The sequence below is a fragment of the Passer montanus genome, unplaced genomic scaffold (genome assembly GCF_014805655.1).
Source record: "Passer montanus isolate IOZ18808 unplaced genomic scaffold, ASM1480565v1 scaffold45, whole genome shotgun sequence".
NCBI classification, from domain to species: Eukaryota; Metazoa; Chordata; class Aves; order Passeriformes; family Passeridae; genus Passer; species Passer montanus.
Genome location: NW_024369373.1, coordinates 6,763,052 through 6,823,999, shown reverse-complemented (window position 1 = coordinate 6,823,999; position 60,948 = coordinate 6,763,052). Strand labels below are relative to the sequence as shown.

Genomic DNA, 60,948 nt, shown 5'->3' with positions numbered 1-60,948 from the left:
ATCCAAACCTTGTGAATCTGTTTGGTTTAGGGGAACAAGGTGGAGCCCACCACCTTCAAGCAAAGATTGGCTGCTTTAATCAAAGAGATGTGAATAGCTTGCATTCTCAACTTTTGATTTCCACAAAGCCTGTTTGTTTTACTTAAGGTTAGCAGTCCCTGTTGCCAAGGAATTGCTAGGGAGCTAAGCCACACCTTTATGAATATACTTAGCACTTCCTGCTCTGTGCAGCCTTAAAAGCAGTCTCCTCTACTCCAGAGAGATAACTGGAGGTTAAAAAAACATAAACATCTACATCTTAAGATCTTGCCTGGCTGGCAAAGCCACCTTTCTTTGTGCTCTTGTTAAATAGTTCACACAAGGTCTTGGGGAAGTGTTTACCACAAGATGTATTTTTCAGAAGAATTCCATGTTTGGGATGGGGATAATATGTTTCTTACCCTTTCATTTTGAATCCAGAGCTTCCATTGGTGGCTGTTTTGTGACAGAAGGAAATGAATTGTTGGGTTCCTCTGAAATCCCTCTGGGCTGGTGCAGATGCTGTAGGCTGACTGGTAGCTCCAGCACACAGGGTAAGGGCTCATTATTTGTAATATATGTAAACAACCCTCACAGTGCTCTGAGGCAGCACCATGGTGTAATTGCTAGATCACTTGCATCCTCATTTTTCTGCTTCATCTGTAATTTAAATTATTATATAGAAGGATTTGTCAGTCCTGTTGATGCTCAGTAATTACATCAATCTCAGGAAGTCGTGTTTGCTGTTTGTTTGGGGTTTTTAACATAGTTTACTTAAAGAAACAACTTTTAAACACACACACATTTAGTGCTGTAAAACAAATCTAAGCACAGAACTCATTGCTGAAACTCAAGCTGTCTAAAAATGCCTAAACAAGCAGAACATTCATATCAGAAACATTCTTACTGATTAATCAGTCCCACAGTTTCATAGATTTCCCTCTTTATCCTTTCCTCTGATGCAAAGTATAAAACTATCTTTTGTTTTATTGTCACTGCATACTGCAAATGGGACTTCAGGTTCCCACTAAAGATTTCTTACAGTTTTCATGACATGTTATAAATGACAGCAGCTTCTAAGGCTTGGGTGGGTAGTAGGGATGATTAATAAGATATGGTTACTGGCACAACAGTGAGGTGGAGTAGGTGTGAGTAATTGTATTCTGTGGGAACTTAATCAGAATCCTCTGGTTCATGGGCATGAAAATACTTTGTATTCCCAGCATTTCTAATACAGGACAGAAAACCAACAGCATCTTAGTGCCAGTTTCCTTAAGGATTTCTATACAGAAGAAGATATAGGCAACAACAGAAAACTAAAAATTTGGAATCAGTTACTTTATTGCTACTTTTTTTTTTTTTTGAGAATGAAATCTCCAGTGCACATTAGAATGATGTAGACTCAAATGTAATGGGAAAGGATTCTCACTTGAGGACTTAGAACTTGTTGTACAGGCCTAAAAGCACTATAGGGAACATACAATGTATTTGAGGATGGAACTTCATTGCTTTAAAGAAATAGCAGTCTCCATAATAGTCCCAACATATTATTGGGGGGCAGAGAAGGAGGTTGTGAGCATGCACATAATGAAACTAAACTAGTGGGTGTAAAGTAACAGCCAGTTTCATTATTTGCACAGTTTATCTATAGCAGCAACCAAAGCCCCAGTAGGCAAACAGCCTGGACAGCTGGTGTGGAAGAATGGATTCCACAGCTCTGCAAGGATTTCATGTGAAGCAACACCCTCTTACTGGGATTAGCTGCCTCGCTCAAGACCAGCCTCAAAGGGATTTACAAATCCACTATATACCCTTATTCAGAGTGATACAGTAATGTCTTCATTGTTGTGTGGACAATATGCTGCATCAGAGAGATTTGGTTTTTGTCCTATGTAGAAGAGAAAACACCCCTTCCTTAGAAAAATCATAAGGGACTGGTAATATGGGGATTAAGCAGGCAAGATTATACAGTCTCAGCTGAAAAAAAAATAGTGTATGACAACTGACAAAAAATGTGAAGTCCCTTTCAGGAAAAGGGATTATTAAGCCAAGAATTCTGCAAGTCAGGCCCACAGTTCCTGGCTCTTGGGCAAAAAATATTTATTGTCAAATGCTGCTATTTAATATAAAATGTGCTCTCTTCAGTCTTCATGCATCTTCCCACAACATAATAAAGGCCAGAAGACAAAAAGCATTTGTCACATTTCAACAGGGAACTTGGTTTGGCATTGGGCATGATGGTTTGTACAATGGTTTAAGAATACTGAGAGAGAGGATGGGCACTGGAATGCTCTTAAATTCATAAAACCACAGTTCCTACCTTTATTTTTAATATGAAACAAGCAAATGTATGTATCAAGATGTTGTAATGCATCACGGAAAATTAGTATGGGCATGAAACACTGAAGAGTTTATTTGATCTACTCTCCTTGACTGAGACAAAAGACAGTAATTTCAAGATCATTGTTTATACATGAAGTAAAATCACAGCTCAGGGATCTATTTGTTTCTTTAGCTCTTTAGAGAATAAAGACATAGACTGCTTGAACTGCTTCAATGGCTTCAACATCAAATTTCAAAGAATCAAAATATAAAAGTTCAGTTTCCTAATCTATTTCCTGAATTAAAATACATCTTTCAAACAAGGCAACATTAACATTTGGATAGCAAGCTCATCAAAACACTTGGTCCCACATTACAGGCAAATATGGATGTATATCCACATGCAAATATACATAGCTCCTTTGTTATATATTCATTTTCATTCCTCACCTTTCTGTTCTCTAAGAGTTTTCAAGTTTGGGCCAAAGGCATATACTTGATCTGTTCTCATTTACCATTTCTGACTTCTTTAATCTTCTTTTAATTCATATTTTTCTATCCTTTCTCTCAAGTATCTGAAAATACAGAGCATTAGATGAGTACACAGCAATGCAGAATAATCAAATGTCTGCAGAGATCACAGCTTTCCCACAATAGTATTACACGTATAAATTGAATACATATTTCACACATCATTCACAAATTGCTGTCTCCCCCTGCTCCCCAGTGAAAGGAAGCAACACTTCAAAGAAAACCTGCCTTGGTGTGAAATTTACATCTGCTATAAGGCCATTTATAGTTAATTTCACATGTGATTTGAGTGTGACTATCATTTTCCTCCCAGCAATGGATATGACCTTTTTAAGCAATGACTGCATAGGAGAAACATGCTCCTTTCACATAAGTGATTCTTTATGATACCTTTCCTCCACCCCTCCCAGCAGTGCCTTCATGTTTAAGCAGCTTCACTCTGAAGTTACTATAGCTATGCAACTCTTGCTCATTGTAGCCCTTAATAATTGCTTGCAATCTGGATAATGCTGTTGCCATATACTCTGTGTAAGGCTACACCTTAAACAGCTAATAAAATGAAGTTCATGTCAGAACAGCAAGGATTACTTCTGAACTGCTTGACTCAACACAATTTTTTCATAGGTTGGTTATGAATAACAAGTGCTGCACAGGAGGGTTGTAGAAGCCCTTCTCATTTTCTCCTCATTGCTCTTCCTCTGTGTAACACACACCAACACATGGCCACAGCTGTACTCCCTGTGCCTCAGTCTGATATCCTTGAGATGACAAAAGGCATGACTGGCCAAAGACTCTGAGGGTTCAGGACTCAGGACATCTGCTCCCACTTGACAACAGCATGAAATTATATTTTAGCCATAATTCTGAAGACATACTCTCAGCAAGGCTTTTGGAAAGGGATGAGGATAAAGAAAAAGATAAACCATTGATAAAGAACACACAAACCAATTCTGTTCATGTCAAGCCAACTCCAGCATCAGGCTTTTAGTCCAAAGCTGGATTGTGACTGAATTTTTGCAAAAATTCCAAATGTGATGTAAACTGCATTCCTGAAAAAAGATTTGGTATTTCTCAGGATTTGCACAGTTTCTCAAGAAGTGTCACTGGGACAGGACAGGTATAAGCTGTGAAAGCAGCATTCAACACAGAGCTAAGTTCTTGCACTCAAGTTCAACAATGCTTCCTGTTAACCAGATTCAATAGAAATGAGGAAATAAAAGACTCCCCTGGGCCTTGTAAAAATTCGTTTACTAGTCATGAGTAGAACATGGGTGAATTCCTGTTGAAAGTTACAGCAAAATCTTTATTTCCATTACTTTTTTTATCAATTAGCCATATGATATTTCCGGGACTCTGGATCCATTCTGAACTAAGAATCCATTGCTAGTGTCATATTCAATGCAACCTATTCCTTTGCAATATTTAGATGCATTTTATTTCACCACAGAAAGCCATGCAGTGATTGCAGGTTTTAAGGCATTTGTTATATTTGTCTTCATTTTCATTTTGAACTTTCCAAAACTGTGTCATTTGCTCACTGCTAAAGGGTAGAATTATATTAATGGAACATAACTGTCACTTAGTCTCTGGAAGGCCACACACTACTTAGGTATGCAGTCAAATATGCTCTGGAGAGCTGCATTTCTGTCAGCTGTGTAATTATGAACCTCTTACATGAGATGCTCTAGAAGAGGGGAGTGAGACAATGTCCCAGAGCAATGCTCTGCAGTTACTGCCTTACCTTCAAATCTAATGGTGTTATCAACTGCATCAACATCTCATACTGAATTTTCTCCTCTTACTCATTCAAAAAAATAATCCTAATTTGTGTGCTGTTCAAGAAATAGTAGAAGTAACATTAAGTTGTACCTTGACTACTTTTATTGATTGGACCACTGAGCTGATCTAACACTATTCAGACTTGCAAAGTCAATCTTACATGATGAACTCCATGTGAAGGGATTCTAGTTTTTGTTTGTTTTACAAAGTATTATAAAAGAAATTTCTGCTCAGAGTTGTGCAACATCTTCTGCCTCCTCTTTCTCTTTGCTTCCTTCAACTTAATTCTCACAATTCTCCTTAATGTCCTGGGGAGACTTGACAGTCAAATTTTACCCAGTGATTACTCTTTTCCCTTTCCCTCCAGATTTGTGTGTTCTCTGGTCCAATTTGAATTTTTTACCCTGGAGAGGAATATCAAAACAAGTAGATGTATCTGAAACTTACAGTGGGCATGTTCAAACAGTAATAAGTCTCACACTTCTTTTGCACTACAAAGAAAACCACAGGATAATAAAGTCATCCAATTTTAAGTATAAAATATGTATGTTTATGTACATATAATAATGACATGTGGGAATCTGATACAAGACTTTCATAATATAGAGGTGATAGACAAAAGCCTCAAAGAGGCTTTGGATATTCTTTCCCTTTCCCTTTTTAAACAGGTACTTTTCTTTATAGCCCACCCAGAACTAGGTCACCATGGAAAATGTTCTTGGGCAGTGACTGTACAATAAACCCAAGGCAAGAGGACAAACATACTCCTGCACCACTGTACAGTTTGTCTCAGTAAGGCAGGTGGAACAAAATAATATTTAAATTTTTTAGAAAAGGAAAAAATATGAGTATTTTACATAAACTACAGCTCAAAAAAGACAAAAATAAAGGAAGATTTACAGTCCATAAGAACATTCAGCAGTAGCAGTATCTCTTAATAAAAACACTATGTTCTGTATGTTAAGTGGTAAATTTCCATTTATTTGTTCAGTGTAGCTTACATCTTTACTTTTAACCCTCACAGCTGAGTAATAAAGCATCCTCTTTTGAAGATGAACATTCGAGCTTGAACATTTTCTATTATGCAGATCATGTAGTCAAGCTATGATCCAGAAGAAAAACACAATTCAGCTCTCATGTGGCCTAAAGTTAACAATTTTTCGTATTTTGTGTGACTTGTAGCTAGCTAACACAGAATTATGTTTGAATAGCTGGTCTGGCAAAGATGTATTCAGCCTCAGAGTAAGGAAAATGTTTCCAGACCCGGTGTAGATCAACAGCCATGTGTGACAACATTCAATAGTTTCAGCAGCACTGCAGAGAGAATGCTGGACTAGCACTTATGGAACTGCTAAATTCAGAGTGAACTGATGCACTGCTCTGCCCCTTTTCCTCTTAGTGGGCAAGATGACTGCAAAACTGCCTGAGGGTGTTTAAGTCTCTTTTTGTTTTGTTTCATTGGATTGTAGAGCCAAGGGAATTTTCTAAAACTCTCATATTGAGATAATACCTAAGTCTAAAACTTTATTGGTTTGAATAGTTAACAGACAACAGGCTCACATGACCACCTGCAAATTTGAGTTGAATTCTGGACTTAAACTCTGTTCAGAGAAATCTGAAATTTGACACATGCCTTTTCAAGTAAAGCTTCTGAACACAACTTTTGAAGTTAAATACTACAGCTAAGCTGGTTTAACAGCTTGGCATTGCCAGAAGTGGGAAGCCCTTGTTGTTTCCCCACACTTCTTTTTCCCAGCTTCATGTATCCCATCTCTTTGTACCTGCTGTAGTTGTGGTCAGACTCTGGCTGAGCCAAAACCACTTGTTAATTCACCAGTAAAACCCCCTTTGATCACCAACCAGCCTGACTGAGTTCTGTTACTGCCAGAGCCTACGTAAACAGAGGGGCCACAGTCAGGAGGGAGAAAAAAGAGTCTCCTTTTAGTAAACCATAAGACTGGCCAAAGCCTCTCTTTCATTACTTACACAATGTGAAAAGCTGATTCTGTGTTTTTAACCAGGGGTTTAGAACTTGTTTTGGCAAGTAAATTTTTGGGGGAATTTTTAGAAGCCTTGACTCCCTAATTATTCTTTAGCTAAACTAAGTCATAGTTTCACAATTTCTTTTTCCCTTTTTTTTTTTTTTTTTTGACAGTTGGCTGGGGCCAAAATGCCATTTTAACTATAAGTTGCTTTCACAAGTACTACTGTGAAGAGGAATCACCATGACATCATGCCCTTGCAGGGTCCTTCAAACAAATACTTTAGTGTGACAATAATGTAATCACTGACTTCCTTAAGGAAATTCCTTGGCTGAAGTGCTGTGGCATTCAATTTAGTCAGTTTAGTACAGACCAAATTGATCTAAAGACAGAACAATAATGTACTTCAGATGCAGATACAGAAGGAGAAAAAACAATAAAGTGACGGTAAGCACCAAATTCTTCATCAGTTAATGGGTCATGCACTCATAGCTATTTAGCAGTATTTTGAAATAATCACGGCAACTACTTCAGCCTCTGGGTTGTTGGAATTTTACATTTTTCAAATCTTTTGAAAGTGACAGCTAGAGCACAGAAGGAAAAAGCTGAGGAAAAAAGAACTGTGCAGCACCATCCTTAAACTTTTCATACTTTCAGTGCCTGAGACAGAAATTGATCTTGAACAAGAATGTCAGTGTTTGTTTCCCAGAATATCACAAAAACCTGATGGTGCGAAGGGCAGACCTTTTCAATGTATCAGATGCATCACTACATGTATTTTGAGTGTTCCTTTCAGATAGTTCTGCACCTGCATCTATAGCAGCATGCACAGGCACACCCTTTTAAACAGTTCCTTTTATAAGTATAACTTTAGTCAGCTACGAAGAGGTTCAGGTTTTCAAGAAAAGACTCCAATCTGATGGCTGGAATAGTCATTTTATAAACACTCTGTTAACCAGCTTTGCTCATGAATAAATACCATGCAGCATTTTTCCTCCCCATCCCCACCTTTTAAGAACAAAAGCAGCCTCAGGCCATCGAGTCTTCCCCATCACCCTTTTAATCTCTGAGAAACAGCTTCTTTCTCAATTGTTCTTGCTTAACTAATGCAACATTTAACACCCCGAATGAATCAGCACTGAGCAACAAGTAATCTTCTGAGTACTGATTCTTCAGCTCCACAACACTAAATTTACTGATGAAAGTGCCTGGACTCGTGAGCTCCATTTTGGGAGGTCATTTTAGAGCCCACATTTACCTGTGATACTTTCTCACCTCTTGTTCCTTTGAATCTCCTCTAGAATTCCAGTACATGCAATTCATTTCTGTGACGTGGTGGTGTGATTATCAGAACTCATGTCATCTGTGTAGTTTTTGTTCTTATCTGGGCAGATCCTAGATGATGTTTGAAGTTTAGGGGTTCAGGGTTTAGTACAATACTTACAGAAATTCCCCGTACGACCTTACCAAAGATCACAAGGAAGAATTGTGTTGGTCAAGCTATTGCAAAGACAGCAGCTCCGGTCAGCAGAAAGTTTCTTGTTCTCATCAGAACTATACAAGAAACTCAAGCAGATGATGGAAACAAGAGAACAGGTTTGTTACAAAATCTTTCCTCCACACAATGAATATGTATTTATTGGTACATACATACATATTTAAAATGTAAATTATGGAAGTGTATACACACACACACACACACACAACCCTTTTTTAGCTATTCCTTAGAGAGGACAAGGATGAAATACTTTTGTATTTTTGCTGAAGTTCTAACTCGTTCCTGTGTGCAAATTTTCTTTTTTTTCCACCTCTCAGTTTTATCAAACAGAATAGTGTCTGTGTAATAGAAATAGCAAGATTATGTCTTCAAGCATTAACGATTTAAACCAGCAAATAAAATGACCCAGAAATCAGAAAATTATTTTTTTTAAATTTCTGTTCTTGTGAACACTAACGATTTAAACCAGCAAATAAAATGACCCAGAAATCAGAAAATTATTTTTTTAAAATTTCTGTTCTTGTGTCTCTCCACAATCCCATCCTGTCTTTTAGGCAAGTGCTCTGTGAATGTCTTCCCTCAGTCGTACACATGATCTCATCCACCCTCCTCGAGAGGCGAAGGTGGGGCTGTGTTTATTGAGCAGCCTCTAGTGGTTCCCCACGGAGCCACCCAAGGCTGTAGCTGCACAGGCAGCAGGTACCTGCTCACACCTGACACTCAGAGAAATAAATACTCTGAAATTGTCATCTTGCTAGAACACTGAGAAAACTGTTGGGTCTTGTTTAGCCATCTCCAGTTTAACAGAGAAATTCTTCTAGCAATGAAAAATCTTTATTAGAAACCCGTAATTGGAATAAAACTTCCTGTTACTGAGATTCCTGCTTAGGCTGATAAAATCTTCATTCCTAAAAAGCTGGTCCTTGGGCAGCAGCAGTGTGAACCGTTAATAAGATTAAAAAAGTCCAGCATATGAAAGACTGAATATATATTAATAATGAACAAATTAATAAAAAATTAATTACAAAGTATTTTAAATTCTTTTCATAGTTTATAATTGTAAAATTAATTATAATGACTTTCTAATTGTTGCCACTGTTTATGTTTAGATACATAATCTTGGTGCTCTAATATTCTGTTAGCTTGAAAATGTAAAGAACTTCGAGCTTACACAGAAATTTTGGGCTCAGAAATTTACAAACCCATATCTAACTATTTTGTGATGATAGACTGATATTAACAATTTTTTTCGACTTTTAGTACCAGATTTTTTCCACTAAATATCAAGAAGATTCAGCAGCATATGTGCTAGTTCACATGTAAAAGCTAGTGATCATCACAGCAAAGAACAAAAGCCATATTTGAAGTATCTACTCAATAATTCCTCTGACAACCTAAAACTTTAAACTCCAAAAAGCTCCAAGCATTTTTTTCAGCCTCGTTAGGGTTCTGAGAAAAGATTTCTCAGCTGATTCTCTACATTTGCATCCTAAAACTACTGTTGAAGCTCTTCCCAGCAGTAATTCATGACTCAGTGCAACGGGCATGTTTTCACTCCAGCCGAGATGCTCCAGCCCTGCCCCGAGGGGAGCGCAGCTGCCCCACCTGCCAGCATGCAAATATGTCTGGTATGCCCAGTCACATTCACAGCAGAGCCTGCAGCCCACTAGCAGCAAGATTAAGGTTTCCTATTACTGCGAGGCACGTTTCCAGCAGATCAAAACAATGGACTAAAGGGATACTCTGAAACTAGGAAGCCAAATTTGCAAGATTTTACACTTTTACAAAAGCTATTTTGAACGCCTAAAAGAAAAACTTTTTTTTTTTTGAGTTTCTGAAACCCAATACAGCCTAGGGTTTGATTTTTTTTTTTCCTGCAGCCCACTAGCAGCAAGATTAAGGTTTCCTATTACTGCGAGGCACGTTTCCAGCAGATCAAAACAATGGACTAAAGGGATACTCTGAAACTAGGAAGCCAAATTTGCAAGATTTTACACTTTTACAAAAGCTATTTTGAACGCCTAAAAGAAAAACTTTTTTTTTTTTTGAGTTTCTGAAACCCAGTACAGCCTAGGGTTTGATTTTTTTTCCCCCCAAAATGCAAAATTGCTTTCAGGTGATAAAAGCTTAATGATTTTAGATCATTGAATAATGTTCTGAAATAATATCTCATAAATCCAGGATCATGAAATAGTTACATAAGTCTTATGTGTACTAAGTTAAAGAATATTTCTGTAGTTATTGTTTTGTTCTTATTTCTTGGTATCCCAGGCTGGTGGTCTGGGATAGCCTCACAAGGAGGGAAATGCTAGGAAAGTTTGTCATCCAAGATCTGAGAAACAAAATTATTAAATCTCTGGAGTCTGAGCTTTCAGTTTTGCCCCATCTCATCCTTACATTTACAGGCCTCAATGAGGCTGGTTCTCCACAGTCATTTTCACCTGTCATCCAATACTCCCAGCTAGATGCCAGTTTTTGCTTCCTGTTTATTTATGCCCAAACCTGTCTTTCACACTATCCCTTAAATCTAGAAAACCCCGCTCAAATTAATTAGTATTCAAGTCACCAACCTCAAGACATGTTTATACTCTGATGTTTACAGTAAACTGCCAGCTATGGTGGAGAGGAAGGTTGCATGCAGGGAATTTTGATACCATAAACACTGTTTACTTCCAACTTCAGGAAGTCTACTAAGTATGTAAATAAATGGACTCGTTTCTCTTTATTGTTTATTATTTCTTCCACCAAATTAGCTGCTGCAGCTATTGCAATATTGCTGAAATAAATCTCAATGCACTGTTTGAAGATAATGGGACAGAAAGCTGACTATTGCTGTGTCTCTTCTGTTTGATACTGTACTTGTATTAATTAATTTCCATGTGCCAGGAGCAAAGCTGCCTAATCAACATTTATACTCAGGTAGCACAGTACTTAATCCACCTTTTAAAATTTTTTTAGACACAAACTGATTTTAACTGTATTTAGAAGCAAAGATGTTTTTTTTTTTCCTTAAAGCTGTTAGTAGGATATAGTAAAATTTACTTTTATCTGCCTTACTTTGGCAAAGTCTTGAAGGACTAAAGCTTGCTCTTTTATTTCAATCCTCACTCCGTATTCCAAGGGGAAAACTCAGTCATCTGTAAAAAAGAAAAGGAAATGCAATAGACTGAACTCCATCAGATTAAATCAGCTTCACCACAATAAACTGATCTGATTCTGTATTATATTATGCAAGAAAGAAAATAATGAATCCCTGAAGTTTATAAGCAGAAACTCAGTATATCCCTGATTTGTAATGTATTTTCTGTGCATAGACACAAACACACAACACAGAGGGAAAGGGTTGTTCCTAACACCAGTAAATCTTTGACATTCCTGCTCTACTTAGCATGGGTTAAGAGACAGTGTACAAATAACAAACTTCATTATTGCAGTAGCAGCTCTCACAATGTTAAAGGACGATTCACAGACAATCACAAAATAAATTTGTTATGTGTTTAGAAAGACCATTCAATTTGTGCATGATCTCATGCATTTATGAAGACAAGTCAAGAAAATAGACACACATAATACTGAACAGAATAATCAGACCCTTCATGGTGTAGCTTCTGTTATCAAATGCCCTGTGAGGCTGCTCTCATTTACAAGTTCAGGTCATGACAGAAGGAAAATTCGTGGGATAGTTTTGCAAGACACAGGGTTAGCAGGACTTGTGTTAAGGTCTCACTGCTATAGCACCTCAAGACCATTTTTCTTCCAGTATTTGATATTGGGAGTTTCCTTCCTTATGCACCAATATGACAAAAGTGCTGTAAAACCTCTCAAAGAAGGGACTTGAATGACTGAAAGATGTGGCTAAGGAAACAAAGGAAAAGAGAAATAAGAGGGTGAATGCAGGAGAAAAAAGTTTCAAACTCAATGTGAATGTTAATGTAATATGAATGTTACAACTGCCAGGAGAGAGATACAAAAAGAACCAGTGCAAGTGCCCCAAAAACATCTGAGAAAGACAACCTAATGTGGAAAGAACTGCCATGAAATCAGAAAGTCTTGACACTTTTTCCAAATTACCTGCTGTGTTTTCCAAAAAATTGTATAGCGTTTACTTAATCTACATTTTTTTTTCTGTAAAATCAGAAAGAATGCTTATCTGATAGGCAACCTGGGTACAGAGAAATCTGTAAGTAATCTTCAGACCTATCACGTTTCATGCACTAAATTGAGATTTCCACAACTGCTTCCAAACTCACATTCTCATGCAGCCAGCCCTCCATAGCTCTGGTGGGCAGTGCCACAGATCCCCTTTTCTTCCCACCTCTCAGTCACAGCCCCAGGCTCCTCCAGCCTCTGCTCCCAGCACTTTTCCCACAGCACACATCTGTTCCAAGGCACCTGTGTGACCTGTGGGCAGGAGGACACTGCTTGTTTGAGGGGGTCTCCTGTTTGTGCAGCTACAGATCTAAGATGCTACAGGACTGGAGAGAGTCAAGTCCCTTGGGTGGTAGAAGCATCTTCTGAAACAAATACTTGGCTAGATCCATAACACAAGGAAAAATCAAATCTCTGATTCAGCCAGTTTGACAGGGGTTAAACAAATGAGTGAACAAATTTGATGTGATAAAAAGTGTTGTCTCTTACTTTTCCTGAGGCTTTTTTCCTATTTGCTAGTGAAGTCTTGCTCCTTTGCAACCACCTGTGGTTGGTTTTGTTTTGTTTTCTGGGGAAAAAAACTGAAATAGAAAAATATATGTAAATGGAAAAATACCCCAAATAAAATGTTATAGAACGCAAGCAATTGTAAAGATAATTATGTTGTCCAATAGCAAACAGCATTCACAGAAGAAAATTCAAGCAGATGTAGCCAAAGAAACTACAGAAGAGTGTAAACATGTTTCTGTAGCTAGAAGAATACTAATAATGAGAACAAAAGATATAATACAAATGATGGAATGAGAAGAATTGTCAGGAAAGTCATTCACTGAAAGAAAACAATGGAATCAAACATTCAGTGAATAAGTTAAAAAAAATTTAAAAGGCCTCACACCTGGAAATGTAAATAAAAGGAATATTGAGAGAGAGATGCCACACAGAAAAGATTAACAATGGGAAAAAAGTCATTGAAACCCATGGAATATTTTCCAGCTTGCTGTGAAGGCTGGATTTAGAGTAAGGAAGAGGAAGGCAGGGTATTTATACCGTTAAGTTAAACCTTTAGTTTAAGAAAATAAATTGTGAAAGTATTCTCCTTATTTTTAAGTATAGTTAATAGTCTAAATAGTGGGATAATTTAGGGGATAGTCTTCCCCTAAATTTCTTCAGGAACTACTTACTTCTCTCTACAGGTTAAATAGGGAGTCCAGAGAGTGACAAGTGGCTGAGCCAAATCAACAGTTCTTGGAGGGAGGGCACTGAGTCCTGTCTCCACCTTTCCAGCTCCTATTTCTTTTCTCCCACATATTTCTTGTGTTGCCTCTGAAGTTTATCTGATTTATTTCAAGGTCAGGCAATAGAATCCACTAACTTGGCAAAAAATGTACACCTTGGAAGGTGGGCAAAGGTAACTTCTGTTGTTTTATCAGGTTGAACAGCCTGCAGCCAGAGGAGCTCCAGAGGTGGCTGGAGGTCACAGGGGGATCACATAGCTGGGAGCAGAGTGGGTTACAGGAGAAGGGCAGAGGGAAGAGGGAAGTGTTTTCTGGCAGCAAGCAGCTTTTAGCTGGAGTCAGCCAGTTTTGTAACTTAAGCACCTTAGTTAAATACATGAAGTTATGTGGAGGGAACTGTGCCACTGCCATCCCTCATGTGCACAGAGGAGGTGCTGTTACTGCTCCTGGACTTGTATCTTCACATCCTTATGGTTCTTATTCATCTTAACCAAATCATCTGCCCAGAAGTTTCCTAAAGCTGAATTAGGAATATTTTCCACTGCCAACCTCTTCTGTGTTATTCTGCTTTTTTATTATAGTACTGAAAGTATGACACAAAGGGAAGCTAGTATTAGATTTACATGCTTCTAGGTTTTATTGCAAATCTCATTATGCTTGTTGGGTTTTATGTTTAGACTCAAAACCTTATATTATGCAAATAGATGACAATCGGCATTTTCAAATTTTAATTTCTCAGTGGTATTCTCTGTTTTCTTGTTTATAGAGTCTTTGGTTATATATTTAAAAATCCCTGATTCTTTAATATACCTTATGTATACTTCAATATATAAGAAAGTTTTGTACGGTATTCAGATTAAATTTAGCCAATTTACAACTTTTCTATTTCTAATAGCCAGCCTGTTGCCCCTATTCAACAAAATTTAAGCAAAAGGTGAAACAAGGATTCTACTGCCTGTAGGAACAGATGTACAAACAAGCTGCTACAGGGCATGCCAGGGTGTGAACACAGCACATCACATGCTCTGCAGAAGCTCTGCAACCTGTTCCTTCTCTGGTTTGTTGTGACCTCTTACTGCACAAATCTGCACTTTATGATGCCTTGTTAGCCAACAGGAATTTGTGTAAAATATATACTTATTCAGGCTATGTGACCATCCTGGGCCCTTTGTTCTTAATAGACAACATTATTTTCTTCTGGGAGTTACAATTTTCCAATATTTTTAGATAGCAGATGGATCTCCTATTCTAACCACACATGCACGTGGCAATAAAGAAACTTGTAGACACCAGAAATCTCATCATGAAGAGTAAATAGAAACCCTTCCAAAAGAAAAAAATCCTTGAAACCAGCTCTCTTTTGGGGCAAATTTTTATACTTAGTTCCTTTGAAAATTTAAGCATTCAGCACATACATAATTTTTAGCTTGGGAGTGGTCATATTAAAGTTAATGAGGGGAAATAATGCATGCAGCAGTTCTGCAGAAACAAACTCCTTGCACCATTAGGGATTTTCCTTGCCTTTCTAGAAAAAATTATTTTAATGGCTTTAAATCAATGTATTTATACTGTGAAAATATGACACCCTCTGTACACCAATCTTTCTCTATGTCCCCCCGAGTCTGTCCCTGCACACAGATGTGTGCACACAAACACAAACAGTTCCTGTGTGCTGACTGGCTCCTCATGCTGCTTGAGCAAAAGGTAAAATGATAATTTGTTAGCTCATCAACCTTTTCTGAACAGATATTATTTTTCTCTGTGTTCTGGTGGGTATGTAAATATTGTAGGTTCTAAAAGAAAGAAATGCCAGAGGCACTGAGGTAGGTGTGTTACGCAAAACTAAAGCTCAGAAAAAAGTTCAGTGGCATCTGCAGCACCTGGCCAGCCCAGCTGGCTGAGCTGAGTAACCTGGTGAGAATGGAGAGCTGAGGGCACAATGGCACATCTGCACAGCTGCACTGCCAGGGGACTGTCCCTCCTGAATGCAGTGGTGCATAATGGCAGCCCGAGCTGGAGACATGTTTGAATTCCTGAAGAAAGCTGTCCATGATAAACACCTGAAACTAAGACAGTACCTGAGATAAAATGTTGTAGACTGAGAAGGAAATCCATTTTGAATTGATGTATAGATTTAGCCTTCACCTTGGCTTCTCTGAAGTATAATTTGCCCAAAATTAAAATAATCTATAAAAATTCTGTTCTGTGCTCCTGTGCTCATTACATCTGCATGGAAAATACACAATCATTTTGAAACATCATTTTAGAGGTCTGATGTTAAAATCACAAATTATGACACAGCATACCAGAAAATACATCAGGGGTCTTAAATATATTAATAATTCTAAAAAGACATTTTCATGCTTCTAAGATATCTTACAGTAGCTTCTGGGCTCATTCCTAAAAGAAGTGGTTACTTTTTATGAACACAAACCAAATATTTGTATAGGATCTTCCATATAAGTGTAAGATAAAACCTGAGACTTCAGCCTGACCTCTGAGTTATGTTGAAATCAAATACCTAAAATGTAGGGGTTCACTCTGGAAATTGTTTTTTTTTTAATTTCTGCAAAATTATTTTTCCCGATTAAAATTGTTGTTTCAGGATGCTTTGTGACTACTTATCCCTTGCTTTTGCTTAAAATATATTTAGAAAGTTTTGCAACCAAAATATAGAACTTTAATTAAGTTGCAGGGAACTTTGTCTATAAAGGCAATTATTTATAGCTTTACTATATATTCAGTCATTCTAACTGTACCCTGAGGAAATGTTAATTTTTAAGCTTTAATGCATTATTTTAATGTAACTTTCTTTGTTACTATTTCTGCCTTATTCTCAATTCAGGAAGCTACTTGGAAAATGCTAATAAGGTAAATTCCATACTAGTTTAAGAAGTCTACCTTCCTTAAGAGCTCTATTGAGGTCGCTACCTAAGTAGTGGAAATTCCTATTGAATTTATATCAATTTGATTTTAAAAATCTAAGTGTTTTGATAATAAAATTTTTGAATTGTTTTGCTCACCTGTGCTGTGTGATGATAATTTTGTTAGACTTATATTTAACTATGGTAATATATTATAACACTTATCTCACTCTTAAAGTGACATTTACTGTATAGCCTTGGGTAGCTCCCTTCACCTTCTGTTTTCTTGACTGTAAACCAGGAACAATAACAGCACAGGAGGCAGGAGTCACACACAGCCTCTCTGAGCTGGGGGGGCTTTGCTGGCAGTCAGGTCATCAAGGCACCCCCTCTAAGCCCTTCTTCCCTCTGGCTTTCCTTTTGAGGCATAATGAAATGTGTATGGGAATGTTTTATATTAAATACAAAACTGCACTCCTTGCCCAGTATCAACAACCATCTGAAGCTGTTGTGAATGTGAATTCTACCCAGAAAAAACACAAACAAAACTCTTCTTTTGAGGTGCAGGTAATGTTGGGGCATTAAAGGGAGTGCCCTGCCCTCCTGACCCCTGCTCATGTCCTGAGGCAGTAGATTGGGTTACTTGGTATCATTGCCTTGGCTTGGATAACTGCTCATAAAGTTACAGAGTTTTAAAATTCCTGCAACACCACTTATTTCCCGAACACCTGCAGCTCTGGTTTCCATAGGCCAGTTCTAAATTCAGTAGAAGAAATATTTCTTGTCTTTTACTGCCTTTCTTACTAAGGCTTCCCCTAACTTCTTAGGGGCTGAAAGAAGTCCTACCAGTTTTGTTAACCACTGCAAAAAACCCTAATTTTTCATTTCCTGAACTTCTTTATGTACAGATTTAAAATCCTTTTCCCTTATATAATAATATTTTTTAAAAAAATATTTTTTAAATATTATTATATAAGGGAAAAGGATTTTATCCCTTATATAATGCTTCATTACTTATTTGCTATAATGTAATCATTAATTACACACCCAGAGTTAGAATTTAAACAACAGATTTCAAAGATAATTAACTGTTTCAAATTAGTTCATGATGTTATAGAAAAGGAGATAAATCCTTTGTTTTTTCCTGGCATTGGATATTTTAGTTATTACTGTTTATTTAATACTGCTCTTTGAAAGATTGAACACACTACAATATTAAACAAAATATAGGAAGTTGCTAGCTCAAGAGGCTTATCTCTATCTTCTGATCAGAGAAATTAAATTGGATTTCCTTGGGTTGTTTTTGTTTCTCTGTTCACTTTTCAGCAAAGTACTGATCTAAGGCAGATTCTACATCACAGTTACAGCCTTTACCAGTGATACATCAGACACCTCATCCTTCTCCTTAAACGGGAATGATGGTGAGCTACTTTGTGGAAAGGGGAACCAGGAGAAAGAAAAGGAAGTGGTTTTGCCTCAAGCAGCCAAGGTGAAATGTTTACACTTACCCTGAAAACAGGAAACCTCACTTCCCAAGCTTAGCAATGCCACATTGCGTGTTTATTTTTGCCCATACATGTGAGAAATGAGAAGGGATTTCCCTGGCACAAAGAGATCAGTGGCAAGGTGGGATTTGGAGGAGTGTCCGTTCGCTCCTGTCTCACTGTGCTACTCTGGCACGCTGAGGAGAGCCGGCACTGAGCTGCCCTGCCTGGGACTGCCCTGAGGAGCTGGCACTGAGCTGCCCTGCCTGGGACTGCCCTCAGGAGAGCTGGCACTGAGCTGCCCTGCCTAGGACTGCCCTGAGGAGTCGGCACTGAGCTGCCCTGCCTGGGACTGCCCTGAGGAGCTGGCAGTGAGCTGCCCTGCCAGGCACTGCCCTGAGGAGAGCTGGCACTGAGCTGCCCTTCCTGGGACTGCCCTGAGGAGAGCCGGCAGCGAGCTGCCCTGCCTGGGACTGCCCTGAGGAGCTGGCAGCGAGCTGCCCTGGCTGGGACTGCCCTCAGGAGCTGGCACTGAGCTGCCCTGCCTGGGCTGCCCTGAGGAGCTGACACTGAGCTGCCCTGCCAGGCACTGCCCTGAGGAGAGCCGGCACTGAGCTGCCCTGCCTGGCACTGCCCTCAGGAGAGCTGGCAGCGAGCTGCCCTGCCTGGGACTGCTGCGGGCAGGGCCGGCTGCAGCCACAAGGGCCACCAGCTCCTACAGCGGGGCCCAGCTCCTCCAGAAATGTTGTTTCTAGGCTGCCACACATATTTAGGAACCGAGCAACTCTAAGAGCAGCTGAAGCACAAAAAGGGGTTATTCCTCTCTTGTAAGGAGGAAAGTGAGTGTGGGGAAAGCATAGGACAGACCACACTGCCATAGGTCAGCCTGGAGTAGAGACCTGCTCACCTCCCACAGCTCCCTCACTCACAGGGAAAAACACAGCAAAATATTCCCTGGGTTCTTAAACAGCTTCATTGCTTTTGATACACTTTAGCACTCATGGATAACTCCAGTAATTTAAAAGATTAAATTACACCACTACCTCTCTGTGAAATGATCAGTGTGCCTAAAACTATTTACCTGAGTTAAATTATATAGTAACAAGGAAACTTGTTAAATTATATAGTAACAAGGAAACAAGTGCTCTATAACCAATGCAATATGAATTTGGTGCTTGGGAATTACACAGCTATGTTTTCAAACACTTTCCAAGAATTTTTCATTTCTTGCTCTTGTGCTCAGGATGCTAAATATTTAACTTTATTCAACCAATGGTATTATGAAATTAAATGAAAGATCCTATCACTTGGCCAATCCAACAGTTACACCGGGTTATTTAACTGTCTGGTTAACTCAAGCCAAAGTTCAGTGACCCACAGCAGGTGAAATTCTCAGTGCAGAGTGTGATAACATCTTTGTGATCAGAACAGTGTATGCTTTCCTAGCTCTTGTGCTCAGAGAATTTCTATGTGTTTCCAGTGGTTAAAAGATGTTATATTCTGTATCTTGTAGATAGCAAAGTATCTTTATGTGTATCAAACACAGAAAAACTGTGATGAAAATTGAAGAATCAAAGGAAGAAAAAGGGTGAGATGTAGGAAAAATATTCTGAAGTTTTTATATTATAATTCTTCATTTGTAGTATTAAAGGAATGTGAGTATAAGTGAAAAAATTAGCAACATTAAAATGTTAAAGTGTAAAAACAACATCATTTTTTCTAGGAAGCTCCACCACTTTTTACAAAGTTGCCTAATTTAAGCCATTACATAAAATGGCAATTGTGGCTTATGGGGATTATTCCTTGAATAATTTGCCTTTTCCTGTTCTTGTTCTTTGTGTTTCCATCGCTGCTGGAAATGTATCAGGTCCCTGGGTACACTAATTACTCTTAATGACCCTCCACTCCACAGACCCTGCCTCTAGTTCTGGGAATCCATATAAATTCAGGTCTGGACCTTCACCCCCTACTTGACCTGTGTTGTTGGGGTGCCCGTTTGAGTTCTGCCCTGGCCATGCCTGTGCTTGGCCATGTACCCTGTCTTGATACAGGTCCTGACCTATGGACTGACTTTCTGACATGACCCCAACTGACCACTGTGGTCCTCCTTGGTCTGGTTCTGATTTTCATTTTACTTTAGCTGTAAAAGAACAAAATAAGGTGTGTAATGTAAAATAGTTGGGTTTTAGTGTAGCATACAATGCAAATCTTGGGGTAGAATGGATATTTAGGGAAATGGCTATTGGGTAGAAACCTTTAATTCATGATGTCTTCTTCCTAGTAGTGCTATGAGAAGTTCTTCAGCAAAATCAGTTTCTTCTGATCATTTAAAAAGATTAATCAATTAGTGTTATGCTATTCAACATGACAAATGTAAGAGGATTTAGCCAAGCCTTGTTCAAAGGCATCAAAACCACTACCTACAGAAACTAGACATTACAATACAGAAAAAGGGTATTTGAAACCAAATCTATTGATTCTGTTTTCTGCTTCAGTCCCAACACTTCTCTTATTTTCTTAAAGGCAAAGTTTTCACAATTTTCTTATCACGGATATCTTTAAGACTGCACGAACCATTTCTAATTTTAACCACAAGGAAGTCAAGTGTTTTTTGAAACTTTTTGAGAGCATCTCAAAACAACCAAAAACATTGAAATCAGTAATATGATCTGGCACGAGATGCAAGCTACTCAAATCCAAGTCAAGGTCCACCTCAACGTGCTTATTGATGGCTTGGCAGGGGTGGCAGGGAGAAGCTGTTTCCAGCACAGACTTTTCACGGACTGGCATGAGGCAATTACATTCTATCAGACGTTTTCAGATTGCCTAATTTATGCAATATTTCAAACAATGAAGGCTTAAGCTTCTGAAGAACAAAAAAAGAGATGAATTAGAGCACTCTGAAATGAAGTGTAATGCATAACATACTATTGTGGATTTTTGTGAACATTTTGTCTCAATGACCCAAACCTTAAACTGAAACAATGAACAAAGTACTTCACTGCTTGTTTCAGTGATTTCCAGAGTACTATAATTAAGCCTAACTTTTTTAAATGGAAAAGCCACATGGTGGCAGGAGAGAACAAGGCATGTAAAAAACCTGTGCTGCTAAATGCTTCCCTCAGATTTAACTACATAATGTTCCCTTCTACAGCACAGCTGAAACTCTGTGGCTGTATTTTTAAATCCAACAGGCACTAACATGACTCGTTAGTTGCAATGCTTAAAAAAGTGTCCATGAGTTTTAAGTTTCTGATACTACTCACCAAGTTCACCAGGAATTCTACAGTAAATATTAATATTACAGTGACTTCTGAAATTATGTAGTAGAGTTAATGTATTGAATCTGCAACCTGTTTTCAGATTGTTTGCACTGTAATATATTCCCATAGCATCAGGGATGCAATGACTAGAAGTGATCTTCACACAGCTATTTTCATATTGTGGCACTTACAGTGACACTACCAATGACAGGCCATAAATACTGCTTCAAATTCACAATTCTGTGAAAATGAAATATTTAGTCCTTAATTTTTTTTATGTAATGTGCTAAACCACGAACAGGTCTGCTATGCAAAAATGCAAAGTCTGATTTTCCAGTTTAAGATCCAGTAAGGGCAGGCTAAACTTCTAATCCTCCAATTTACAACCATCTGGACATACCCTTCACTTTAATCACAATACACTGTTTGTAGGTGGCTCAGTGCAGTTCACACTGTTTCCTAGCTAATAGTCCATGGAAATAGTGATGCACTTAACTGCACACACTGTTAGTACCTACACAGGTACAGACAAAACTGAAGACTGATCAGTTACTTTTGCAATCAAGATGTAGTTCTGATAGCTGACTTCTATTAGATAAATAATAAGTGGGTTTTTCTGTTTAGTAGATGTATAATCAGGGATTTCTAATTTAAGAGCTGTGACTGCTCAACTTGTATTTGAAGACTTCACGGCATCTTTTTCAATAATTCCATCATTTAAATCAGAGACTTTACACAATCCATAAAAAGAATTTTCTTCTAATCTGAACATTTCTTCAATTTCAATCTATTTTAAAATGTTGAATCTTTTGATGATTTTTAGCATATTTGATTTAACGGGAAAGAAGACACAAAGAAATTCAATATATACAACCCTCTTATCTCCATAGCTAACAGAGCAAGAACTTTCTTAGGACTGTAAACAGTGCTGTAAAGTTTCTGAAATCCTGATGTCCCTTATCATAGCCCTGGTCACACCCAGCTCTTAATGCTAACAGGAGCAGCATAACCTACTCACCTTCTCAGAGGACAGGATTATGTCTCTCTAAACTCTGGTTTATTGGATTGGATATTGGAAACTACTGAGCACTAATGTGGGTCACACTGAGAAGTTTTTTAATAAGAAACTGTTTCAGTGATTAACTCATCTGATGAGAAAGCATTTACAAAAATCTGAAACTGTCTTGCAACTGAATACTTTTCACTTCCCTGTCTGCTCTCTTTCTATACCCAGCTTTCATGGCTGAACTTCTCAATTCCATTTTAAGTCTATATTATTCTTGATAATCTTGACTAACTTATTTCTCATGTTTTTTCCACTTTAAAAAGCCAATAGCTTTTCCTTTATTTTCCCTTTTCCCAATATATGCAGAAAAGAGAATAATACAAGAGCTGTACCCTAACCTGCAGAGAAAACCTTCACCACTGTTAATATTTGCTACTTCTGCATCTTCTGAAATATTTATTCTTTATCAGACTCTTGCTTGAATGTGAAAGAAATTAGATTCCTATGTTGTTTCTGTACTCTTTCTTGAACGTGAAAGAAATTAGATTCCTATGTTGTTTCTGTGTCATCTGTTAGCTTCCAGTTTCTTTTATTCCTTTCACCCAGGCACTACAGGAAAATCTTTCATTTAGGCCTGCTAACTGTAACCCTAAGAGTTCCATAACTGCAGCCTTAACTGTCTTTAAAAGGTGCCTTTTGCTCTACTTCTTCCTAGAAAATGTTCTGGAGGTTTAAATTTTTTTTTCTTTAATATATTGCAGTTGCCCTGTTTCTTCTTGTAAATAAGGATCTCTGATTTCCCTTGTGCTACTCCTTAAATCATGAGTTGCCTGTAAATATTCACAAAGCTCCATTGTTTTAATCCAGATATCTGTTATAACTCTTTTACCATGATGCTTACAGAAACATTTCAATGTCAACAGTCAACAAATAGTGTAAGGCTGATGCTTTTTCTTTATGTCCTTTTCTATCCTTCCTGTACATTGGCTGTATGAGCTAAAAATTCCTCAGGCTTTCCTTCAATCCCTTTAATACAACATGAATTCACTTTAGGCAGCATGATCCTACTACAGTAAAAAAATCCTGATGTAAACCCATGGAATGTTCACAGCAAGTTTCAGACTGGGAAATACTGAAATGTTAAGAGATAATGGTTAAAAGATGATTAATTTTTACAAATGTGAGAAATTCAAACTATTTGTTCACCTGCTAGTACTCAGTGTTCTAAGCTGTGCTGCACTGACTCCACATGATGTTCTCTGTACTTCAGTGTAGTCTGAGGTGATTTCACTCAGGTGACTGAAGTGGCCCTCTCTTAGCTCAGCCTTCTGCCTTGCTGTGTCATGAGAAATAGCTGGACACTGAAACCACACAGCAGACCTCATAAACAAGGGTAGAAGGGTTAGGAAGAAAGAAAAAAAAAAAAGAGGAACTCAAATGACATGAAGCCTCTATTTTCCAGGAGAATCTGAGTGTGTCTTGAGTTACTAGGAGGTCACTATTTTGATCTAGCTTGAACAGCAGATATATGTGAGAGCATGTTAGCACTGGTGAAGTGCAAAATCTGGCTGCATTGCTAGGGCTGATGTGTACGTGCTCAAGGAAGCAGCAGACAGCCAAGCCATCTGCTTGTGTTTTTAGGTGGACTCTTGTGGTCCCAGTTACGTGACTGCTCTGCTGACAAAAATATTAAATCAGTGAGAATTTTAACTGTGCATACCAACTGCAAGAATTAACTCTATTTACTCTATGTAAAAATTAAATTAGTTTATGTTGCTATTTTAGTTTGTTCTAGTACTTTTCAAACAGCCTTCAAAAGAAACACAGTTCTTAGAGATGACTGTCTACTGGACATAGAAACAAGGCCATTAATGAGAAATTAAGAGAGACAGCTCTAGCTCCTCGATAGACCTCCTGATGTACAAGGACTTCAGTACTGTGAGTAAAAAGCAGTGGAGAAAATGTGAAAAATTGATATTGAGGCAGAAAATTCAGGCACGGACTGATAGAAAGGAAAATATTGGCCAGGCAGCTCGTACTAAAGTTTGCTTGGGTTGTTTGTGAGTAGAGAAATGCTTGACTCTTTGTGGTCTAGAAGTTCAGTTGCAGTGCTCATGTGCTCGTCAGATAGCAAATCTGGTCTGTTCTGTGTTGTTGTTGAATAGTGAGTGATTCCTATCTCAAGAACATATTGGGAAATACAGCTTCACTTTTTTATGAGTAGATAACTGAAACTGCTGCTTTTTTGTGAGATAATGTCACATTGCTATATTGAATGTCCTATAACAATTAAATGCCATTAGAGGGGTGAAAAAGAGTGGTAGGTAAAGGATATGGTCAAGTCTAAAGGCTTTCATCTATTGTTTACTTTTTGCCACAAAAAAGTAGATCTTTAGATCTTGCTAAAGTTTTCTTAATTTCAGTGAAGGAGTCCTGTTGAAGGAAAACCCTCTGTGCTGTGGACTTCTCTCCTATTCAGGAGAAAAAATACTTTTTGATAAGAAGCAGGAATAAAAAATATATATGCAAAGTTTAAAAAAATATTCTTCCATTTGAAGCTAAGGATTTTACTTCTCCATGTTTATTTCCATTTACAAGCTAAATTAATACAATTCAAATATCCTTCACTTCAAAATTCAAAATTATTCAAAATTTCAAAAATTAATGGCTGGTTAGTATTTGCAATTTCTTTGTAAAGATGAGTAATGTAGCTATTTAGCAGCTGTCTAGAACAGGGAATATGAAATTACAATATGCTTCATAATCAGTAATCTTGATCTTATTACAAATGATTGACTTAAAACTTTACAAAGCAGTTGTAAAAAATGTTAGGCATAATTGAAATAAATAAAACTTCAAAAGCAAACACTTGATGCCATGTAATTTTTCACAGTGAGTTTACACACATTCACAAAACTAAAGCCCTTGCAAACACTAATTTTATTGGTTTCCTATGGCAAAATCCATTATTCTATAAAAAAAAGAAAAATATAACTCTTTTATTTGCAAGGTGAAGTTCTTCTGATATGAGACACTACTACCATAATGTACTACTACCATAATTTTCTTACACATAAAAATAACAGGAAGGATGTCTCCTTCCTCCTCACCTGAGCCTGATCCAATTCTTCCACAATTTAATAGACATCTTGGAAGCTTAACTTCTTTGAATCAAAATTTTTGAGGATACTCAAAGTACATACATATAATACATAAAATTGCCACAGAAGCATGCAATGTGTTTGCCATCAGATACAGCATGCAGTCTGCAGTGATGTTTGCCATATAACACAGTTCTCATACTCCATGTTTGACTTGTACAAACCTACTACCCCAAGATAATGCAGTAAATGAGCTTGACTGTGTGAACAACACTTATTAATTTCAAACCTAAATATAGTAATGAATAAAAAATAGCTTTGGATTTTCCATCAACCCAGAAGAGTTTTGTGTCATTAGCACACTTTAAAACCATTTTTAGCCATATAAAGAATTTAACTTCTTAAAACTTTAGATTGTATAAGGATTTTTGAACATGTAACATTTTTTTTTCTGAAAAAAATCTTAGTTTCATTAGTTTTAATCTTTCAAAGTCTCTCCTTTCCACATGCTGTTCTTTTCTGTTTTCTGCACACAGACTTTCTAGAAATCAGAAATAATTTTAATGGAAAGTAACAACCCTGTACTCCTCACATTTTTAGCTTTTAGCCACCTCGCCGAGGTTCTCAGCAACAATGAAATAGTGCTCATTCAATGATGTGAATATTAATTTGTTAGCTGAACGAGGTTGTTTATGCCAATTCTTGTAAAACACACATGAAAAAACCCCAAAACCTTTTATTTCTCTACAGCTTTCCCTGGACTGCTCAGTAAATAAAACTGAGAGAATGAGGAAAAAGGACTGCTGAAGAAATGACAGAGATTATTCCCTGAGTTCCTTGTTAGAGGTTTTCTGTGCCTGCCAAAGGATCTTCATGTTTGGCTACAACCAGACTTCTTTTCTTCTCTTCCTCTGTTACAGTCTGACTGATCTGCTCAAACAGCTTTGACATCTTCGCAAACTTCAGGTGGTTCTGAAACCTTCGTGCAGCAAAAGCATAAAGCAGAGGGTTAATACAGCTACTGATGAATACAAGTGCGCCAGAGATGTACACTCCTTTGTCTACAATTTCTTCCAGTGCCAAAGACATCTCCTCATTGGAGAGTTCTATTTCAATAGAAATGATATCCAGGATGTTAAAGATGTGGTGAGGGAACCAGCACAGAATGAAAGCCACCACGACGCTGGCAATGAGACGTTCTGATCGCTGCTTGGATTGGTAAGTCATTCTGCTTATTCTTCTTGCAACACACACATAACAAGTGCAAATAATTAAGAAAGGGATTACAAAACCTGCAAGGGTCTCCAGCAGAAGATAGGACACTTTCTGTCTATTAGAAGAGTAGTTGCGACATGTGCATAGAAGTCGACCGTCTGTTTCTTCTGTCTCTTGAAATGGAATGACAGAAATGCCAAAGGCAATAGACAGGAACCAAATGAGGAACACAATCAAAGAAATTTTGTCTTTTCTTCTGTATGTTTGAATTGTGAAAGGGTAAAACACAGCCAGTAGCCGCTCCAAGCTGAGTGCTGTAATCAGAAATATACTGGCATACATGCTGCAGTAAATAATGAAAACCAGCACTTTGCAGAAGATGACTCCAAAAACCCATGAGTCAGCAAAAGAGTAAATCCAGATTGGTAAAGTGATCAGTACAAGGACATCAGCAATGGCCAGGTTCAAGATCAGCAGGACTGAGAGAGATACTTTCTTCATTTTTGTACAAACAGTCCAGATGACGATGCAGTTCCCAGGGGTGCCAATTAGAAATGACAAGCCCAGTATTATGCAGACTACTGACCTCACAATATTCCATGTTGAGTGGCCACTGCTTTCCTCAGCTTGACTCATTCTGGAAATTCTTCCGTTCTTGGTTGCTTTGTGCTCCGCTTTTATTCTGCAGGTGTTGGTGAACTACTTGAAAGTTCTCCTCTGATGTTCTGAAGGCTAATGCAGACTATGAGCTCACAGCCTCATGCTCCCTCTTACAGACATCTGACCACATATAGCAGTTCCTGTTGTTTAGGAGGATGGGTGTTTTTGCATACAAAGCAAAAGTAAAAATACAACGCAGGACCTGACTTTGCTGTTAGTTATACATCCATTGTGCTTCAGCAAATTTTATAGCATGTTGGTGGTCTTTCTAAAGTGTCCCTATTTAAAGAAATGTGCTACTGTTTTGATGTTACTGATCCAATTAATGGCTGTGAGGAGAAAAAACCCCTTTTATGCTATTCTATTCTTGCTCCTATGAACAACTCAGCACTTTATTTTATAAAAATAAAAAGCAAAGAGGGGTGTCAGGTAAACGACAAATGTGCATCATATGTTTGACATTAATTTTAAAGCACAAAAAATCGTGCTTACTACCTTCATGCCAACTTTTTTTTTAATTCAGCACAAAACAGTAAATCATATTTTAGAAATACCCTGGCATAAAGGAAATCAACTGTTTGTACTGTACTGGTACAACAAAGTGGATAGGAGCTGTATTTCTAATTCTCTGGGAAATTGCAGTTCTTTACCAAACAATAACCACCAGAGTATTCAGTCTGGATGTAGAATTGTAGAAGGAAATGCTCCATGTCAAAGAGAAAAGATATGACTACATTATTGTCCTGCTGTGCCAGCAATGGGCTATGACTTTTATGATTTTTCCTAGGAAACTTGGTAGTCAGTGTAGTACTCAAATCCTAAATGAATCATAAGTTCTTCAGAGGCTGGCCAAGACCATGAAGCTATTTTGTTATGCTGATTTCAAAACATCTTTTGAAGTTCATTTCTCAAATGTCAAAGGAGGAACTAGAACAGCAGAGCCAACTGAAATATTCAAGAAGTGGAACTGGAAGGGTATTTACCATTAAAAAAAGTTCACAGTAACAAAGGAGTTATTTATAGCTTTCTTAAATTCAAGAATGTGATACAGATCATTTCCCTAATTTTACAAACCCGGCAAATGTAGTGCATAGTGTTAAGCCAAAAAGTATTTTTTACCATGGAAAAAGGATTGTAACATCAGCACCCCCAAAGCAGCTTAGCTGGTTTTGCTCTTGTAAGAGTATAATGAGATCAAAACCAAATCCAGAATAACCCCACTGAAGTCAAGTATAATATCTTCAAAATACTATTTGTGTAATACAGATTTTAATTGGGATTTAATCTGATACATGATTCCAGTTCCTTTCATTTTCAATTGCATTTAATAAATATTGGGTAGGGGAAAAAATGAAACAAGTTGTTTGTATTCTGAAAGGAATTTCTGAAAACCACTTGTGAAAATTAACTAATGGGTGGAAGTGCTGGGCAGTATCTCTTCTTCCACTGAAATCACCTTTACACACATTATTTCTCCAGAAGTATGTTCATTGACTATTTTTAGTTTATTGCCAGTGGCATATCTAGATTGAACAAAGTTGCAGATTTTTATTGGAAAAAGACAATCAAGGAGAGATGTCCACTAGCCTCTTGTCAGCCAGTGCTGCAGGGACTGGCAGGTTTTTTAAGTAAAGTCAATCTAGATCATAATTGTTGTGTCACACACTGATTATCAAGACTTTGACCTGAATTGCAGAGAGCTCAGGTGACTAAAAGCCTACATAACCAAAGACTCTAGATAGTAAAGAAAGCTACACTGATTACTAGAAACTCTGCTTGACTGAAAGCTGGGATAATTGCAAAAAGTCCTGTGGAGCAGTAAGATACACAAACTGCTAGAAATTGTAGATAACAATAAGGTATGCTGATAAGTAAATTTTAATGTCAAAATAAGTGAGCTAAGTGTAGCTACAATCTTGTGGCCATTTTTCCAAGCTTCCAAAAAGTCCATGCTACTGCTGTGAAAGAATTTAAATAGAATTTGCTTTGCCTTAAATATCAGGTGTATGTTGCTCTCATCCTTCAAATTGTCTGTTTTACTCTGAAGGAATGCATGAGCTTCCCTCTGGTGGATGTTCTGTAATTCACACTACCACTGAGCATTTTCAAACAGCCGTGTTTGCATCCCTAAATGTAACTTGTAATTGATCTTTCTACCTCTTGCATATTTATTCTGAGAAACAGAGTTTCACTTCAAAATGCTGAGAGACTTTGGGCTAAGAGTCTCTGCTTAAAGTTTATCCATCCTTCCATGCCGTAAGAGCCTCCCTTGTAAGGATTTACAGAGCAGCTAATACATGGCAAATGGCAAATCTAGAACTTGTATTTAGAACTCTACCAAGAAGACTTTTAAAGTCAGAAGGATCCTCTGGATGTTTGTCTAGTAAGTGGTTGTAGAATAATGATTGTCAAGTATCATGTATCTACTGAGATGCTGCAAATTGATGTTATAACCTCATTTATTGTTAATGTGAAAGAAAAGAAGTAATTAGCCTGAATCCCTCAGTTCTTCAGCCACTGCATCGAGGTGTATTTGCAGGATTTGTGCAAATGTTTTATAACAAACTCAAGTCCATGTTCTACTGAGGGCAGTGTGAAAGTGCTGCCTTTGCCTTGATCAGTGAACTATAGGCTACTTCACAGCTGATCTAATGACTGCTTTTTTGATTACAGGAGGGGCTTCTATGTAAGTGGGATTTCCTGGGGATGTGCAGTAGCTAATAATCTCTCTGCTCTGCAATTACTGCAAAGGGAAGTGCAGTGTAGGAAAAGACACACATCAGACATTTCTACAGTCTTGCAGTGTTTGGCAGCAGCCCGTGGGGCAGCAAGCACAAATAAGAACACTCCCAGGGCTGCTTTACAGAGAGTAAATAACTTAAGGAAGAACTTGGGATCAGTTCCAGAATGTAATAAAAGGTGTGTACTTTGCACTATAAAGTTTGAAATATTCTGTGCTGTGTGCATTGCTGTTAATCAGTATCCTAACATTATTAAAAATTTGTATGAGAAAAGATATTCCTGCTTGTTATGTTCATTTTTTTGGCTGGCTAGAGATATGGCTGAGAGAAAAGATTTCCTCCTTGCTATGTTCAGGGAAAGCTGCTTTAGGATTTGTGACAGGGATGTGCTTCCAAGGCACCTGTTGTGTGTGCATCAGACAGGCTTACCTATTGGCATCTTTCCTGCCCCAACAGACTGATCACTGACAATCAGAACATGTCTCCATGGTGAAAACCACAGATAAATATTTTCCTTGTACAGAAATACCAGGTGCATTAGATTAGAGGTGTTAGAGTTTATCAAGACAGTGGAGAACTGTATTCATGATTCTGACTACAAGCAGGAATATGAATAACAATTATTTAGAGATTATGGAAAAACTTACAGACACCTTTTCTTGACATTATGAATGTATACAGTTTTAGTGTCCTGTTAAAATACAAGCTTTTGAACAGTAAATTTATAGATTTGTTACAATTTAAGGCAAGACTGGCCTATTCTGAATCAGCTACTACTAAGTAGCTACTTGTACACAAACTGTTGCTGTCCAAAATCCTTAATGATATAAACGTATCTGGTACCATGGTTGCTACTGAGTAAAACAAATATGCAGTTTATATGCTCTTCCTTTTGAGTAATAACTTACAGTTGACAAATACTGCTTGGATGATTTGCTGCCAAACAGGATTTGATTTTTTAAAATTGTTTAGCCAAACCTACTGGCATTTCTACCTTGTTTACTGAGATTGCACATAAATATTATTTTGCTATATGATCAATGTATCTTTTTGTTATTCAGCAGTGATAAAAGAAAGTGCTTAGCAGAGCATGTCTTAGTGAAGGAGCTGTGATTAAAAACCCACGAGCAGATACTCTGCAGTGCCTGAGCAGCAGCACCAGCTGTTCTGCCCACATGGAAGGGGCTGTCCGTGCACTTCTGTGTTTGCAACACAGGGCGGCACTGGGAAACCATCCCTTGGGTTTGGCTGAGCCCGCAGGCCCGGAGGTGTTGCTTTTCTCTGCCCTGCGTGCGCAGCGTTCAAGGCCATGGCTCTGCACAGAATTGCTTCTTTCGCATTAGAAAGTTAGGTGATTGTGACTGGAACTTCAATAAACTTATGGGGGGAAAATCACAATGTCTTTTTTTTGTCTTGTACATCACATTATTTTCTAAATATTCATATTTCTAGCTCTCTCAGTTCTGTTTTGATACATGCCCATTTCCAGTGCTACATTCTGTTTTAACTGATCTGGTAAGGACATCTCCCTCTGCAAGAAAAAATAACATTAATTTTAATAAATAAATTTCATTTTCTATGCCTCTGAAGGAACAAAGTTTGGAAAGTTTGGTAATTACATTAACATTTGGTCCTTCAGTGTATCTTCCATTTTTGTGTTTTCTTTGAAAAGCGGATCAAGTAATGATGTTCTGGGTTGTGAAACAACCCTGTCCAGCAGATTTGAGCACCTTTGAAGACTTATTTAATTCCTTTATTGCACATGACTTAACCTCGGTCGCAGTGTGACATGAAGTCTTGATTTTGTGGCCTTGTGTCAGGAGGCTGGTTAATTGTGCTGCAATTAGCAGCCTGTACTGATTTTATAGGGAATACAAAGATCTTTCTTCTGCTCAGTAGCAGCCACCACGTGTGTGTTGGGAATGCCTGTGTGCTCAGTCACTCAGTAATTAGCATACCTGACATTCTGTTCTGCATAGCCAGAGAAACCAGCGCCCTGTGCCACGCTGCCCTTCAGAACGGTCTTGTCCAAGCATTCTTAATCTGAAACAACAAGTAGTCAGGATTCATTCTGAGATGCTGCACAGAGCCACACTAACGGATAAACAGTAAACACACACATAATATACTGTATGGAAAAAGTGCAAGATATGCAAACTTCAGGTACAGGTTATGTTTTATCATTCTGTAATCTGAGCTGTTATTTCTATAGAATTTCTATATAATATTAGAAATGACTGTGAATAATGATAACTTCTCCATTAAATGAAGTGTTTTCACTGGCAGAAAATGGTAGCATCATTTTTTTTAGTTAAAACAAGTATTTATTTATGCAATTTAATGGAATGTAAAGCTAATAGACTCTAAAATAAGCTGATGTCTTATTTTTCCTATATTTGACTCTTGAGCCTAAAAATATGATGTGGTTTTAGGCAGACTTATTTTTTATATTCTATTGTTGAGTCAGATCAAAAAGTACTTTTAGCCCAGTATCTTGTCTCTGATAGCAGCCACAAGCAGGTGTTTAGAGAAGATTGAAAGAACAAGCCATGTGTGCCTATACTTGTCCTACACATTCTCTGGCATTCAGTCAATCACAGCTGAGGAGTTTCTTGGATCAGGGATGGTTTCTGTGTGTTTAATAAAGCTTTGTGGACATTTATTCAGCAGACTTCCTAAGCCTATCTTTGAACTCCAGTGAACTTGTAGCACTGCAGCTTTGATCTGTGCTGTGTGAAGAACCACCTCCTTTTGTTTCTTTGCTGTTCTGTTGGCTCCAGCTGGCTGCCCACAGCTCATCTGCTGGAAAAACAGTAAACACCACACCTGTGTTCATGCTTTCCACCGTCCTCCCTTGTTAAAGCCTACATCTGACAGTCATTGCTTAGCTGCAGACTGAAAAATTCTTACATGCATGACTATACCTACACACCTTCCTATACCCCGCAAAGAAATCCTCCCGTGCTTTTCGTCATCCCTTCATTCTTCTCATTGTCTCTCCATTCAGGTCTTTTATGTTTCGTTCAGAGGAACAGACTAGTTCTGAAATTCAATAGTTCAATTAAACCACAGTGTGCTGATGAGGGAAAATGAAAGAAATCAAGACACACAGATTTCAACGTTTCCTCATCTTCAGTCTGTTTGTCTCACCCTGCTGCAGTGCAACAGGGCTGACCATACTGCACTCAAACACCTCTTTTTTTTTTCTAATTGGGGATTAGTTTAGTTTACATTTAAAGCACAAAAATAATAATTAGCTTTTGTCTTTCTCAATGCCAGTCTGTGCTCTAAGATTTAGAAGTCTTTGTTCCAAAGGTCACTGTGTCATTCTTCCTTCATTTACTCCAGATGCTTTAGAATCATAGAGATCCTCATGTGATGCAATTACCTTGTAATCCTTAAACCATATGTTTATACCCTGACTGGTAGAGCTTTGTATCTCTGCTGTGTGTCCTATTCTGTGCTTAAACCACTAGAAGTCAAATATAATCTAAAATAGCCATTATTTGGTGCTGTGTGAAAGGTAACTTTAATTGCACCTGGTACCTTTCCCTAGGTAGCTTTGTGTCTTGTTATGTCTGGCTGTGTGGGAAGCATTTAATCCTCCATGGTATTGAACGGTATCTCTTTAACACCTCCTCTTTTCTGACACAGCAAATGTGTGACTCCTCTCTCTCAGGATGTTGTTCTCCTGTCTTTTGAGTTTGTGACTATTCACCAAGGCCTGTGGTATCTGACCGTAGTGTCACTGAAGCCCTCGTTGCAGATCTGATGCCCTTGCTCCCCTCAGGGCTAGCTGCAGGTATCTCATGTTGGCCCAGCAAAGTGTTTGCTACGTGCAGTACACCCACAGGGCTGGTTATGGTACATTCTGGGATCTGTTAGTGAGTGAAAAACAGAAAACATATTGCAGAAAACATGGCTAAGACTCTTGGTAGACACTGCTGATGAGCATCCATTGATCAAGTTACTATGGATCCCTCTTGGCATGACAAATCATAGATCCAGTCAAAACTTTATCCATGTTCTAGACCTCTGACTTTGGTTTGAACAGTGCCAGGTTCAATTTATAATTTATAAATTATACATCTCTTATTTTATAAGAGATTTGCTAGGTTGTTGTCATCATGTAATACTAACTTCTATAAAGGTTTATACAGCTATCAAGAAGACAACTGTAATGGATATAAAATCAGGTTTTACCCATGCACTTATAAAGAACTCATATTTTAAACACTATTAGTCTTCCTGTATTATCTGAGAACAAGCATCTTATATAAACGCAACAGAAAAACATCACTACTGTCTAGCAGATTCCCAAAAAGAGGAAATATCCAATAAAACAGAGTAAGAGAGCAGCTTTGAGAGAACTGCTCTCTGCAACTAATCAAATGCATCTTTGCAGCACAAAAACAGCAGAGTTGTTCTCACAAGTTATGTTAGAATGGGATCCAAGCAGAGGAGTTGAAATTGCCTCATAATGGTATAAACTTTTACAGGAACATTCATGTATTTCTTGCTTTCAGCAGAAAATTTGTTTTCATGTCACATGATAGCAGTATCCATTTTTTACTGTTTCTTTGGCTTGTAATCTGAGCAGCTTCACATCCAGCTGCCAAACACTGATAGCCAAATTAATTTTCCCATACTATGAAGAAACTCTTATGAGCGTTAGTCTATTGTCAATGAAGCATGACAACAATATTTACAACATCTCAAGTTGTCTTTAGCATACTAATTAAAATAAAAATTTCCAGTAAATCCATCTTCTCAAAGTACAATGCCCAGATAGCCTTTGGCAAGCTTCCCCTTTCTAATATGTTCACAAGGGCCTCTAAAATATCATTATGCAGGTTAAAACATGACAGGTCAGTTCACTGCCCCCTGTTTAAAATGTTAAAAATGTTAAAATGTTTAAAATGTTATTCAGTGTTATCACCAGGAATGTGTTAAAGGAAATGGTGGAATTTTATTACAATTTTCACTTTATATTCACTTATTTTCCCAACAGAACTATCAAAATAATTGTCTTGATCCAAATTTGATCATAGCTATGATTTGAACACGAAGATTAAAATAATGACCTTCAATAGTTCCTTCCAAGCTTAATTTCCCTGTAAGTGTATTCTGCACTGACATGTTTGACAGAGCCTCACACGACGCTCCTCATGATGCTGCTGATTCAGCCATTCCCCATGATGAACTGTTCCCAGCTGCCTGTGTCCCTCAGTCTAGAAGGGAACTGTGTCCTTACAGGAATCATCAAGCAATGCTTTTCAACTTAATCTGCCCAAAGGATGGGACAGAAAGTGCCTGTGCATTTGTAGCCTATCTATGCCTTACTTTAGGACATGGTACCAGCCAAACAGCAGATCAGCATTTCTTTTTGCATTCAGTGGCAGTCAAAACTCAGATTTCAACAATTAGTTTTGTTAATTTTGTTAATTTTGTTTGTTTTTAATGTCAATCAAGAAACTTTGGTAAAATGTGGATCTGTCCTATTCGGTTCTTAAGCATAGTCAGTTTTCCCACTAATATCTTTTTAATGTGGTAATCTGGATTTAAAGGATAGAAAATAAATGGGCTCTCTACAGACATTACATCTTCATATCTAAGATGACATTTGCTTTACAGATGCATCACTTAGTGGGATTGCATACAAATTTCAGAGCCAGAGACATAACTGAAGAAAAAAATCTTTACATATCCTTTAAATTCAGGTGAATTCTCATTTTTTAATGCACCAACTAAAGAGGAAGTCAGATTGTTTCTTATAGGTTGCAAGGAAGCCTCTCAACATATGTGATCAGGGTCAGATGGTTTTCCATCCCTCAGTGTTGGAAAAATTTAGCACTGAAAATGAGTGAGAGAAACCTTATGGAGACTAGACAAAGACCAACATCCCCTTTGATAAATGGCTAAATTACTGCCAGCAGTTTCAGTTCTTCTGGACACACTTGTGTTTCCAGAGATGGATTCACTTTTGTCACTAATCTGTAGCAGCAGTGCTGTGTCTCTTCAGAAGCAGCTCTGAGCTAGCAGATTTCCTAAGGCCTGTATTTCCCTGTGACTTCCCTGACACTGTGTCCAGCTGGGACACCAAACAGGTGTGACACTGGATGGAACACTGAAATGCTTATTAAACAGTGGCTCCTGTCTTTTCATTACATGTAGACTAGAATCCTGAGATGCTGCTGCTTGACTCGTGGCACTGGGCCCTCTCTAACCCCACTCAGTCTTGTAAGACTTGTTAAGCCTTACAGTGACAGCATACCAAATTCTGCTTTTTCTCCAAATCTCTTCCTCACAGAAAAAAAGCACCTTGTCTGCAGATTAAACCACCTTGTCAGCTTTCTACCTCAGAGGGCCCAAGTTTCTCTGCAGAGCAAAAAGTTCTACCACTCTCGCAATATGCTGGGAAGTCGTTGTACTTTGTGGGAACTTGTGCAAGACATAAACTGTGCCTGAGGGTTCAACCTACTCAGTTTTCATCACAACATGGATTATATTTTCAACACTTTTGCTCATATATTCGTCCTACACAAAATCATATCTCTCTATTTCATCTTCCCATGCCACCTCTTATTTTTAAATTATTTTTTCAATTCCATATATTGCTAAGCTCCAATTTCAAAATTCTGTAGTGGTCCAACCCAAAATACCAACTCTGAGTAAATCTTGAGTAAAACTAGTTAAGTTTGAGCACTCTTGCTAAGAATTTCTCACTCCCAGATTCTAACACAATTCTCTTTGAGTAGGAATTCTGAAATTCCAAGTGTTAGTAATTAAATCCTCACAATTTACTATGGAGCTTTATTACATGGATTGTTTACAAGGACAAATTGATTTGCTTTAGCAAAACATGAGCCAAAGAAGTAATATGATCTCTATTATATGGATTAAAGGTTGGAAGATAGGAGAGATGATGACTGTTACTCTGTTAATTGTGGTTACTCTACCTTGGCTCTGAGTTTGTGGGTTGATGGTTATGTAAGCCTGCATTTTCAGTACTCCCACTATTCAAGTTCTCTCTTCCCTTTTTTCTAGTCCCTGTTTGACAGTGTAATCAAATTTAGCTTTAAAGACAATGAGGAACACAGGTTTTGTTTACTATCCTAATGCTACTGAGCAGCACCATGGGGAACAATACAGAAGTGGATGTGAAGCACTGAGGAAGCAGGGAGAAGTGAAAGGAAGAATTGTCTTTGCAGCCCCAGTTCAAATGCATGTCAGGTTGTGTCCTGGGACTGTGCTACTGCACTGAGCTGCAAGGACAGATGCAATTTACTCTGTAAGTTGCATTTACTCTGCAATTTACAGAGTAAATTTGGCATAATGCTTTTGGTTTTCTTCACATCTTTCATTGAAACTAGCTGTCTTCTACCTGTGTGTGTAAGTCAGCACAATTGTGTTTGAGGGTATTTGAGCCAATACAAACACCACTTCAATGGCAAGGATCAGAGGCAAACAGAGAATTCTGTTCAATCAAATAAAAGACATTTAAGCAAACAGTGGATTTCTGAAAAGGATTGTTTCTCTTAAATGACCAGTGTGCAAACTCATATCCAATTCATGGTCATTGTCAAGAGTGCAAGCTCTCAAAGAGTCTTAAACAAAGATAATGCTACTGATACTGTAGTTTCTGGCATTTAATATGGTTTATTTTTATGGTGTGGGTGTTTTGGAAGAAGAAAAGAATATTTTCTTAGAAGATGGATTATGCACATAAAAAAAATTCTACGGTGGTAACAAACTGGCCTCTGAAGTATGGATAATGATTTTTTTTTCACTTCATACAAAAGTGAAAAGGATGCAGTCCTTTCATCAATTTTAACGGTTAAAACTTCATTTTCCATTTCTAGCCACCTTTGGATACCAAACATGTGAAGGAAGCAGTATATAAAATATATTTCATAAAATAATAAGCTGGCTGGAATTTTAGTGGCTGTTCAGATGTGTAGTTGGTTCTGTTATTCTTTGAATCTGCCTTGGATGATGACTGGTAGATTTGTCAGGCTACACACAGCCATGTTCCTGAACTGCTGTTCATCTACAAATCCCTGTTGTTAAGTCATTCTCTGTGGAGAAAGAGCTAGATTGCTCTTCTAACAAAGCAGCCCTGGGAAATAGTTACACTGACTCAATTAATAGCAGGGTACCATCAGCTGGAAAGCAATGCCGTGTGTCCAGGTTCCTGGCTTTGTTGGTGTTAGTGACAATAGGACATGGCACTCAGTGTGGAAACAGAAATTTGTTGTGCATATTTAAAAATTACAAAGGCAAAGAGCTTAATGCACTTTGTGTTTAAATGCAAATGTCCTGACCTCACAAAAGGAGACAATAAAAGAAATAACTAACATATGCTTCTTGATTTATCAGCTGAAAGACAGTTATCTAAAGAGCCTGGGCTTGCAGGAATAACTATTAGGTGCTTAGAAGGGTTTTCCTGGGACAGAATTAGATGGAGAATACTTTAATGAAGTGTGAATATGTTCCCAGCTGTCAAAACAGCACAGAGATTTGTAAAGGAAATATTAAGCTTGGTTTGAAGACATCTTGAGTAGAATCAATGAGGAAATGGTTACAGAAGTGATACATATGTGATAATCACTAGGAGCACTTGTAAATGTTGACAACTGCCAAAAGGGCCTGTGCCATTAGAGGCCTACAGCCAGGCACAGAAAATCTGTCCCAAGATGATGCTCTGATGGCACCCAAGGGAACCCACAAGATGCAGAGGGCTTGACAGGTGTCATTCCTTGAACCTTGTGTCACAGCACAAGTGATCCCAGCCAGGCTGCTTGGACATGTGCATTTTGGGGCTTTTGAGTATGAGAGAAAACTGAATTCAGACACAGTCATTCTTTTAAATAGTGTTTTACCCTCCCATAAGGCCTTTTGCTGCATTTTGTAACTTTTAATTCGTACACGAGGTTCCCTGTTGCAATCAGTTTTAGTCAGTCACACTTGCACACCCTGTAGTTTGAATTAGTAGGAGGTCATTTCATGTCAACACTTGCATGGTGACTAAGCACCTGTCTTTGGGTTTGTTGGTTGTAAACATACAAGGTGTGGCTTCTGCCCAGAAAAAGGCAAGTCTAGATTAAGACTTAGCCTTACCTTCCTTGAATTGTTATTTTTTTATTTTCTTATTTAAGGAGGAAGATGTATCCTTCTCCTTCCATGTTAATGCCAAGACAATGCAGTTTTCCTAAACTCCTCTCAGCAGGCTGTGTATCTGATTTACCAGATTCTGCCTTCACACACAGACCTCTGACATGTCTCTCTCCAGGAAGTACAGAATTCAGTGAGGCCAGAAATTCTACTTTTACTTGTCTTTCACTCACTTGTGATATTGTTCATGCTCATGTATTAACCATTCAAGGTAAGAACATTTCTGAAAATTAGTAGACCCACTGGGGGATGTAGGAAGCTGTGAAGTAGACAGTGCAGTGCTCCTGTTGCAAAATAACCTTTTCAGAAATAGCTTTATCCTGAGCATGAATTGCTAAATCAGAAAGTGCATTTCCACAGAAGGAGTCACAGATATGACTGAATCAAGGAAACCTTATCCAGTCCATCAGCACAATCATTACTGATCATGAGCTGTGATTACACTGGTTCAAAGTGCCATTTTTCCCTGTATTTAATTTCTGTTTCTGTGCATACCCTTCCTTATTCCTCTCCACAGGCAGCCACTCATCAGACAACCTGCACACCAACCGGAGCACGTAGCCCCTGCTAACTGGTATTGCTGAAGCACTAAGGCTTATAACACTTCTGGTTCCAAATTACTGTAATTACAGGACTACCTGTTCTTGTTACATGTATAAAGGTCTAATGATTTTTTTTTCCTCTTAGTATTGCCAAACGCCTGATCCCAGGGATCCTCTGCACCAATTAGCTCTCAGGTTAGCTGGGTGTTGCCTGAAGTGCAGATGTGCCCAGAAGCTTCTCTATCAGATGCTCAGTCCTTTGATCGTGTGACACTAAAATTCCCAGCTCTTCCAAGCACTTCGGCTTTCAACCATTCTGACCACGCCCCTTATGCGCTACTTATTTTTAGACATGTTTTGCAGCAAACGCCCATTACTTCTCTGTTAGACTTTATCACGACCAAACAACTGTAGTCGTAATTAGAGACAAACGCTCTCCTCCCTCAGCACGTCTGCCCCCTCAGAGCTTTCTGCCGGCGCCAGCAGAACGGGGGAATTGTCCCTACCTGTCCGGGCCAGCTGCCTGTGCCTGCGGCCCGGGCCGCCACACTGACAGGAACGAGCTCCCACAGCCGGGGCCACCACACTGACAGGGACCGAGCTCCCACGGCCGGGGCCGCCACACTGACAGGACCGAGCTCTCACACTGACAGGGACCGAGCTCCCACGGCCGGGGCCGCCACACTGACAGGGACCGAGCCACACTGACAGGACCGAGCTCCCACAGCCGGGGCGGCCACACTGACAGGGCTTTCCGAGGGGGGATGGAGCTCCCACAGCCGGGGCGGCCACACTGACAGGGCTTTCCGCGGCACGATCGAGTTCTCACAGCCGGGGCCGAGCTGCGGCCGCCCGGGCCCGCCGCGCTCGGCGGTGACGCGGGCGGGGGCGGGCCCTTTTCTGGCCGTGCCGGGCGGCGGGGCCGCACTCCGGCCGGGCCGCGGCAGCCCCGGCGCAGCGGTGGCGGCTCCTGGCCCCGGGGTTATGCGCAGGGGCGATGTTCCTACCGGCTGGCGCCAGGCTCCTCCCGCGCTCCGGACGGAGCTCCTTCCTCAGCCTCCTCCTGCTGCTGCTGCTGTGCCCCGGCGGCCGGAGCGCGCCGCGCCGCCGGCCCGCGGGGCCGCCCGTGGTGCTGGGTAAGAGCCGGGGGGCGGCGGGGCGGGCGCTGCGGGGCCGCGGCAGTGCCCGGGGCACGGGGGGCGCGGAGCCCGCACCGAGCGGCGGCTCCGCAGCTGCCCCGGCGCTGGCAGCCCGGCCCGGCCGCGGGAGGTCCGCGCTGGGGCTGCCTTGGCCTGGCAGCGGCCGGGGGACAGACAAGGCTCGCTTTAACGCGCTTCGAGCTCATTAAGTAACACCAGAGCATCCCTGCTTAAGTCTTTCCCCTCTATGAACCTTTCGTGAAAGAGGTTGGAATCAGATGTGGAAGGAGGAGTTGAATTGCCAAATAAAAAAAAAGAAAAAAAATAGTCACTTGATCATGTAAAATGAAAAACAAGAATTTGTTACTGGCCTGTGGTTTCACCTGTTAACACAAAATAGTTTGTAATGAGTATGCAGATAATATTAATATGCTAGTTATTAAGCAATATTTGTTAGTTGCTTTTTGTATCCATTGGTAATAAGATGTAAATAAATTTTAAGTGTTTCAATAACTTGTCTACTGAAACTGTAATTCTTAAGCATTCTGAGACAGCAGGTGCGTTTGGTGACAGCAATGTCAGCCGGTCAGTTCTGTGGATATATTCAGCATGCTGGGTGTTCTCATTGTTGATTAATCTTGATGGTCACTGGGGAAGAAAAACTGGGAAGATTGGAAAAGTGGCATGTTGTTCAGTTCAGTCTCAATTTCTTGATAATAATTTAGGCTCTGATATTAATCTTGATGGTCACTGGGGAAGAAAAACTGGGAAGATTGGAAAAGTGCATTTTGTTCAGTTCAGTCTCAGTTTCTTGATAATAATTTAGGCTCTGACGGTGACTTTGTTACTACTGTTACAAACTTCTGACTTAGAGGGGCAAACTGTACCAGAGCATATTAAAACATGTTCTTATTATCTCAGGGTACAGTGTGTACAAATCCACAGCTCTTAAATGGCCTCTGAACTGGCAGGCTGTGGTTTGGAAGTAGAAACTGCAGAAAGGCAGGAGTTGAAGCAGGAAGAATTCTTTGAATTCTGTCTGGGAAGGCTAGAAGCAATCTTTTATGCCATCTTTCCACTCTGTAGTGCTGGATGTAGCAATAGGCCTTGGCACTTGCTCCAGTGCAGGCTTCCTTGTGGTAGAGACGTTTTACTTGCTGATCCAATATTGAACTCTATCTGGGAAGGAATCAAAGATTTAAAAGCAAATGGCAGAAAGGGTTACTGACTGTAGGAGTGTGGATTTACTACTGATGGATCTACTGTAAGTATATGTGTTCCCTAAGGATGGTTTTAAGAACTGTGGCTGACCTACATTTCCTGGAGAGACATTCTGGTAAATACTGTGTGGCTGAGCACACGTTCATCCAGAGTGCTTTACAACAGGCTTTCTTGCTGTTACAGTGAATTTTCATCAAATGCTGCAGAATTGTGTCTCTCAGTGTTCTAGTCAGTCTCTGCATTTTAAAATTTGCTGGATTTTTTTGCTGCCCAGGCCTCATCCTTCTTGTGCGTGTGACATGTTAAAATAAGCTTTTTAGGAATTGCTATTATGAGGATGATGGAAGGGCTTATGGGAATAATTTAGGGAAGCATTCTAAGTGCTGGCTTAACACAGGTGTTTGGGGGAAGGGAGAAAACCCACATCACCTGGATACACAAATGACAAAGATTCAGAGGTGTAAGGCTGCATTATACAAGCTTGAGACAGCTTGAGATTAATTTGGAGCCCATACAAGGTGGGAATACAGAGTTGATCCTCCTGATTTATCAGACTGGTATTTAGACTCCTAATTTCTCATATAAGTTCAGTTTTAAAATAAATTTTCATCTTATAGTAAACAGGTTCTCATGATCAAAGCAGTCTTATCTGTTTGGAGGTTAACATGCCTCAGTAGAAAGGGGAATAAGTTTGGTCATACTGTGTGTGGCAAGTTGGCCACCTGATCTTAAGGAATAAAGAAAAAAGAAATGCTGTTTAAAGGAATGTTGTCAACACAGTGATCCCTTCAGAAATGTTTTGGACCAGGGGTGGTCACAAGACCCAGTGTAGATTGCTTTCAAACCTTTTGTGTAATGAACTGCTCTGCAGTTGCAATCTATGCTTACCCAAGTAACAGAGGGGAACTAGAGCAGAATCTTGCAAAATATGGAGTGTTGCTCATATATGGGTAACTTCTGTTCTGCTGCCCAGGTACTGACAAAACTGCTGCTTCGAGGAACGTCACATCTGAAAACAGCTGAGCTGCACGAAGACAGCCTTGTAACTCTTGGCCACAGTTTGATGGCAGCAGCTCAGATTTGGAGAGCCCCAGCTGGCTCAGGTGAAAGGTGGTTCTGTGCCAGTCTAGCAGCTCATTAGTGCTCACCCAGCTTTCCTTGTACCTGTTTGCTGGCCACTTTGTGGAGTCCTTTGTCTTGCTAAAGCATGAGGAAATAACCTGATGAGGAAGAAGTGATTAATTTTGTAGTTGAATTACTTTAATGGAGGAGCTGGCACAAGGAATGTGGAGAGTGGCACCACGTGGCTTGGGTTAGGTTGTTTTTAACCTGGTCTGTGCATCCTCCAGGTGCCTTCGGAGCAGGAGCTGCTCTGCCTGGAGCTCGTGTTCGTTCATACCAAGGGAGCAACACCAGGGACCAAATTGCCATGGGTAGTAGCTGACAGCAAAATACTGCAGTGCAATTGCTCTGTTTTCTGAGATTTAAATAAAAAAGCATTGACGAGCATTCATACAACGATCAAAGAAGAAGGTGAAAGTCAAAACCTTATTTGCAGAGCCTGATATAAGACACAATTCTCATTAAGACCTAAGGTGATCATCTCAGTTTCCTTTCCCAAGTGTTTTGGGGAAAAAGGAAACTAATTATGACACTGATTTGCTTTTATGCCTTTTTAAAGTGTTTTCCATTTAGCCAGGATGATGTAATTATACAGAAAAATCTCCTTTAAGAACCAAAATAACCCACTGAATGCTTCTGTTCTACTAAATATCTACTAAAAATGTATATTTCATATATTCTGTGCAATTACGTCTGCATATCTGCTTTATATTTAGATGAACTATAATTTTTTACACTTCTCTTATGAGTTCGGTGATGTTCAGCAGGCTTGTCTTTAATGCTGGTTTCAAGCAGTTTTTGTGGCTGTTCTTCCTCCTTCATTCTCTCATATAGAGCATCAATAATCACTGCATACTGTCTTGTGTCTTAGGCATTTTTGGAGCTGGTAACCCATCCTTATAAGATCAGTGTCAGATGCACTGAACTCTTTACCTTTTAGAGCTGACTCAACACAATAACTATATCAATGTTCTGATACCTTCTGCAAACAATTTGTTAGGTACTTGGCTAAAGTTTTCTAGAAAGACACCTAAATGAAGTTTGTTAATAATTGATTTACATGCAAAGGAGCTGTGCCTGTGAATTCCTGCTGACTGCTAATTGAGCTGTGTATGTTTGTATGGTCAGCTGGCTAGATGTCAGGAGTGATTTAAATGTTTATGCCTCATGTGATCCAAGGTATCTGGAAGTATCATGTGAGACGTTGTTTGCTTTCTTGTTCCTAATTTTAAACAAGGCCTTTTCTGTGGCAGTCCATGGAGTCTATGAGCTGCTTCAAGATGTTCTTAGAGACTTGTAGTCAGAGTTTAAAATTAATTTTCCTGGAAAGTTGCTTCATTTTGAAGGAAGACTAATTTATAGAACCAAAAAGGTGACAGTTATTTGAGGAAATAATACTGGTTAAAAAGTTGCAATAGTTGGTAAATACACAAAGGCATTTGCATTTCAGATAAAAGTAGTAAAAATATACCAACTGCTGCCCCTCTTTTTTTTTCTTTTTCCTGATATGAAAAAAATATCCTGCCTCCCCACCCTGTTGTTAAATAGATGCTTTTTTTTTCCCTTAGGATCCTCATATTTGGACATTTGTTGAATGATCTTTTTTCTTACCTGAGCAGTCTTAATGCAAGTCCCTTTTAGGGTGCAATTTGCTCATTGTCTCTTGGTGGGAACTGTGAATCTGTCATTAAGGCTTAAGGATAGTGATAGGCAAGAGTAGGAATGTATCCTAAAGCTAATTACTGCAATTCACAGTCTGTTACCTCTCTTAAACTCTATGATATTTCTCAATGTGCTTTTCTATACGGTTTAATCATATAAAAACACATCCCAGAGGGAGATCTACTAGTTTTTTCAGGGCATATGAGACCAAAAAATTAGCCAAGGATACTATGAATATTGGAAGTGAATTTGGCTTATTGGTGTATTAGAGTGAGTTTTGTTGGGATTAGCCTCTTTGTGAAAAAGGAGGATGTGCTAGAACTGATAGAACACGAAATCTTATGGAAACTCTTTTTTTTTCTGCTGAATAAGAAATCTAATTTCCAAATGTTGCAGTTCTGAAATCAACAGAGGAATTACACAGCTGCAAATTAGGGAAGCAGGGTACTGCTGAAGATCTTGTCTTGGACATCCGGTCTTAACTGGTGCTGATGTATTTTGCAGAACTTCACAAACAAGTTATTTTGGGGTCAGTGTGCAGGCTTTAAAAACAACTTTTAGAACTTTAAAGAGCTCTCTTTAATATTTCCAGCAGAAAGGTTTAGAAACTGCAGGTATTGGTAGATGAGAGGATGAGGAGAAAAATTGCATGCAGAATACTCTGCCTGCAGGTCCATCCTCCATATGGTCTGAAAGCAAAGGGAAAAATGTTTTTCTACTGCTTTCAAATTCTACAATAGAAAATTTAGAAAGCTACATCCTTAACCTACAGAATTAATCTTCAGTGTGATATTTTTTAACCTGTTACTTATAAAAAACCACTAAGTAGTTTTCCAGCCAAAATGTAAATCATTAACACTGTTAAACTGGTTGGGTTGAGGGCTGAAGATCTTGCATGTTTTTTTTCCATAATCTCAAAACCAAATATCTGTATTTTGTTTCCTATAGATTCGAAACATCTTCAGTTTGCAAAGTATACTTTAGAAAATAAAAAAGCTCTAAGGTGTGAGTGATAGTGATTAACAACTTCTCTGTTAATATGGAAATGTAAACATGACAAAAACATTTTTCTTAATCCCTGCTTTACAAACAAACAGGTATCATACTTGTACATCAGAATTTCTTTTTTAGCTACAGTATTTATCTTTGCACAGGTAGAACTTGTGCTTTATCTTTTGTTTAGAATTGAAAAAAATTGCCATTTTTCATCTTGTTCCTTATCATCCCTTGAGTAAAATCTGTATGTCATGTTTCTCATCTTGTGTCCTGAACTGGACACAGGAGCAGAGCCTCTGTCCTCCAGAAGCTTGAAGATAAAATATCTTAACTAAATGAAAGTTGCAGTTAATCTAAGATCATTCCATTAAGTCCAAGTGAGACTTTGTAGAGTTTCCTGCTTTCAGTGCTTTGTTGATAGATGTATCTTGATTATAATCTGAAGCTTCTTCAGCTGTGAGTTTTCCCTACTCTGAGCAGGACTGCTTGTGATTGATTGAGTGCAGTTTGGAAACCTCAGCAAGTTCTCCAAACTCTGGTACCCCAGGTGTTTGTCTAAGTCTTTGAAGGGTATCTTTGCTGGAAGAACTTTATTTTTACCCAAGGAAGTGAGATTCCAGGCTAGAACAAAATGTCACTCTTCTTTGTTTTGCATTGAAACTGAAGACAAAATCAACCTGTTCTGTCCTTGGCGGGTCTCCTGCAGAAACTGGGCAGTCATGAAAGATTGATATAAATAGAATTACGTTCTGTTCCCCTTCCAATTAAAAGCACTGATACAGCAGAGGCACGAGACTGGAACAAGTTGTTGCCTTAGCTTTCTAAGCAATTACTAAGCAGGATTTTGTGAGGTTACAAGACTGAACTTCAGTAAACTCTTTCTGGGGTGTGATGCAATGGTGTAATCTCCCTTACTATGCTTTCAAGTATATCAGAGTCCTTGAAATATGACCTAAAATAAACCATGGTCAGCTACTGGGCCTTTTAACGTTTCACTTCAGGTGACAAAAATAAAGCTCCTAAAAACCTAATGAGAAAGTAGAGGTAGTTAATAAAGAAATCCTGAGGTACATCTCATGGTCGGGCATAACCTGCTGTGGTTGGAGGTTGTGAGAGTGTGGTTATCTGAAGTTTTTCAGTTTTTTTCAGGCCTTTTTCAGTTCTGCAATAACTTTTTTTTCCTAAAAGCACATCTAGTTTTCCAGTTAAATTAGGCATTGTGCTAAATGATATTATCTCTTTCCTTAAACCATTGCTAAGTATCAATGTGTGGTAGAACTCAAACTGATTTGATTGCACAGTTTACTGGAGCATAGGGGGAAACAAATGTATGGGTAGACCTGCATTAAAAAACTTCAAAACTAAACCTTGACAAGCACACCCTAAAAAGGGGGCTTTGTGGACCTGAAAGGATTGGAGGGAGCCCTTAAGATGTGCCTAAGTTCTAAATTTTTCCTAGTATTGAAAAACTTTTCAGTTACTGAAATGTTTTTGTCTTCTGGTTCTTGAGGAAAAATGGCTAAACATAAGAGAATGTTAGAAGTTTCTCTGAAAACTTGGTGCTGGAAATTGTTATAAATCAATACTTTTTATGTTTCTAATGTCAGGTTGATAGTTTGCAGGCAACTGTTTAAAGAGAACAAAGTTGTGATGCTCTGGGAAAAAAGTTCTTTCAGAAAGATTCAGTTTGTACTTGAAAACACAGATAAGTGGTAATGTCCTAGGCAATCTTTTTTTTTTTCATACCCATGCACGCTCCTTTATAGTCTGCTCTTTGAAGCTAGGAGCTGTTCATCCAGAATCATTCTACATGTTGGTTTTTCAGGTAATGAGCTTTGAAAATATAGAAATATTTTCAGTGGAAGTATGTATGTAGTACCTTCTTCTATGTAGTATTTTTTTCCCGATGGAAAATTACAAAACCTGATGGTGTCTCTGGTTGCAGTGATAATGCACATAAGGGCTGCAGTATTTAGCTGTGTATACTGCAATAGAAAATGTTATATGCTTTAATTAAATGTCTCCTTTTTATATCTCTCTCTCATCTTTATATTTTTCAGTTCCAGGAGACTTAGGTAATCAGTTGGAAGCAAAGTTAGATAAGCCATCAGTGGTGCACTATCTCTGCTCTAAGAAGACAGACAGTTATTTTACACTCTGGCTGAATCTAGAATTGCTTCTGCCTGTCATCATTGACTGCTGGATTGATAATATCAGGTAAGAGCAGAAATGTTGCTCTTTGCTAGTACATCCTTTCCATAGGCTGATGTGCAGAATGGCTGCATTTAAATTCCTTTTCTGATTCAAGACCAGTGAGAGGAATGACTTGGAATTCTGCTGGGTAGGCTAACAGGAGGGGTCTGAAGATGTAGCTCTGTTTCCTCTGAAGTAGCTGTAATTGCTGATGAGAAGCAGAGCCTCTCTTGCTTCCTTCCACTTTCTCTTCTACCAGTGACTCAGTGTTGGTTTGAGCACTTGTTAGACACCTCTGTGACTTATCTCAAGGAGGAGGTTTTGTGCTCTTTTTTTTTTTTTTTTTTTTTGCCAAGCAGTAGGACAAGGGGAAATGGGCAGAAACTGATGCACAGGAAGTTCCATCTGAAATATTTTGGTTTTAAAAATTGCCCAATTTAAAGCTTTTGGGCTATTTCATAACTTGATCTGCTTTATTAGTATTCCTGTAAAAATAATATAAATATATGTATGAAAACAAGAAATAATTATCTGGTGCAATTAAAAACTATAGTGATGGCATGTTGCTCTTTTATGAATGGACTGAGCTGTTGTAAAGCAGTCTGCTTTATTTTGCCCTGTGCCTTATGGATTGGAGAGATTTTTGTGTGTTGGTTTAGATTCTTAGACTCCATCTAGGGGCAAAAACTTGCATTCAGAAATGGAAATTATATTGATATGATACTAAAAACAAACCAACCCCCAACTGTAATAATAGGGGTGATTAAAGAAATAAACTCCTGACTCAATGCTCCAGATTCTTCACATCCTAAGTTGATTTGAAAAGTATTTACTTACTCAATACCTCAGTATATTTCCTGAGGTGCCAGTTGTCATTAATCAGGAAATAAAGTATTTCCTTATGCTGGCATGGATGTTTCTAGTTAAAGAGAAATTAATTATTTTAGGTAGGTTAATATTTTTATGTCTGATTTAATAGGTATTTTCTGTCCTATTGCCACATTCTTCTGCCCTTTATAAGTTTTTCCATTTTGTGGCTTGATGCATAGTCAAATGGTATAGAACTATATAAAGTAGCTGATATCAAAGATGAAGTTCAGTCACACTTCCATATGCTCAGTTTTACAGAGATAAAAAGGTCTTAGATTCTGCACCATGAAGCAGTGGAGTAATTAAAGTAATTGTTTGCACTGTATAATCCCTTAGCCATGAGAGTACTCTGATCATGTCTGCTTGGGTTGGGTTTTTCCTCCTTCTGAGTAACAGCACTTAAAGTTCTTGTACTGCACTCAGAATGTAAGACCCAGTGTAATTGAGGGTTGTCATGTGGCAATAAAACATGTTTCATGGGTTTTTTTTATTTTCCTTCCCCTCCTCCCCAGGCTGGTGTATAATCGAACAAGTAAGATTACAGAGCCACCAGATGGAGTGGATATCAGAGTGCCAGGGTTTGGGCAGACGTTTTCCTTGGAATTTCTTGACCCAAGTAAAAGGAGCGTTGGTATGTACAAGCTGTGTCTGGAGTGCTTTGTCACTTGGAGGTTTTTCTAGTTTGCCTTTATGCAACAAGCTTCTGAAATGTGATTTCAAATTACAGTTCTGTGAGCTCTCTTGGCTTTTAAGAGTTTGCATTCCATTGTATTGTTTCATTTGTTGCATGGCCTGATAGATTGAGACAGGAAGATTCCGTGTTATTTAGTGTTGTGTCAAATCTAACTTTGGTGGATGAAATCTGAGTAGGCATATTGAGGACAGATGCTTTCTGAAAATGAGATGGGTTGAGTAGAAAATTCTGTGACAGAAGCTTGACAAGCAAAACTGAAATAAAAGCACAAGTTCTGAGTAAAATGTTCTTTGGCCTTAGGAGTGGGTTAATTGGATTGGGAGATATGGTACCACAATGTGTAGCTCCTTGTATTTTGCTGGTCTCAGAGTAATTATATAATTGCATTTGTGCTGCAAAAGATTTCTGCATTAACGTGTTTGCAGGGTTTTTTATTTGGTGCTTTTGTGGAAGTCATGTTTCAGAGTTTGATAAGCTTTTGTGAGTTGTTCACTGTGGCTGAAGACTGGAGGAATTGAATAGACAGTAATGGACTGAGCTTCACATGCTTCATAACATGGATCTGTTCTTTAAGGGTAGTGATGTGCTTAATTGTCTGCACTACATCACTCTTACACCTAGAACAAGGCTATGATTAAATTCTCCACTTGAGGGACAGTATGGTAAACATTCAAGTGAGGTTCTCTCAAAAACTTAAATATGGCTCTGTTCAGTAGACTGCTCTGACATTGTTACTGGATGCATTTAGTCATGGTAATACTTAAATCCCATGTGTCAAACCTTGTATTAAGTAACACCTTTCAATATGCAGTCTGTAACTGTTTCCTTTTTTGCTATTAAAGCTTTATGGTCGGTTACTTAAGTCTTAGTCCACTACCCCAGAGATAAAAGAATAGTTTTGAGGTAGTTTCTGGAGTTCTGCCCTAGGGTATATAATAAGCATTTGTTTTCAAGAATAAATGTTGAAGTCCAGGCCAACTGTTACTCCCTACCTGTTGTTAATTTGTGATCAACAAAAGCTATGACTCTGAAGAAAACCCCTCAGAAATTGTTATGTTGCAGTTCAAGGGTAAACTTTACTCTGAGTAAAATTTATCCACTGTGCCTATACTACATTTGGCTGCCAAAATGCTTGAGAGGTCAGCCATCTAGTAAGAAGTTTTAATGGTGATATTCTCTCATTTTTGGGGGATAGTGAGCATAACTCATTTTGTTTAATATGCATGCAGCTTTCTTGGTTATTAAAGGCAAACTGCAGGTTTTATGTGTGTGTATGATGTCAGAGATAATGCCTCTGGAACTTTGTTTTGCAGTAGTGGCTGACAGCTGCTTCTCACGCTAACCTTGTTACTCTTCTGTTTCTCTCTTATCTGATATTTACAGGAAGTTACTTTTATATGTTGGTGCAGAGTTTAGTAGATTGGGGCTACAAACGTGATGAAGATATAAGAGGAGCGCCTTATGACTGGAGAAAGGCACCAAGTAAATAATATACTGTTACTTTAATAAAATTATGACTCTCCTAGCCAGAAAATATTGTATTGAATCACTTCTCCCATCCTTTACAATCTAAATACTTAATTTTGTTCAGTTCTTGGGGCCTGGGTACTCCTGGATGCAAATGCAACCTCGGTGTTGTGGTTTTGGTTTTTTTTCTTCGTTAAACAACTTGCTACTTAAAACTTGCTTAAAACCAGAGCAAAACAACAGAAAAAACCCATTTCAGCAAAGTATGTCCACATAAAACTCCCACCCCTCATTCAATACTGGAATTTCTAAGGTCTGCATTATTAATTCTGCAAACAGTTCAACACCATTATTTAAAAGTTATTTTTTTAAAGCTCAGCATTCACAGATTAATAACTATCACTGTGCAATCTGTGTATTTTAGATGAGAATGAAGACTATTTTGTGGCACTTCGCAAGATGATAGAGTTGCTGTATGAGCAGTATGGAAGCCCTGTTGTCCTGATTGCCCACAGCATGGGCAATATGTACACCCTCTACTTCCTGAACCGCCAGTCCCAGGATTGGAAGGACAAGTACATCAAGGATTATGTGTCATTAGGTGCTCCCTGGGGGGGAGTGGCTAAAACTCTCCGTGTGCTGGCTTCAGGTAGGTAATTTGAGGCTTTGCCCTGTGCTGTGTGTGTAGTGCACAGTGCTAACCAGACTGTTGACTGTAGGACTGCAGGATGAGAGTTCAAGGCACCATGAAGGGAAAAATACTTTTTTGTAAGTGACAACCACTTGATGTTTCAAGCCTTGCAACCCAACTGTTATCTTTCACATTTGTGGGGGTGGACTGAGATTTCCCACATCCTGTAACCAGGAGCTTTCTTCCCTTCTTGACCTCTCCTGACCTCTTTTCAGCAGATTGTTGTGTTGTCTGCTGTTTGGCCTGATGCCTTCCCTTTCTGTCCCTTCTGCCACCAGCCTGACTGCTCTCTGTTCAGTATGGCAAAGCTACCAAGGACTCCAGAGCATTCAGTAGTTTCCTTTGATTAAAGATCAGACAGCTGCTTGAGGTTAACATTAAAGGAAATTTGTAGAGATATTGGGGAACTGGTGCCAACAGTGTAAATGTCAGGTGAAAATTATAACTGCAGATTAGGAAAGTGAATCTTTGAGGTCTTGGGTTTAGCACACTGGATATGCCAGAGACTAAAAAACAAAACAAAAAAATTAAAGCAGCATAATGTACTTCACTAAGTAACTGAAAATGACTGATGGAAAATCTTCACTTACCCATCATGTGATACCATAATTACATCATGTGCTTTGACATTCAGTTCTCAATGTTTTGGGCTTGGTTTTGTAGCTTGTTTCTGACTTGTTAGCTTTGGATATCCACTATCTTCTTCCTAATCAAAGCTGACATCAAAAATTGGACTTCATCAAAATGCAAAACACAACAAGAGTCAGCCATGCATGGACAGAACAAAGAATACTTTGCTTAGCAAAGGCATTTGATTCTGAACAGTAGTGCACTACTCCATTACTAATTAGAAAACTTGACTCAGTACAAACACCCAATTTACACACTGTTAAAGCTGTTGAAATGTCACTGTAAAAATTTATTTTCCTCTTCCCCCAGGTTTTGTCTGACATATTTGCTTGCTGCAGAAATGGCAAGAAGTGAACAATGTTAATATCACCCTTATAAAATTACACAGTTACATTCCAGAGTCCCATATCTCTGTTGGATTAAACTCTAGTGCTTTATACCATGTCTACACTTTATAATGCATCTCTTTGCTTGCTACAGAAATGGCAAGAAGTGAACAATGTTAATATCACCCTCATAAAATTACACCATTATATTTCATAGTCCCATATCTGTTGGATTAAACTTTTGTTTATAAAGTGTAGACAAGGCTTCATACCTTGTCTACACTTTATAATGCATCTTAAGCAAAGGGGCTAATTCTACCAATGCATAATGAATAGCTAAATTTCTACTAAAATGTAGTCAGTCATATTTCAATCTGTGTATCTGTTGTACTAAACTTCCATGTTTTGGAGCAGAAATTTAAGAATCGTGTGGGAAAGTTACATGGGCAAACATAATATCAGAATGTACAGGTTTAAGCTGTTTCTGTCTCAAGTATCTGTAGTAAACCACCATCAGCCCTTGGCCTGCATTAGTTTATTTAAGAGTTTCTAAAATTATCAGGGTTAGTATGCTGAAGAATTGTTGCTTAATGGAAAAGACTACATTTCAGCAGGAAAGATGGGGCACTCTATGAATGCATTCTTTCTGCTCCCATTCCTGTTTATAATATGTAATGCCAGGAGCTTCATGTCAAATCCACAGCTGTGTTATCAAAGTGGCAAACAGTACACAGGTGGAATTGTTTTCTGGAGATTTCTGTCATACTTTCAGCTACTTATACATGGTCTTTGCTGGATTCTGCTGTAGTGGGCAAAGACACAAAGCTCACAGTGGTTTGTTCCTATTTTTAATGTGCTGAAAGGTTGAAATGTTAGCAGTGTGTTCCTTACTCCTAATATTTTGATGTGTCTGCTGACTGAAATGTGGTGTTGGCCACCCTGTACTTCTTCACTTACGAGAAAAGTAAAGGATTTGAGAAGCACTTTGTTACAGTTCTGTAAGAGAAGGCTGGGATAGTCAGGTTCTGTGTTTGGTTATTCTGCTGGAAATAAATCTTGTACACATTCCTTTCATTGTTCAGTTCAGAACTTGGGCTTTACTTGCTGAAAACTGCTTGGCAGTTTTCAGCAACTTAGTGGTGGGAGTGCACAGTGAAGTTGTTACTCCACACAGTATCATGAGACCCATTTTTCAGGACCTTTGTGATTCTTGATGTGCATTTGAGTTTTCTTTATCTATTTCAGACTAGCAGTGTCTCCATACAGTCTTCCGAAAGATGGCATTACTGTGCTTTGTGTCTCCTTGCTGAAGCAATAGTGCCACCCCATGGAATTGAATTAGCACCAAAGTCTATTTTTCAGGAATAGTGGTTTCAGTTGCAGCATTTCAGTTTCTATGGCATAGTTGACCTGGACAGGCTGTAACATGCACATGGTTGACCTGGTTACATGCTGTAACCACCTGGAAATAATGGAAAATAAAATTCAAAGTTCAGCTGACAAAAGAATTGAGGTGTGACAGCCACTGTCATAATGAAAACAAATAAGGAATATAAACTTGTGTTTGTCTCAGGGTTTTGTTGGTTTTTTCCTTTTTTTTTTTTTAAAGTAATCACTGTATTTATTAAGCAGCTTTTGATTTTGTGAAGATGGAAGAACAATTGTTATAATATGCAGGAAGGTGCATATAAATTATCACTTAGTCATGTGTTAGTTCAAGCCATTTGTTTCAGTTATTCATCAACTCATATTTAAATTTTGAAAGTTATTAAAAGTTAGTTTGCAGAAGTTAATTTACAAGACAATTATAAATGAGGAAAAACTTTTCAAATTGTCACTGTAAGCCAGGGGACAAACTTATTTATGTTCTCACCATGAGTGCTAGTAATTGCTGTTGATTAAGATTGATGTCTTGCTTTATGGAGAATGAAATTCCACTTTTCTCCCTAAGGTGACAACAACAGAATCCCCGTTATCAGCTCACTCAAGATCAGAGACCAGCAGAGATCTGCGGTTTCCACGAACTGGATGCTTCCCTACAACTACACGTGGCCTCCAGACAAGGTGTTCGTGAGCACCCCCACAGCCAACTACACTCTGCGGGATTACTGGAAGTTCTACAGGGACATTGACTTCGAGGACGGCTGGCTGATGAGGCAGGACACGGAGCCCCTGGTGTACGGCATGACCCCGCCCGGCGTGCGCATCCACTGCCTCTACGGCACCGGCGTGGAAACCCCCGACTCCTTCCACTACGAAAGCTTCCCTGACAGAGAGCCCAAGATCTTCTACAGCGATGGGGATGGTACAGTGAACTTACAGAGTGCCTTGCAATGTAGAAAGTGGGTGGACAGGCAAAAACAGGAAGTGGTGATGTTGGAGCTTTCAGGAAACGAGCACATTGAAATGCTGTCCAATGATACTACTATCTCCTATGTGAAAAAGCTGCTCTTTGATTTGTGATAACCTTGTGTTGATAGTTATTTTCCTCACCTGTGATGCCTTCCCTTAAATATGGGGAAATGCCTTTTAATCCCTTGATACTTAGATATTTGAATTATTTATTTTGCTTTTTTAAAAGGTTGTTTTCAAGTTGCTTGGTATTCTAAATGATTGTTTGTCTCTGATTTGTGTTCATTATATTTCATGGTATTTTCACATTCTGAAACTTTTGTCAAATATGCATTTTGGTGCCTCTGGTGTTTGTGTCCAATGGTCATACAGACTTTCATTTGGAGATTGTGCAGCCACTTGCACATACCACATGGAGTCATAGATCCCAGAGTTCCTTTGTGTGGTCTTTGCAGGTTTGGAGTGGAAGGCTAGGAAGGATGGCAATTTTGGATGCCCCAGGGAATGGTATTAACAATTTGGCAAACACAGTAAGCATTTTAAAGGGTCTAGTGTATTCTGATCCATAGTTCCCAGTGGATTAGTTTGTAAATTGTGCATATCTACTAGGTAGAATAGGGAAGAGGTCTGCCTGCAACTGTGCTACCATTGTTGTAATCCAGACTTTTATTTATTACAGCCTACGGGGGGGAAAAAGATAGATTTGTAAATTACTTGAAGCTTCTTTATTAGGTGCCCTACTGGGTTATTTTGGAAAGAGAAAATTATTTGCTTATCAACTTGTAGAATCCCTGATCACATACAGTCTGGAGTCTGAGGAGTTCTCAGCCTGTGCTTTATTTCTCAGTGTGGGAATGAAGCTAAACTGTGATTGGTGCTTGCAATAACTGTAGCAGCGTGGAGTAGCACATCAATCAAAGCTAATTGAATACTGGCAAACAATCTGTAAGGTATAGAATTGCAGTGCTGGTGGAAAACAACCTCCTGTAGTGGAAATGATAATGGATGGTGGGCAGCATTTAAAGAAAAGTGAACTTCTGAAACAGAGTGGGGAATGAAAGCCAGTGTGGAGTATAAACCTTGTTCTCAATCAAATACTTTGGCTCTGGTCCAGTCACATGACTAAGCAGTGATTGGATCAACATTGCATTCCACTGAAAAGAAATTTTTTACTTTAGGACTAAACATAATTTCCCATAGATTACAAGTTTCATTTTTGCTGTTGGAAGAAGTTGGGACACGTGGTTCCTTAAATGTTTCTATAAATTGCTGATCAGGCAGTTCTGTAATTTCCTACAGTGTTGTTCTACTCAATGTTAAAATAGTGATTTCAACTCTGACTTTCACAGAAGTGCTGGCCTAAAGGCCATCATATTTACCATCATGATTACAGAAGTCCTGTTAGAGAAATAGTTACACTCAAAAATTCTCTCTTGCTTGCTTTAAAACCAGTCACCCAGTTAGACAGCACTTAGTTTTCTAAAAGCACAGCTTTGAATGCTTTCAAAATGCTAGGTTCTCCAAGAAAAATATTTTAAGAGTTGCAGAAACTCATCAAACTATTAAGGATTAATTACTTTAGCCTTTAGACAAATTCAGTTTCTTAAGATTAAACTATTTTGGTAGCATGCCTAAAATGTTTTCTGCCACTAGACATATCAGTAAGATCTGTTGAACTGATGGGCTTGAACTCTTGCTATTGTAGAATGGAACCAGGAGATAGTTTTAATTCAGAAATCTCTTGTTAATTCAAAACAAATTGAACTAGAGTCATCAACAAGCTAATTATCTTACTAGGCTTTAACTTCCTAAAAAAATAAGGCTTATTTCCCCCTCTGCGTTTTTTCCTAGTGCTTATGTTGAGGGAGTGTAGACATTTTCCTGATTTTTAAAATGGATCATTTACCTTGTCTTCACTTGCCCAGGCCCTACAGTCCAGCAGCAATATTGCCTAGACTTTTCCAGAGTAAGTACTGAGTTGTCCACAGCCTTTGCAATGTGTAACTGCTGAAATGAAAAAAAAAACAAACCACAATTCCCCCAAAAGAAGAAGCTCTACAACAACAAAGAGGGGGGGAAAAGGCCCCAACCCACCTTCAAAAAATCACCCCAAAAATTGTCCTTTAGCCAAGTGATCTATTTTATACAGGGCTTGTCAGCTGGATAAGCTTCAGGCTTGTGTTCCAAGACTGCTCGAAGATGATAAAGCTCTTCCTTGGTCTGACTCAAATTTTTAATAAATGGCTATGTGAATAAATTACAGAAAACATATAATCACAATCTGTATTTCTTGCTGAAGGAGAATGCCTGTTAATAAGCACTGGATTGAGTGGAGCTGGAGGCTGTATTGCAGGATACCAACATAGACATCAAGGGCTGAAGAATGAGAAAACAATGTAGGTAAACAATTCTTAACCTGATCTGGAGAATGTTTGTAAGATTCATTTGGATCCTAAACCATTAATCAATAGCATTTTCAGTCTCATAGCAAGAATTTAGCTGCAGGAGTTTCTTGTGATTTGAAGTTCCAAAATACATGATTCAAAAAGTGCTTGCTTTTTTGGCTCTTTTTTTCTTTAGTACTTTTTAAATATGCTTTTTGTGACCCAAAAGACAAAAACAAGCACAACTTTTTTATTCTTTTCTAATTTTGGCAACCTAGTACTGTTTCTGAGATTAGTTGGCTGTATCTTTTAACCTAAAGATTTCTAAACCAGTTTTCTGTTAGTAGACAAGCCTTGTGATAGTTAATGTGGTAAAATGAAGCTGAAGGTTTTTCAAGGCTTTTGTTTGTTTGTTCTGTTGTTTGTCACTATAAAGCCTTGTTGTACTGTTGTAAAGAAATGTGTGTACCTGAGGCCTAAGTGCTGTGAGAGAGCAAGCACAGCACCTCTGGTGTTCTTTGATTGCTTGTGGTGCCTCTGCAGGCTGGAGTTTTATGTCCAGAAAGTGTGGGAGCTTCTTGGTCTTTTTTCCCCCTACCCAAATGATCATCAGCCCTTTCATTTGCAGTTTCTTGCCTGTTAGGATGCAGTTCTCATTGAGAAGTGAATGCATTATTCCAGTTGCTGAAGTGGAAGCCCTGCGCTGTGTGAGGAGTGGCTGCTCTCCGAGCAGATGCTCTGCAGGGGCAGCACTGAGCGTTGCTGTCACACCTGCTGCAGCCCCGCGCTCTGAGTGTCTCCATTCCTGCGGGGAGAGAGGTCTGAACAAAAATCTTTACTGAGAATGTGGCACTTGGATAAGAAGATTAACTCAGGTGCTTTACCACACTGCACAGCTGAAGTGTCTGAATTCACTAATGTATCTTTGTTATACCTAAAGCATTAATTATGTGTCTCTTTCAATAATTTTTACTTTGTTTTATTCTTCCAGGATATTTTCAGAAACCAAAACTAGTCTTGAGGACCAAATGTGTTTATTTTTTGGCAACTTGTATAGAAAATGCTGAAGAAGCTTTCAGCTGTCATTGTAGTACTTATGAAGAGGTTTAGAGTCACTATGTGATTTGTATAAAAGCAGAAAGCTTCAATAACAAGCAATAATTGCAAAGGATTTGCAGACCAAAGGAAGGAATGTTTGGTATTAAAGTAATTCTTGGAGCACAGTGTGTTCAAGGCCCTCTTAAATTCAGGGAATGTTTGGCAGTGACTTTGCTGCTCTACACTAACCAGTATTTTGTACAGAACATATTCTGAGGCCTGGCATTTTATATGTTCCTGTGTATGAATGTGTTCAATAGATTTTGAATATTTTATTGTCAAATTTGATAATATAATAAAGTTGATCTAATACAGATTGTCTCCTGTTGTGAATAATGTGCTGTCTCAGTTCACAGAGGAAATGAAAACTTGGTGGTGTTTTTCTTTCCTAAAGATGATTGGTGTCTCTCACAGTAATTCCTGCTTAATCTCCCAAATGCATGTACTGTCTTGTGGTACATTTGGAGTTCACTGTTAATTGTTCTTGAATTTACGGAGGTTTGGGATTGAGACTACTCAATTTCCTTTTGTTTGCATCTTATTTGCTTCTCTTGTGTTTAAAAAAAAGTTCTCGGATGCCTTATGATTCTGCTCAGGTAATTTTTTTGAAATTGGTTCCTCAGTTAAGTGTATTAAATGCCTGCAGTTTCCTTTACGGTGTTGGTTTCCAAACTGATCCAGAAACCCATGCATGATGACCATAGTGTTTTATAGTTGTATGAAACAATCTTTTTCCAATTAGAAATAGTGCATTATGTCTTTTTAGAAGCTGTAATGCTAGACAGTGATTCTGTGAACATCTGGGGTTTTTCTGACATGATAATGACTGTAGTACCAGTGAGTGTTAGTGACTGCTGTTCCTCTCTGTGCCCTAGATGCACTGTTGGGACATCTTGTCCCAGTACAGATCTCACCCATGCCTGCCTCAAGGTTTGTGACCCCCATATGATTGCAGGAGAAAGGGCAATGTGGCCTTCCAGCTCCCTGTTATATGGGGAGGGTCCTGCACTGAAGCCATGTGCCAGTCCTTGCCAGAAGCTGGGGAGCCTGGGGGCACAGGGAAGAGGAGGGCAGGATGATAACAGGCAAAGCCATGAGAGACACGTGTGGGGTCTGATGCTGGATTATAGATGTAACACAGGAGTGAGCAGCGCTTGTGCAACCTCCAAATAACAAAATTACAGCTGCAGTTTGTCTGATGCCATCTTGCTGTGCCATCTTAAGTTATTTCATTAATGATAGGATTGCAGTTTTGAGAAATTTTTACTTTCCCTTGCTTGAGTTGTGGCTTTCCTCTAAAGGTCTAGGTTAGTAGTTTGCTTTGATTTAAGGCTAATGTCCTTTGTGGTCATTCAGATCCACAGATGAGTTAAGTGGAATATTTAGCTCCCAAATCAGCATCTTTTGGGCAAAACCAGAATGAAGTATGAGGCCAGGAACTGCAAGAAATTCACATGCAATGTTTTACTAAAAATAGTGATGTTAAATTTGTTCCAATGATTTCTGTGTATATATATATGTATGTATATATGCAGTAGAGGGCAGTAGTATATAAGTTACAGAGGGTTTTTAGGTACTGTTGAATAGCATCTGTGTTAATTTCACCTGAGAGATACAGGATTGCAGGGAAATGAAGGCCTAAGTTTGATATCCACAAAATGTTTCCTGAAGCAATTGTACATACGCAGGCTCTGCTACTGGAGGGACTTTTTTCCTATCTGATGTAAAAAGCAAGAAACTTCAGCTTGATTCAAATTCAAGTGAAACGATCTAAGGTGTGAATTAGATATTCATTCCAATTTTCATGCTCAGATTAAAGCACAAATTGGACATCACAACTACATGGAGTGGATTGGTGTATAGTACTATGATGTACAAAAGGGATCATGTATTTAAAAAAAGGTGCTGCAAATACTGTCAGCTCTGTTTTCTTATTGCAGTGCTGAATAATGGATAAATCTTGTACCACTTTGTTTGTAACCACTGACTCACACCTAGTAACCTTTTTGGGAAGGCAGATTTATTGACCAAGCTGCAATTCCATGTATAACTAAAAATGTCACCTTATGTGAGTTAAATCATCAAGACAGATGGTAAATTTGACTGCATGAAAATACTTTGCCTACAGATCAAGTATTTTCATCACTATTAGTATTTTTGAGATTGTGTTATGTCTGAGGTAGTCAAAGGATTCTAGTCCAGGTCTAAGCAGGTTGAGATTAGCCAGGAGCTGCTGTTATTATAGCTGTGCTAGCAGAGCCTTTGTACCTGTATAAAAAACAAAAGGCAAGATTACAATAAAGGAAACCTCACTAAATGCCATTATGACCAGTGCAGATGAAAGATGACAGTGGAATCTATAAACAGATCTGGGAGACAGCACTTGCAAGGGCCTCATTTCAGGTCTGGAAGGATGTTGGAAGTGTTTAAGGTTTGATGGGGCTTTGAGCAGCCTGGTTTAGTGTAAAGTGTCTCTGCCCATTGCAGGGGAGTTGGCCCAAGATGATCTTTAAGGCTCCTTTGAACCCAAACCTTTTTA

General features: G+C 38.7%; 2 protein-coding genes across 2 annotated transcripts; one reads left to right on the top strand and one right to left on the bottom strand.

The window, feature by feature from the left end:
* Window positions 1-24,716: 24,716 nt before the first annotated feature.
* On the bottom strand, window positions 24,717-31,864 carry LOC120508044 (leukotriene B4 receptor 1-like). Its single transcript, XM_039721315.1, has 2 exons — window positions 31,807-31,864; window positions 24,717-27,247 (listed from the first exon to the last, which is right to left on the bottom strand). Exon 2 carries the CDS (start codon window positions 27,081-27,083, stop codon window positions 26,073-26,075), a length of 1,011 nt encoding a protein of 336 aa, XP_039577249.1. The 5' UTR covers window positions 27,084-27,247; window positions 31,807-31,864; the 3' UTR covers window positions 24,717-26,072.
* An 8,612-nt stretch (window positions 31,865-40,476) lies between these two features.
* On the top strand, window positions 40,477-58,723 carry PLA2G15 (phospholipase A2 group XV). Its single transcript, XM_039721064.1, has 6 exons — window positions 40,477-40,700; window positions 47,765-47,921; window positions 49,280-49,398; window positions 50,845-50,943; window positions 51,353-51,577; window positions 54,527-58,723. Exons 1-6 carry the CDS (start codon window positions 40,562-40,564, stop codon window positions 55,036-55,038), a joined length of 1,251 nt encoding a protein of 416 aa, XP_039576998.1. The 5' UTR covers window positions 40,477-40,561; the 3' UTR covers window positions 55,039-58,723.
* The last annotated feature ends 2,225 nt before the right edge of the window (window positions 58,724-60,948 follow it).

Bases quoted from the DNA above. Each gene is read 5' to 3' on its own strand.
- LOC120508044 (XM_039721315.1), bottom strand. From the start codon at position 27,083: ATGAGTCAAGCTGAGGAAAGCAGTGGCCACTCAACATGGAATATTGTG.
- PLA2G15 (XM_039721064.1), top strand. From the start codon at position 40,562: ATGTTCCTACCGGCTGGCGCCAGGCTCCTCCCGCGCTCCGGACGGAGC. The intron at 49,399-50,844 runs GTATGTACAAGC...TGATATTTACAG, and splicing joins CCCAAGTAAAAGGAGCGTTG to GAAGTTACTTTTATATGTTG. The intron at 51,578-54,526 runs GTAGGTAATTTG...TTTCTCCCTAAG, and splicing joins TCTCCGTGTGCTGGCTTCAG to GTGACAACAACAGAATCCCC.